Source organism: Nicotiana attenuata, chromosome 10 (assembly GCF_001879085.1).
Source record: "Nicotiana attenuata strain UT chromosome 10, NIATTr2, whole genome shotgun sequence".
Lineage (NCBI taxonomy): Eukaryota > Viridiplantae > Streptophyta > Magnoliopsida > Solanales > Solanaceae > Nicotiana > Nicotiana attenuata.
This window is the reverse complement of record NC_031998.1, coordinates 12,877,132-12,947,301: the sequence shown is the minus strand read 5'-3', so window position 1 is coordinate 12,947,301 and position 70,170 is coordinate 12,877,132. Positions and strand designations below refer to the sequence as shown.

The 70,170-nt window shown below is 38.9% G+C and overlaps 2 protein-coding genes across 2 annotated transcripts; both read left to right on the top strand.

The window, feature by feature from the left end:
• Window positions 48,025-54,886, top strand: LOC109233024 (uncharacterized RNA-binding protein C1827.05c-like). The gene is made up of 8 exons (XM_019398760.1): window positions 48,025-48,217; window positions 49,121-49,235; window positions 49,359-49,414; window positions 51,674-51,723; window positions 51,848-51,949; window positions 53,301-53,370; window positions 53,507-53,617; window positions 54,466-54,886. Exons 1-8 carry the CDS (start codon window positions 48,113-48,115, stop codon window positions 54,598-54,600), a joined length of 744 nt encoding a protein of 247 aa, XP_019254305.1. The 5' UTR covers window positions 48,025-48,112; the 3' UTR covers window positions 54,601-54,886.
• Window positions 62,525-63,199, top strand: LOC109233587. Its single transcript, XM_019399471.1, has one exon. It carries the CDS (start codon window positions 62,525-62,527, stop codon window positions 63,197-63,199), a length of 675 nt encoding a protein of 224 aa, XP_019255016.1.

The window sequence follows — 70,170 nt, the reverse complement described above, 5'->3', positions numbered from 1 at the left end:
TTTACCATTAAACTAGTAATCAACCTTTTATTAGTTGATCAACATATTCATTTCTGTTAGCTAAGATAGCTCTTTAATTTCTATCATGTAATTTGCACAAATTGCATTTTAATCTAATGATAAAAATATTTTCCTTATTAAATGCACTACTATTACTATTGGGGTTGATAACCAAGTGTTCTAGAAGAACCAAATCATCTTTTATTGGATGCTCTTCTCCGTTTCCTACCCGAAGCAAGAAGTAACTGAATGCTGGATTTGTTCTTACTTTAATATTTCTTGTCATTTGAATATTTTTCATTTGAGTTCATATGTATAATTTTGGCAAGCTAGCTTTTACAGTTTTTGCTTGGGTCAACTTGGAACTACTAATCGTACTTGACAAAAATTACCTCCCAAACTATTGCTACTTTTCCACCAAACGGTTCATCGATATCCAATATATCTCTAAAACTCTAGGCGATTGTTTCAATCATTTGACACTTAACCAAAAGCACTTCATCCCATATTATCACTTTTGCTTTCCTTATAAATTTAACACTATTGCTCTAGTTATATATTTGTGATGGTTATTTCAGTTATTTGAAGAGGTATATCAAATCTGAAGTGAGTTGTACGACCTCATAATAAAGTCGTTGTTGGTACACCACTTATTCTTATTGCTAACAATATCATGCCTCTTGATCTGACATTTGCAAGTAATGCATGACATAGGAATATTATTTCGATTCCACTGGAGGCATTTACAAAGGATAATCCCGCTATACCAGACTCAATTTTTTATAATATAGTCTTGAAAGCTTATTCTTGTTCAGGATTTAGCTTTGACTGTGCTTCCTCAAACACTTGTATGGCCTTCTTAATATTATACTAATCTCTTTTACTTTGTGATCTATTTTTTTTTAATCTCTAACACTTTTTTTGTGGAATAAATTTATGTACCTAAATTTTCTTTTAACATGAAAAATAATTTTACTTCATATGTTGATTTAAAAAATAATTTAATTTGATTCTCTTTCTAAATAATTAATTGAATGATTAATTATTTGGTTTTAACATAAAATATAATTTATTTTTTGTTGATTTAGATTCTTAATATTAGTTCATCTCATGTTTGAATATTTAACCGTGATTATAATTTTATCCACCATAAATGTTATTTTCAAAGAGTAAAAAGATCGATGACATTCCACTTTTAGATCTTTATGTTTGCAAAATCATTAGTGGTATTGGCTCTTACCAATCTTTTTCTTTCTTTTCTCACACATTTATATTCTTAAAAATTTTCTTAGTTGTTCTTTAATAATTGGGTATATTTTACATGAAAAATTAATAATAATAAAATATTATTTGAGTAGAAAAGTAGTTGAAATATAATATAATAATATATTATCTTGGAAATTCTCTTCTCAATTTCAATGCTTTATGCAGTCCGTTTAGCATTACTTTATTTTTTTTTGGTATTGATATTATAGAGTGGTAACGTATTATCAATATGGAGGATTCTTATGAAATTGATTTTATTAATCTTCCTACATATTTTTAATAAGAATTCAATAGATAATATTGTATTAATTTTTAAAATCTTAAATATTAAAAAAATTAACATAGAAATTATTGTAGTCCAAAAAAATAAGTTATTACAGCTATGTCTTTCCCTATGAGTTCTTCTGTTTAATAATTGACTTTTATAATAATATATGCTCTCATGTTTCTAAATGAATTTGGACAATATAATACGTTTTTAAATTAAATTAGCAATAGACATTTTTTAAGTATATCCTAAAAGTAGTAGGATTACAAGGCTAATATATATGCCTGGAAATAGTTATAATAATAAGATTCCTAAAGGTAATCATGTAGGATTCCTAATGTGTAGTATTATGTCCTAAAACTAATAGGATTATAAGGCTAATGTCTAGAATTCCGATTATATCCTTGTATTTTGAGTGATTATGCTTAATATTAAAAGGTTATTTTTATAATCCAACATTTTATTCATGCTTTTATAATAATATACGTGCTTTGCACGTTATCCTTAGACAATCATCACAAACATCGATATTATGTAATACTATTTTTAATTGCGTTAAATTTATTTTATGAGGTTCAAGAAACATTATTAGATCGTATCCACTTAATACCTCTTCAAAGATGATGTCTTGGTATATATTTCCTTTATTCTTCTTGCCTATTTGAAAAATGTGTCATGGAAAATAATCTAACATTAGGGATTTGATCGATCATATAATTTATTTATTGCTATTGTAAATTTAAAACGTATTGAAAATATTTACTAAATATAGTTTTAAAAATACCAGTCATTTTTTGGCTTGAGAAGTCAAGTTCCGATGAGAAAGGCATGTCTGATATTATAAAGGAAAAGAATTATTATACTCATCAAAGGTGAGGTCTCATAATTTCTTGGTCTCATTTTAAATGATTATATAACAACGATCTAGTTGCTCGTACTATTCCTCTCATCTTCTCTTGTTCGGATACTAAGAGCACAACTTTAATTTATTTATGTGTGTATCTCTATCATATTATAATGGTAGCATAGCATCTGAGGATTATCTTTTTAATTTAGTTTCTTATATATGAGTGATTCACATGATTAAAAATCAAGTATAATTATATTGAGATATTGATCAACTCTTTAACGCTTTAAAAAATATTTAAATTTGGATGAAATGATGATTAACTGATAATTAGGATTTAAAGTAAACTATGACATTGCGACTTTAATGTTCCAAGAATCTATTATCTTTTTATAATTAATAAATCTAAATTCCACACAAACTGAAAAAAAATAACTGAACAAAGTATTTGCGTCCAAAAAGAAGAAGATACAAAGTATCTGTTGTCCAAGAAGAAGTAGGCAAAAAACTTTGCATAGAGAGAAAGAGTATTTTGGGTTTTCTTTATTTCTTGGTGTTATCTTTTGGTTGTAAAATAAGGGTAGCAGCGGGTTGGTGCGGAAGAAGAATCCAAAATTAATTTGGATTGGAGTATTCCACTGTCACGACCCCAGTTCACCCTCCATGAACATGTCGTGATGGCACCTAGTTCCTACAACTAGGTAAGCCTAACAGTGCGAAATAACAAATTAACATTTGCGGAATAATTAATTAAAACTGAACATACAGAAATAACAACTGTATATAAGGTCACTCGGCCTATACAACTCAAAAATACGCAGAAATCTACAACTAAATCCCAAAACCCGGAAACTCACGGGAACCACAGACTAATAGAATGTAGTAATCTGCTCTACACCAGAATGTCTAGACAACATGAAAGGAAAGAAAGGAACTATCTGCTAAAGCCGGAATAGAGTAGAGACTCCTGGTCTGCGGACGTAGCAGATATACCTCAAGTCTTAGCTAGGACTCTCCACCACGAGGATGATACGCCTGGGAGGAAGTACCTGGATCTACACATGAAAAAAAAGCATGCGCAGAAGAGGCATGAGTACACCACAGCGGTACTCAGTAAGTGCCAACCCTAACCTCAGTTGGGTAGTGACGAGGAAGGTCAGGGCCCTACTGAGATAAAACATAATAAATAATGAGATAACGGAAGCAGTTTAAATAAAGTCTACAGCGAGAATCTAAACCAGGTAAATAAAGAAGAACAGTAATAGAAAGCAAAGGTAACAATACAAGGAAAACTGCCCTCAACAAGGAATAATAGCTGGGGGATCTCTTGGTATCCCGAGGATCTCCTGGTATCCTCAATAAGTAAGTCGGGGATCTCTTGGTATCCCGAGGATCTCTGGGTATCCTCAATAAGTAAGCCGGGGATCTCTTGGTATCCCAATATATATAGAAACACATGTGCCAGGGATCTCTTGGTATCTCGCACCCTCAGTCCAGAATATCTCAAGTACAGGGGATCTCCCGGGAAGTCGTCCCGTAGTCCCAAATTAAACACACAACAACAACAACCCATAATCTCAGAATAAATGCTAAAATCAGGACAAGTAATAGTAAATTCTAGCCTAACATACTTCACAGAGTACAAATAGTACAGCTAAACATATAAGCAAGTAAGCCAGCTAAACATGCGTCTCTAAGCTAGCACAGGTATAACTTACAGTCTAAAATGAACAAGTAAACAGGAAATCTCAATTTAAATACTTCAAGTAGAAACGGGTTTACAACAATTAGCTCAAGTACGCGCTCGTCACCTCACGTACGAGGCATTCAAATATTCAAAGATCATGTCCTAAGGGTAAAGGTCCCCCACACAAGGTTAGACAAGCCACTTACCTCGAACCGGCTCAATATCAACTAGAAACCACGCTCTTGCCACGAGTATCCGACTCCAAATGGCCCAAATCTATTCAATTCAATTACACATTGTAAATAACATCGCAAACACCTGGTTTTGCTATTAAATTCAAAGCTACGGCGTGAAATTAGGTGAAATGACCAAAATGTCCTTCAGTCCAACGCCTCGGAATCGAATAATTTTTATATTTTCAGAACCCTCGTACTCTCACGAGTCTAACCATATAAAAATCTCCCAAATCGGAGGTCAAATGCTCACTCAAAACCTAATAGTTTGGCCTAAGAAGTTTTAACCAAATTCTTCAAATTTTAATCCCAAATTCGAATTTTGATGATGGATTTAACTACAAAATGATGAAATATAACTAGAAGGGATAAGAAAACATTACCCAATGATCTTCACTTCAAAACCCACTCAAAATCGCCCTCTCCCGAGCTCTCAATTAATTTTTCCAACTTTTGAATTTCAACCCTCGAAATTCCCTTTTCTGAACAGGTATTTCCGCTTCTGCGGACAAGGGACCGCTTCTGCGGTCCCACTTCTGCGGAAACCAAGCGGCTTCTGCGGTTTTCACTTAATGGGCCAGGTTCCGCTTCTGCGGTACAAATCTCGCATGTGCGAACCGCATCTGTGGTCAAACCTTCCGCACCTGCGGAAAAGCTGAGGAGTCCAAATTTCGCTTCTGCGATGACCAAGGCCGCTTCTGCGGCTCCGCTTCTGCGGTTCCCAAGCCGCAGAAGCGAAAAGATACCAGAAGCAGCAGAACTGCTATCTCTCAACTTCCAAAATTCTTCCGTTAACCACCCGAAATCATCCCGAGGCCCCCCGGACCTCAACCAAAAGCACCAATACCACCTAATACCTTATTGAAACTTGTACCAATCTTAAAAACACCTAAAACAATGCTGGAAACCCGAATTAATCAAAGATTCAAGCCTAAGAACTTCAAATTCCAACAAAACACGCTTTCGATCAAAAACCTACCCGAACCTCGTCCGAATGACCTAAAACTTTGCACACATATCCCAAATGACATGACGGAACTACTGTAACTTTCGGAATTCCAATCCGACCCTCAAATCAAAAACTCACTATCGGACCGGAAACTTATAAAATTCAAACTTCGGCGTTTCAAGCCTAAATGAGCTACGGACTTCCAAAATACATTCCGAACACGCTCCCAACCCCGAAATCACCTCACGGAGCTAACGGAACCATCGGATTTCCATTCTGAGGTTGTCTTCACACTGTTCCGACTACGGACCACTTTTCAACACTTAAGCTCTCATTTAGGGACTAAGTGTCCCAAAGCTCTCCGAAACTCAACACCGAACGTCCCGGCAAACCAAAATAGCAGAAATGAACTTAGGGAAAGCCGTTAATGGGATCAGGGCATATATTCTTAAGACGACCGGCCGGATCGTCACAAGTAAACCCCAACATGGAGAATTCAGCCTCGTAGTAATGTCATTATAATACTTGAGATATATTCAAATAGGAGTCGGGGTAGTTAAAGGTACCGTATGAGTGTTACGGAGATAAAAGAAAGTGCCACTGGGAAGACAGTCAAAATATCAGTTCAGAAGCAACCCTACAAGCACAAGGGCATGGAGGTAAGCAACTACAGATGGTTATAGGCAAGGAAGGACATCAAAAGGGTCCGTTATAAGCTCACAGCTTTACAAGAGTCAAGGGTTCTCCCTAACTACTACGATGAAAGACTAGCTGAGGAAATAAGGACGAAGGCTTCAACCTGAGCACGATAACCTAAAGAGGAAATGGTCGTGTAACAATAGTCTCCCAATTAAAATTTCAAACTTCTACATTCGATGCCGAAATCCGTCATATCACGTCCGATTGACCTCAAATTTTGCACACAAGTCATATTCGACATTACGGACCTGCTCCCGATATCAAAAGGTCAAACTCTCGGTCAAACTTCTCAAAAACCTTCAAATTTTTATCTTTAGCCAAATGACTTCAAAATGACCTACGGACCTTCGAATTCACTTCCGATCGCGCTCCCAACTCCAGAATTACCATACGGAGCTATTCCCAAACTCAGAATCCCAAACGAGCATTGATAACCCTGAAATGCACTTCAACCCAAACTTATGAAATTCCTCCAAAATGCTAACTTCCACAATAGGCGCCAAAACGTTCCCGGGTCTTCCAAAACCCGATCCGGACATACGCCCAAGTCCGAAATCATCATATGAACCTACTGGAACCTTCGAATCCCGATTCCAAGGTCGTTTACTCAAAAATCCAATCTTAGTCAATTCTTTCAACTTAAAGCTTCCGAAATAAGAATTCTCTTTCCAAATCGACTCTAAACTTCCCGAAATTCAATTCCGACCATGCGTACAAGTCATAATACCTGAAGTGAAGCTGCTCATTGCCTCAAACTACTGAACAACGCGCTAGAGCTCAAAACGACCGGCCGGGTCGTTACAAATGTAGTAAACCCCAACACGGAGAGTTCAACCTCGCAGTAATGTCATTATAATACTTGAGATATATTCAAATTGGAGTCGGGGTAGTTAAAGGTACCGTATGAATGTTACGGAGATAAAAGAAAGTGTCAGTGGGAAGACAGTCAAAATATCAGTTCAGAAGCAATAGTACAAGCACAAGGGCATGGAGGTAAGCAGCTACGGATGGTTATAGGCAAGGAAGGACATCAAAAGGGTCCATAATAAGCTCACAGCTTTACAAGAGTCAACGGTTCTCCCTAAGTACTACAATGAAAGACTAGCTGAGGAAATAAGGAAGAAGGCTTCAACCTGAGCAGGATAACCTAAAGAGGAAATGGTCGTGTAACAATAGTCTCGCAATAACATTGTAAGCACTCCAAAGGAAAGTGGCACCTACCGTGGCCAATGAACGGGAAGTAAAATTAAAAGTAATATCCGAGATCATATGAGTTGCACGAAAACTCCAGCATGCATGGGAACTAAGGTCAGCTAAGTATGCACGCAACAACGGGGCAGAAAGACCAGGAAAAGTAATAGCTTACGTTAAAGAAAGCTAAAAAGGAATGAAAGGAATTATTCGATCAATGATCTCGAATTAGCTATGTTACGAACGTACTTAAGAGTTCTGATAAGTTATGCAGCATATATGTTGACAATCATACAGTCGTAGAAGAATCCGGTATAAGTTAAAAGAAAGAATTGAGTACAGGTCATAGATAAAGGATTGAATTGTTATAAGATTGTATCCTGAATATTTCATAGCGTCCATGAAAGGGCTAAAGTAATACCATGAGCCGCACACCGGAAGATGTCTTAAGCCTACATAAAGGCTGATCAGAAGGAAGAGGAAACTAAAGAGTTACATCAACGAAGTAAATCAGGTGTCTGATTATTGGACCCAGAAAATTATTGAAATCGTGATTGAGAATTTTGCAGAATTACTATAAATTCAAAGATACAAGAGAGATAGTACAACAACTATATTCTATAACAGCTCTACGGTAAACCCAGCTAGAAGAAGTACCAACCTCATAAGAAGTTAGTATGAAGCTCCCACAGAATCGTGTATGCCCCAAACGTACAAGTATCATAATAGAGCTTCAAGTTATGAAAGTGAATTATACCTATGTGGAAGGGATGTCATGAAAAAGATATAAGATACGATATAAGATTTTAAGGTAAGAAAGGTAAAGGTAAACAACGTACGAGATACTCAAATGCAGAAGGTTGTAAATAGTCCATACTGCGGATAAAAGGCTAGAAGCGCGGGGATTCAGTATCCAGGAATGATAGCAGCATCGTCAGTGGCATACCTTCCAGCCTATGGGTTCTAGGTACCGAGAGATCTAGCCAAGAGAGTAAAGAAGAGTTAGAGACGATGTGATGTCTCGTCTGATGTTCTAGAATACCATAAGAAAATCAAGGGTGCAAGCAAGTTGAAGGAAGGTTGTGAATAGTATAAATAGATACGTAGAGGTCGCAAGCTAAAGTATAGTAAAGCGACGAGATTTTATGATAGGAGTAAGGATGAGAAAGGTAGAGTAAGAAGGTGACGAGAATGGATAAGTTCTCGGGATTAAACCCATGAAAATAAGAGAGCCGATGGACTCTCTAAGTTATATAAGGCTCAGTATAGCCTGGATGAACTCAAAGGAGTCTAAGACTAGTAGCATTTAGAAGAAATGGAATGCTGACCTGATAATGAAATGAGGGTGTAATTGTGACAGGTAAAAGATGACGTTTGGGCTATTGAGTGAATAATGATTTGAAGAAACAAAGGAGGAGGAGAAGAGATTTCGTAGAGTGCACGAGATTAGAATACCCCCATAAGGTAAATCACATCGAGATACTATGAAATACGATTACCGAAATCACTTCAAATATTCCTCGATACAACGTAAGCCCTAGTGGCAAGGTTTTACGTAAGAAATCTAAAATTATCAGTGATATGTTGTAGATCAATATTGAGGCAAATCATAATGGATGGACAAAAGTCACAAAGTATGAGCTGACATTAGGTCATCATTCTTAAGATGAACAGTAACGAGGGAGCATTAAAAGACTTAGAATTATACATATGGGATAAGCAACAAGAGTAAGCTGGGATTTGGTAGCAGACCTCCCCAATAATAAGTCGATGTAAGAATTATAATATAGTATGGGTTAAAGCTAATGACGCCCAGAGGGACAGCTTGACATAATTTTGTATATGTTCACAAAGTGAAGCCTAGAGATTGGATAAAAGCTGGAGGAAAGAGAAGAGAAGAGTCGCATAGGTGCACATACAAGGTTAGAGTCGTACAGGCTGCATGATAGAAGGTAGCAACAGTTACGAGATTGGAAGGATTCCGACTACAAGTCGTGGTGTGAGAAAGAGGCCTAAAGGGGGGAATGCCTTGGCCTTTGAGATTCATTCACAGAACAGTTGCCTAGATGGCAAGAGGAGTACTAAAGTATTCGCAAGAGCTATGGATTATGAGAATGATAAGTGCATCGGCCAACATTCGAGGACGAATGTTCCAAAGGAGGGAATGATTTTACACCCCATATTTACGTGCTGAAAGTATGCCATAAATAAATTGATGAAATCTCGGAAATGAGATGTTGCATCCCGCATTTTTGTACGTTAAAGTTTCGTCGTAAGTTAATCGACGTAAGCTCGGGAATGAGATTATTTTGAGATTATAAGTATTATGCTATGTTAAACAATGGATAAATAAATTCTTCAAGGTGAAAGGTTAACCAAATTGAAGAAAATGAGTTTCGTCGAAAGTTATAATTTTGGAAAAAAAATACGATCCGAGCTATAATACCCGGTATTTATAGACTAGTACCATGCAAGGTACCACATGACTATGATAGTAAGGTGTATAAAGTGTGTTAAAAGTGTGTAGTATTTTAATTAATTTGAGATAATTGGTTAATTATTGGATTAGTGGGAAATTACCAAGTTAATTAAGAAATTGGTAATTAATAATGAATTGGATTAGTCTTAAGATTTATGTGGCAGCCATGCAAAGCCCATATGATGACAATTTATTTATATGCTAGGTGGCATGTTTAGTAGAATGGGTGGCTTACAAGGATTTCTATGTATTAACTAAGAGAAAATTGCATAAATTTGCAAAAAGAGCTTACGGGTAAAGCTTCACATTCCAAGACTTTATGAGACTCCTAACTAATCACAAAGAAACGTGAACTAATTAAGCAAAGTGACGGATTTTGGGCAAAATTTTCACACAAAGTTACACTGCGTAATAGCAACGGAATTTTGCGATTCTAAAGGAGTACGGTGCAACCTTTTCTAAGAATATCATACGGATTGTTCCCTACTCCAGGTATGTTAAGGCTAAGCCCTTCCTTAATTTTGGCATGATCTCATAATTATACGAGTTTGATAACGAGGCATAAAGAAAAAGTCATGTCCCGGAATTTACGTATATTTTTCTAGTTTCGCAAGTTACAATATTCTCTTTATCGGGACTTCATATTCAATTGAGTATTTCCTTNGACTGACTAGGGCCAGGTCTGCTGGACTGACCTCTGGAAGCACCCCGCGCAGGAGGCGCGCTAGAAAATGGAGGTGCATAATAAGGCTCCTGAGGTGGAGGCGGAGCTGGAGTACTGCCGGCTGCTGGAAGAGCTGAATGTACAGGGCGACCCGAATAACCTCTGCCATGACGACCTGCTGATGGGGTACGGGCACCAGAGTAGTGACCCGACTCTCGAGACCTCTTGGCCTCCCTCTCCCCTCGCTCCTTGGCGAGCATACCCTCAATCCTCCTAGCAATGCTCACTACCTGCTGATAAGGAATGTCCATCTCCAACTCTCGAGCCATGCTAGATCTGATGGGTGGAATAAGACCCTCAATGAACCTGCGAACTCTCTCCCGAACTGTAGCAACCAAAGCCGGTGCATGCCTGGCCAACCTGGTATAACGGATAGCATACTCTGAAACGGTCATAGTACCCTGGCGCAAATTCTCAAACTCTGCGCGCCATGCATCCCTGAGACTCTGGGGGACAAACTCTCTCATAAATATATCCGAGAACTGGGTCCAAGTCAGTGTAGCAGCCTCGACTGGACTGTCTATCTCATAAGTCCGCCACCAATCATAGGCGGCTCCCCGAAGCTGAAAAGAAGTGAAAGAAACCCCGCTCGACTCCACTATGCCCATAGTGCGAATAATACGATGACACTCCTCTAGAAATCCCAAGGCATCGTCTGATGCTAATCCACTGAACACTGGGGGATCATACTTCTTGAACCTCTCAAGTCTCCGCTTCTCGTCCTCTGAAGCAGTTGACCCATCCTCGGGCTGAACTGGCGCTGCAGGCGGTGCCAGAATAATCTCGGGAGCCTGCTCAACCTGCACTCGCTGCTCAGGAGTGCGGACGGCGGGAGTCTGTGCTCCTCCCCCGGCCTGGGATGTGGCTGCAGCAATGGGAAGCAACCCTGCCTGAGCCAATGTGGTGTACATGCTCATGAACTGAGCCAAAGTCTCCTGGAGCGCTGGAGTAGTAGTGGCAGTAGTAGGTGTGCCAAGTGCCTGGGCTCCGGCTGGATCTGGTGGTGGTACCTCGGCGGCAGCTCGCGCAGGTGCTCTGGCTGCACCACGTGCGCGTCCTCGACCTCTCCCCAGGCCCCGGCCTATGGCGGCTGCAGTAGGGGGCGCGGGTGCCTGATCATATCGAGTAGCACGTGTCCTCACCATCTGTGAGAGAATAGAAGTCAGAAGTTTAGAATTGATGTCCAAAAATATCGCACGACGAGGAATTCAAATGAAATGAAGATTTTTCCTAAACAGTTACATAGCCCCTCGTAGATAAGTACAGACGTCTCCGTACCGATCAGCGAGACTCTAATAAACCGGCCTGTGTTCCGTGACTCCTATGAACCTAGAGCTCTGATACCAACTTGTCACGACCCCAGTTCACCCTCCATGAACATGTCGTGATGACACCTAGTTCCTAACGCTAGGTAAGCCTAACAGTGCGGAATAACAAATTAACATTTGCGGAATAATTAATTAAAACTGAACATACGGAAATAACAACTGTATATAAGGCCACTCGACCTATACAACTCAAAAATACGCGGAAGTCTACAACTAAATCCCAAAACCCGAAAACTCACGGGAACCACAAGCTAATAGAATGTAGTAATCTGCTCTACACCAGAATGTCTAGACAACATGAAAGGAAAGAAAGGAACTATCTGCTAAAGCCGAAATAGAGTAGAGACTCCTGGTCTGCGGACGTAGCAGATATACCTCAAGTCTCAGCTAGGACTCTCCACCACGAGGATGATACGCGTGGGAGGAAGTACCTGGATCTGCACTTGAAAAAAAAACATGATCAGCAGAGGCATGAGTACACCACAACGGTACTCAGTAAGTACAAAGCCTAACCTCGGTTGGGTAGTGACGAGGAAGGTCAGGGCCCTACTGAGATAAAACATAATAAATAATGAGATAACGGAAGCAGTTTAAATAAAGTCTACAGCGAGAATCTAAACCGGGTAAAAAAGGAAGAACAGTAATAGAAAGCAAAGGTAACAATACAAGGAAAACTGCCCTCAACAAGGAATAATAGCCGGGGGATCTCTTGGTATCCCGAGGATCTCCTGGTATCCTCAATAAGTAAGTCGGGGATCTCTTGGTATCCCGAGGATCTCTGGGTATCCTCAATAAGTAAGTCGGGGATCTCTTGGTATCCCGAGGATCTCTGGGTATCCTCAATAAGTAAGCCGGGGATCTCTTGGTATCCCAATATATATAGAAACACATGTTCCAGGGATCTCTTGGTATCCCGCACCCTCAGTCCGGAATATCTCAAGTACAGGGGATCTCCCGGGAAGCCGTCCCGTAGTCCCAAATTAAACACACAACAACAACAACCCATAATCTCAGAATAAATGCTAAAATCAGGACAAGTAATAGTAAATTCTAGCCTAACATGCTTCATAGAGTACAAATAGTACAGCTAAACATATAAGCAAGTAAGCCAGCTAAACATGCGTCTCTAAGCTAGCACAGGTATAACTTACAGTCTAAAATGAACAAGTAAACAGGAAATCTCAATTTAAATACTTCAAGTAGAAACGGGTTTACAAATTATAGCTCAAGTACGCGCTCGTCACCTCACATACGAGGCATTCAAATATTCAAAGATCATGTCCTAAGGGGAAAGGTCCCCCACACAAGGTTAGACAAGCCACTTACCTTGAACCGGCTCAATATCAACTAGAAACCACGCTCTTGCCACGAGTATCCGACTCCAAATGGCCCAAATCTATTCAATTCAATTACACATTGTAAATAACATCGCAAACACCTGGTTTTCCTATTAAATTCAAAGCTACGGCGTGAAATTAGGTGAAATGACCAAAATGCCTTTCAGGCCAACGCCTCGGAATAGAATAATTTTCACATTTTCAGAACCCTCGTACTCTTACGAGTCTAACCATATAAAAATCTCCCAAATCGGAGGTCATATGCTCACTCAAAATCCAATAGTTTGGCCTAAGAAGTTTTAACCAAATTCTTCAAAGTTTAATCCTAAATTCGAATTTTAATGATGGATTTAACTACAAAATGATGAAATATAACTAGAAGGGATTAAGAAAACGTTACCCAATAATCTTCTCTTCAAAACCCACTCAAAATCGCCCTCTCCCGAGCTCTCAATTGATTTTTGTAACTTATGAACTCAAACCCTCGAAATTTCTATTTCTGCCCAGGGATTTCCGCTTTTGCGGACAAGGGACCGCTTCTGCGGTCCCGCTTCTGCGGAAACCAAGCTGCTTCTGCGGTTTTCACTAAAGGGAACAGGGCCGCATCTGCGATAGATGGGCCGCTTCTACGATGCCTAAGCCGCTTCTGCGGCTTTGCTTTTGCGAAAATGGCACCGCTTCTGCGGTTTCTGAGGAAAAGGAGACAAGCCGCTTCTGCGGCCACACAGCCGCTTCTGCGGCGCCGCATCTGTGGTTCCCAAGCCGCAGATGCAAAAACACCAGAAGAGGGACATTCAGCTGCTGCAATAACTTCAAAATTCATCCGTTAACCACCCGAAATCATCCCGAGGCCCCCGGGACCTCAACCAAAAGCACCAATACCACCTAATACCTTATTCAAACTTGTACCAATCTTAAAAACACCTAAAACAATGCTGGAAACCCGAATTAATCAAAGATTCAAGCCTAAGAACTTCAAATTCCAACAAAATACGCTTTCGATAAAAAACCTACCCGAACCTCGTCCGAATGACCTGAAATTTTGCACACACATCCTAAATGACATGACGGAACTACTGTCACTTCCGGAATTCCAATCCGACCCTCGGATCAAAAACTCACTATCGGACCGGAAACTTATAAAATTCAAACATCGGCATTTCAAGCCTAGATGAGCTACGGACTTCCAAAATACATTCCGAACATTCTCCCAACCCCGAAATCACCTAACGGAGCTAACGGAACCATCAGATTTCCATTCCGAGGTCGTCTTCACACTGTTCCGACTACAGACCACTTTTCAACACTTAAGCTCTCATTTAGGGACTAAGTGTCCCAAAGCTCTCCGAAACACAACACCGAACGTCCCGGCAAACCAAAATAGCAGAAATGAACTTAGGGGAAGTAGTTAATGGGGGATCGGGGCGTAAATTCTTAAGACGACTGGCCGGGTCGTCACATCCACCTTCACACTTTTTCCTTTTTGCTCGCTGTATGTGCAATTTAAATAGGAAAAGGTTTTTAGCCTTGGGTGATTTCCAATTATATCCTTAAATTATACAAATATTTTAGGTTATAAAAGTCGATCAATGTTTCAAGGATATTTTAGTCGTTCAACATTTAGCCTAAATTATTCGTGCTTTTATAATAATATAGATATAGATTATTACTACTATATGTTTAAATTGATTACTGCATGGGTCTCATTATCATTCTGAATTCAGCACTTTTCGAAATTAAATTATCGTTTAAAATCAGTAACCTTAACAAGTGTCTTCCGGTTAATTAAATAATACAACAACTAAGCCTCATCACGTTTTCTCATACAGTGGCGAAGGCAGGAATTTTTCATAGGGTGTTCAAATTTGAAAGAAGTAAAAAAAATCTTGACAAAAGGGTATTCAATATATATTATATACCTCTAAAACCTATTATTTTACCTATATATATAGTGTAATTTTCCGACAAAGGGTGGTCAATTGACCACCTTTACCATAGTGTAGCTTCGCTCATGCATGAATATGCATTCTTGCTCTTTTTCTCCATCTCACTTATTAAAAAAAAAAAAAGTTCTTTTCCGTAACTATCAATCTCTCTTTTTGTTTGTTTAATCATCTGGTATTTAAAAGAAGAATTAACCTAAATAGCCGCTCTTCCGACCGCTTAAACTAAAAATAACCGATAGATATATAATATATGTATAATCTATATACGCTATAATATATGTATAATCTGTATACAGTATAATATATGTGTAGCTAATAACCATGTAAAATTAGTATATAATTTATATGTATGCCGGTTAAAAAACATAAACATTAATTACGATTGGTTATTTGCTTAAAATCCCTATTTAGAACCCATAAACACAACTACTATAGACTCGCGCCGCCTAGGGGCCATTAAGGAAGAAGTGATGCTACCAGGAGTTTCTCCATTCTCGGGGCTTGAACCGGAAATGAATCCAAGCCATCTAATATTCCTTGATTAGATGACCTGAATCAAAAAGAGCATTAATCTTAAATTCTTAATTTACATGAAACAAGTTTAATTACTGGAGCATATTTCATCCTATTAAAAAGTTTAGAATTTTCTAGGAAAAAAAAAAAGGCAGAGTCTACAGACTTAGAGTACGTCGACCTACAGGTCATCTAAACCCACTCTTAGTCAATTCTTCTTCTTCTCAAAATCAAGAACATATGGAAGATATGTGAAAAGAAATTCGTGATTTGAAGCAACAATTGGACTCCCAATTCGGAACATTTGTTAAGATGCAAAAATTCATGAGAAAACATGGGCATGATCTATCTGATGATGAGGATGAACAAACTGAATCTAATGTGTAGTAGTTAAGTGTGATATTTTGGTCGACTGGTAAACTTGATTGTGAGAGACAACTTTATATTTTATTTTTAAACTTGAATGTGGACTACTATTTGGATGTATGCCCAAAATTGTTAGGTTTAATGGTTGGTATTGTTGGTTTAAGTTGTATTAATGATTGGTATTATTGGTTTAGATTGTGTTAATGGTTGATATTGTCGGTTTAGATTGTGTTAATGGTTGGTATTGTTGGCATTTGTATAGTAATAGTTTGACAAGTGGTGTAGCTCAAAATTGGGCAGAATTCTGCCCATTTTTACAGAAAATTCCGACTGAGTTCCGACAGAAACAGTTGGACAACTACCCAGATTTTTTTAAAAAAATAATTAATATTTAACCATTTTCGACGGATTCCGTCGGAAATTAGATAAAATTTATTTTTTAATTATTAATTTCCGACCAATTCAGTCTGAAATTATGTATTTTAATTATTTAATTTTAAATAAATAATTATTTTTAATTATATTATTACGACTGATTCGGTCGGTAAATTCCGACCACTTTGGTCGGAAATTTGAGAATATTTGGTCGTCTGGCCTTTTGAATGTTCCGACAACTTTGGTCGGAAATCACCGACGGATTCGGTCGGAAATTGATTTTCGACCAACTATTTTCTGACCAACCAATTTCGGTCGGAAAGTAGTCGGAAATTCGTGATTTCCGACAGATTTCCGACCGTTTTGACGGTCGGAATTCTGCATTTTCTACTACTGAATGGCAGAATTATTTGACTTTTTGAAGCAAATTTTTTTATTCAGCCGTATTAAAATTTGGTGTTTTCCTGGTATTAATGGTCTGTTACTGAAATCAACTAAAGTTTCGATTTAACAACTTTCTAAGAACTGTATTCCTTATGGTAATTCGTTGTCGGAAAATGGATAATTATGAACTATCATATAATTCTACGTTACAAATCAATACTTTTTAATTAGAATTACATACAATTATTTTTTAAATAACCTAATTGTATATTGTATAAATATTTAATAATATAGAACTTAAACTCATGGAAGAAAAGGTAAACTTATTATGTAAAAGGCCTAATATCAACTTCCACTCTCAGCGTCTACTCTTCTATATTGCTTCAAACTTTGTTTTTCTCCTTCTTTTCTTTTTATAAGGTATTTGTAAACCAAAGAAAATAATTATTTGTGTTCCATGCATAATAGTGAAAGTTGAATACTATGAGATGCAAAAGTTCAACGTTGCTCATAATATAAGTCATATTTTCAGACTTTTGATTGTCTCTAATTATTTGCCAATATATAGGGGAAATTAAGGTCAACTATTTGGAATGATCTAAACCACATGTTTCTGTCTTTAACTAAGAACTAAAATCCGTTTTATAGGTGAGTTTATTGGAAATTCTATATATTGTCAACTTTTTGGGGACAGACTATTGGCTCTACTATATATTCCTGTCGATGTCTCTCAATCTTGTCTTGCTTCCAAGTTCCAAGTACGAGGTTTTTGGACCATATTTGGTTATATTAAAAAAATCATTTAATGTTGAAAAAAATGTATATTTGGAACAACAACAACAACAACGATCCAGTGAAATCCCACTAGTGGAATCTGGGGAGGGTAGTGTGTACGCAGATCTTACCCCTACCCCGAAGGAGTAGAGAAGTTGTTTTTGAAAGACCCTCGGCTCAAGAAGACAAAAAGACAAAAGAAGACAATATTAGTAACACCACCAAAATAATATGAAACAAATATGAAAAATAGGAACAACATGAAATCAAGAAGAATGATACAAAGCAAAAGCAAAATAGTATCCCTACCAAACTAGTCTCACAAAGTTATGGTATAAGACAAGACTCAACTACCTCCTAACCTACAACCCTAATACTCGACCTCCACATGTTCCTATCAAGTGCCATGTCCTCGGAAATATGAAGTCTCGCCATATCCTGCCTAATCACCTCCCCTCAATACTTCTTAGGCCGCCCTCTACCTCTTCTCGTGCTCTCCACAACCAGTCGTTCGCACCTCCTTACCGGAGCATCTGGGCTTCTTCTCTGAACATGCCCGAACCATCTGAGCCTTGCTTCCCGCGTCTTGTCATCAATGGGAGCCACACGCCCCTTCTCCCGAATATCATCATTTCTAATCTTATCCATCCTAATATGCCCGCACATCCACCTCAACATCCTCATTTCTGCTACCTTCATCCTCTAGATATGTGATTTCTTAACCGGCCAACACTCAGCCGCATACATCATGGCTGGCCTAACCACCGCTTTATAAAACTTACCTTTGAGTATCAATGGCACTCTCTTGTCACACAATACTCCAGATGCCAATCTCCACTTCAGCCATCCTACCCCCTGGATAACCGCCCCAAGGTACTTGAAGCTGCCTCTACTCGGGATGACCTGTGATTCAAGCCTCACATCCACACCCACTTCCCTCTGCTCAGCGCTGAACTTACACTCCAGGTATTCCGTCTTTGTCATGCTAAGCTTGAAACCCTTAGATTCAAGATCTTGTCTCCAAACCTCCAGCCTCTCATTATGTGATGAACCAAAAGGTCATCACTTGTTTTTAAATTTAATTGTGCGTTTTGAGGCCTTAAAAAACCTCTTTTAGCATCACCTCGATTTGCGTGCGTAGTCCGGGCGCGTAGCCGGAAAGCCTTTATGTAAAAATCTATGAAAAATGATAAATTTTATCTATAAAATGAATTAATTTGACTTCAATCAACAGTTTGGGTAAACGGACCCGGACCCGTGATTTGACGGTCCCAGAGGGTCCGTAGGAAAATATGGAACTTGGGCGTATGCCCGAAATCGAATTCCGAGGTCCCAAGCCCGAGAAATGAATTTTAAAAGAAAATTGTTTTCTGAAATTCTTTATAAGGTTTAGAAATGAATTTTGATTAGAACATGTTCGCACGACAAGAATTCCAAGAATGTGAAGAATGGAACAAAGAGGAGTTTAGTACTCGGATCAACAAGTTCGCACGACAAGAATTCCAAGAATGTGAAGTTTTCCTAAAAGGTTCTGCAGCCTCTCGAGGATAAGTACAGACGTCTCCGTACCGATCCGCGAGACTCTACTAAACCAGCCCATGACTCGTGAGACCTAGTAACCTAGGCTCTGATACCAACTTGTCACGGTCCAAATCCCAAACCCGGCCGTGATGGCGCCTCTCGTGAAGACAAGGCCAGGCAGAACAAAGCCAACACCTCTTTTAAGTAGTTAATTACCATTAAACAATTCTAAAGCATGATTTAATAACAATAATCCGTGGAAGTATATAATATAACAGTAGAAACCATCCCGACACAGCCCAAATCGGGGTGTCACAAGTCATGAGCTACTACAGAATTTCTATAAGTCTACAAACCGAATATTTGATACAGAAGTCTGGAATAACTGAAATAACATGAATTAGGGGAGTCAAGGGGGCTGCGAACGCCAACAGCTACCTCGAAGCTCCGAGCTCGCTGTCTGATCTGGACAAGGATATAAGTGCTCAGGAACGGACTCTGCTATGCCTGAATCTGCACACATGGTGCAGTAATGTGAGTACTCCGACCCAGTGAGTAATAATAATAAATAATAGCTGAAGATAAGAAAACACATAACAGCACAAGGCAGTTCTATATCAGGCAATAAATCACTTAAAGCACTAAAATCCGTGAAATCATGCGAAATCTCCATTTTAAATGCAGGTAAATCAGGTAAAACAACTAATAAGTGGTATATAGTAAAACTGCCCCTCAGGCCCAGTATCAACCGCTTAGTACAGTAACTCAGATTACTCTCAGAATAGTATCATATAACAACCACTGCGGCGTGCAGCCCGATCCATATCTCGCTGCGGCGTGCAGCCCGATCCATCGCTGCGGCGTGCAGCCCGATCCATATGGGTACCCGCGCTCACTAAGGGGGTGCAGACTCCGGAGGGGCTCCTACAGTCCAAGCGCAATATTGCTGGGGCGCGCAGCCCGATCCACATAAACATTTGCTGCGGCATGCAGCCCGATCCATATGAGTATTTGCTGCGGCGTGCAACCTGTTCCATAATATGTAATATCCTCACTGTTGGGTTCTCAACCCCTCTCAGTCATTTTAGGACACAATAGTATAGGGTAGGGATCTCAGCCCACAAATCTTCCCTCATTTAGGATTAACACTTATAAAAACGGTTCACATTGTTTAATCAATTGGAAACATGACTGAGGATGTGATTTGTACTAAGTAAAGTGAAGAAAATCAGTCATAATACCCCTAAGGGTTCTACAAGTCGGCACGAGGCCCCAAACATGGAAACTAGCCCAAATCATGATGATAAACAAATCAGCTTAATCAAATACTTAGTAAAATATCAAATAGGACGGACCAAGTCACAATCCCCAGTAGTAAACAACCCCGCGCTCGCCATTAAGTGCGTGTTTCACCTCAATATAGCACTACATTGTGCAAATCCGGGGTTTCAAACCCTCAGGATATCATTTACTATCATTACTCACCTCAAGCCGGCCAAAATCCTAGATCGTTATGCCCTTGGCTCGCAAATCAACCTCCTCGCACGTCGAATCTGGTCAAAACCACAACGAATACGTTACAATAGGCTAAGGGAACATAACCCAATCGAAAAGACTCGAAAAATATCAAAATTTATGAAATTGGCAAAACCCGAGCCCCGGGCCCACTTCTCAAAAAATTAGAAAATTTACATCATCCGATTCCTTATCTTGCCACGAGTCTATACATATCAAAATTACCAAAATCGGAGTCCATTTGACCCCTCAAATTCCACTTTGAAATACCAAATTCCCAAGCTTAGCTTTACCCTCTTTTGATGAATTTCCACAAATTTCCACATTAATTCTACCATTAAATTACGTATTTAGGCCAAGGAACTCACCTCCAATCACACCTAGTCGAAATCCCCTTCAATTCCGTCCAAGAACTCTCAAGGTCGATCAAAAATGGTGAAAATGGACTTAAGCTCGCGGAACAAAATGAGCTTTAAAACCCTTCTGAGAACAGGGATTTTCGCATCTGCGGTTCCATTTCCGCACTTGTGGCTACCGCTTCTGCGGTTATAATTCCGCTTCTGCGGATCTTCATTAAACCAACGACCGCTTCTGCGGTCCCCTATCCGCATATGCGGACCCCGCTTCTGCGGATACTTGTCCGCTTCTGCGGAAGCACCAAGGCCCCACCTTTTCGCACCCGCGACTATTCTACCGCATCTGCGGCCTTGCAGATGTTGCTCCCCTACCGCATCTGCGAAATCTTCCATCCAGGCCAAATGACCGCACCTGCGAACCTTCTTCCGCACCTGCGCAACCGCATCTACGATTCCTTTTCCGCAGATGCGGAAATACTAGAAACCAGATACACAGCAATCTCATAAGTCCAAATTTCATACCGATGGCCATCCGAAATCACCCCGAGGCCCACGGGACCTCAACTAAAAGTGCCAACCCATCCTAATACATCATTCAAACTTGTTCCAATCATCGAAACACCACAATTAACACCAAAACTATCAAATTACATCGGATTCAAGCCTAAGTTCATCTAAAACTTCCGAATTACGCATTTGATCAAAAACCCGACCAAAACACCTCCGAATGATCTGAAATTTTGCGCACACATCCAAAATCACCTAACGAAGTTACTGCAACTCTCGAAATCCCATTCCGACCCTCGGATCAAAATCTCACCTATCAACCGGGATTCGCCAAAATACTAACTTCGCCAATTCAAGCCTAATTCTACACCGGACCTCCAAAATCAATTCCGATCACACTCCTACGTCACAAATCATCCCCCGAAGCTAACCAAATCACCGGAAATCACATCCGAGCCCTCTAACTCACAAGTCAACATCCGGTTGACTTTTCCAATACAAACCTTCCTTAAAGAGACTATATGTCTCATTTCCATCCGAAACCAATCCAAATCGACTCATTCACTCAAGACTCTTATAATAAAACATATGGAAGTAAAAAATGGGGGAAACGGGGCGGTAACTCACGTGACGACGGGCCGGGTCGTCACATCCTCCCCAACTAAAACAAACGCTCATCCTCGAGCGGGTCACGAAACATACCTGAAGCCTCAAACAGGTGAGGATATTTGCTCCGCATCTCCCGCTCGGTCTCCCAAGTAGCCTCCTACACGGGCCGACCTCTCCACTGCACTTTCACCGATGCTATATCCTTAGATCTCAACTTTCGAACCTGACGACCCAAAATAGCCACTGGCTCCACATCATAGGTCAAATCATCATCCAACTGAACAGTGCTGAAATCCAATACATGAGACGGGTCCCCAACATACTTCCGGAGCATAGAAACATGAAATACCGGATGCACGCCTGACAAGCTGGGTGGCAAAGCAAGCTCATAAGCCACCTCCCCAATCCTCCTAAGTACCTCAAAAGGTCCAATAAACCGCGAACTCAGCTTCCCTTTCTTCCCAAACCGCATAACACCCTTCATGGGCGAAACCTTCAGCAAGACCTTCTCATCAACCATGTAAGGCACATCTCGAACCTTCCGGTCCGCATAACTCTTCTGACGCGACTGTGCTGTACGGAGCCTCTCCTGGATCAACTTCACCCTCTCCAAGGCATCCTGAACCATCTCTGTCCCCAATAGCCTAGCCTCACCGGGCTCGAACCAACCAACAGGAGATCTACACCGCCTCCCATACAACGCCTCATACGGAGCCATCTGAATGCTCGATTGATAACTGTTGTTGTAGGCAAACTCTGCAAGAGGCAAAAACCCTTCCCAAGAACCTCCAAAATCAATAACACAGGCACGCAACATGTCCTCCAATATCTGAATAGTACGCTCGGACTGTCCGTCCGTCTGAGGATGAAATGTTGTGCTCAACTCCACCTGAGTACCCAACTCCTGCTGAAAAGTCTTCCAGAACTGAGAAGTGAACTGAGTACCCCTATCTGAGATAATAGACACTGGAACCCCATGCAATCGGACAATCTCTCGGATAAAGATCCCTGCCGGCCGCTCCGAAGAATAGGTCGTACATACTGGAATGAAGTGCGCGGACTTGGTCAGCCGATCCACAATCACCCAAATCGAATCAAACTTCTTAAAGTCCGAGGGAGACCACTCACAAAATCCATAGTAATCCTCTCCCACTTCCACTCTGGAATAATCATCCGGTGAAGCGCATCGCCCGGCCTCTGATGCTCGTACTTTACCTGCTGACAGTTGAGACACCGAGCCACAAACCCTACAATATCCTTCTTCATCCTCCTCCACCAATAGTGCTACCTCAAATCCTGATACATCTTCGCGGCACCCGGATGAACGGAATACCGCGAGCTGTGGGCCTCCTCCAATATCAATTCCTGAAGCCTATCCACATTGGGCACACAAATCTGGACCTGCATCCTCAACACGCCATCATCACCAATGGTCACATCCCTGGCATCATCATGCTGAACCCTGTCCTTAAGGACAAGCAAATGCGGATCATCATACTGGCGCTCTATGATGCGATCATACAAGGAGGACCGAGAAACCACACAAGCCAACACCCGACTAGGCTCTGAAATATCTAATCTCACCATCCGATTGGCCAAAGGCTGGACATCAACTGCAAAGGGCCTCTCCCCAACTGGAATATACGCCAAACTCCCCATACTAACCACCTTTCCGCTCAAAGCATCGGCCACTACATTGGCCTTCCCTGGGTGATACAGAATGGTAATATCATAATCGTTGAGTAACTCTAGCCACCTCCGCTGCCTCAAATTAAGATCCTTTTGCTTGAATAGATACTAAAGACTGCGATGATCAGTGAATACCTCGCAAGATACGTCATACAAGTAGTACCTCCAAATCTTCAAAGCATGAACTATAGCAACCAACTCCAAATCATGAACAGGGTAGTTCTTCTCGTGGGGCTTCAACTGACAAGAAGCATATGCAATAACTCTACCCTTCTGCATCAATACACATCCAATCCCGACTCTCGAAGCATCTCAATATACAGTATAAGAACCTGAAGCTGATGGTAAAACCAACACTGGAACCGTGGTCAAAGCTGTCTTGAGCTTCTGAAAGCTCTCCTCGCACTCGTCCGACCATACAAATGGAGCACCCTTCTGAGTCAACTTGGTCAAGGGCGATGTAATAGAGGAAAATCCCTGAACAAACTGGCGATAATAACCTGCCAACCTAAGGAAACTACGAATCTCCGTGGCTGAGGTCGGTCTAGGCCAACTCTGAACCGCCTCTATCTTCTTCGGGTCGACCTGAATACCCTCGCTGGACACCACGTGCCCCAAGAAAGCTACTGAGCTGAGCCAAAACTCACACTTGGAGAACTTTGCATAAAGCTTCTCCTCCCTCAATCTCTGCAATACAACTCGCAAATGCTGCGCGTGCTCCTCCTGGCTACGCGAGTACACCAGAATATCATCAATAAAAATAATAACGAACGAATCCAGATACGGCCGAAACACACTGTTCATCAAATGCATGAACGCTGCTGGGGCATTAGTCAGCCCAAAGGACATAACAAGAAACTCATAGTGCCCATATCTACTCCTGAAAGCAGTCTTCATAATATCCGAATCCCTGATCTTCAACTGGTGATAGCCCGAACGGAGGTCAATCTTGGAGAACACCCTCACTCCCTAAAGCTGGTCAAATAAATCATCAATACGAGGCAGGGGGTACTTTTTCTTCACCGTTACTTTGTTCAATTGCCTGTAGTCAATGCACATCCTCATGGTGCCATCCTTCTTCTTCACAAACAGAATCGGTGCACCCCACGGTGACACACTAGGCCGAATGAAACCCTTATCTAGGAGTTCCTGAAGCTGATCCTTCAATTCTTTCAACTCCACTGGTGCCATACGATATGGCGGAATGGAAATGGGCTGAGTGCCCGGCACCAGGTCAATACCAAAATCAATATCCCTATCCGGGGGCATGACCGGCAGGTCTACAGGGAAAACATCGGGAAACTCCCTCACAACTGGAACAGAATCAACGCTAGGAGTCTCGGCTCCAACATCCCTCACGAACTCCAAATATGAAAGGCAACCCTTCCCAACCATACGCTGGGCCTTTAAGAATGAAATCACCCTGCTAGGAACATAGTCAGTCATACCACGCCACTCGATCCTCGGTACACCCGGTATAGCCAAAGTGACTGTCTTAGCATGACAATCTAGGATAGCATGACACGGAGACAACCAGTCCATGCCCAGAATAACATCAAAATCTACCATGCTCAATAGCAACAGATCAACTCGGGTCTCCAGACCCTCAATAGTAACCAAACATGACCGGTATACATGGTCTACAATGACAGTATCGCCCACCGGGGTAGATACATGAACAGGTAAAGCAAGACACCTTCGGGTCGTACCCAGATTGTCACGACCCAAACCGAAGGGCCGCGACGGGCACCCGGTGCCTTACTCAACCGAGTACCAACGTAACATATCTTTCTTATCATACTATCATGGGTAAATGAGCTAGAAAACCCTTCATGAGATAACAAGAATAAAACATAAGGGAATACTTAACGTATGATGACCCAGCATGATATACAAACTTATACATGTGACATACGGGCCTATAAGGCCGACATGACCATTTGTAAACTCAAAACATAGGCCGACAAGGCCATACAAGTATCCACACACCTGACATCTATCTACAAGCCTCTAAGAGTACATAAAATTAGAAAGGTCGGGACAGGGCCCCGCTATACCAATCAATACATATCCAAAGCATACTGACCAAATAGGCAACTCCGGAGCAAGTGGAGTGCACCAACACCTTCGCTGAGCTGATAGCCTACTAGGAGGAATATCAACCTGTCTATCGGGACCTGCGGGCATGAAACGTAGCGTCCCCAGGCAAAAGGGACGTCAGTACGAATAAAGTACCGAGTATGTAAGGCAGGAAAGCATAAACAAGATCAGTAACGTAAAGAGAGATAGAGGAGATACAACCTGTAACATCTGAGTGCATGTGGGGGCTACTGACATGAAATGCATAATACATATATATACATAAGCTTTTAAAAACATACGCCTCTGTGGGCATCATCATCATCATATCATACCCGGCCTCAAAGAGGACTCGGTAAAAACGTACCCGGCCATCATAAGGCTCGGTAGAATCATACCCGGCCACGTGGAGCTCGGTAAACCCAACTGATCAGTGGTTGCACAATAGGTGCCATACCCGGCCGACTATAGCGCGGCTCGGTAGAGTAAAGTAGATACATATATAATGCATGCTGGACTCATGGAGTCACGTNGATAGAAGGTAGCAACAGTTACGAGATTGGAAGGATTCCGACTACAAGTCGTGGTGTGAGAAAGAGGCCTAAAGGGGGGAATGCCTTGGCCTTTGAGATTCATTCACAGAACAGTTGCCTAGATGGCAAGAGGAGTACTAAAGTATTCGCAAGAGCTATGGATTATGAGAATGATAAGTGCATCGGCCAACATTCGAGGACGAATGTTCCAAAGGAGGGAATGATTTTACACTCCATATTTACGTGCGTGAAAGTATGCCATAAATAAATTGATGAAATCTCGGAAATGAGATGTTGCATCCCGCATTTTTGTACGTTAAAGTTTCGTCGTAAGTTAATCGACGTAAGCTCGGGAATGAGATTATTTTGAGATTATAAGTATTATGCTATGTTAAACAATGGATAAATAAATTCTTCAAGGTGAAAGGTTAACCAAATTGAAGAAAATGAGTTTCGTCGAAAGTTATAATTTTGGAAAAAAAATACGATCCGAGCTATAATACCCGGTATTTATAGACTAGTACCATGCAAGGTACCACATGACTATGATAGTAAGGTGTATAAAGTGTGTTAAAAGTGTGTAGTATTTTAATTAATTTGAGATAATTGGTTAATTATTGGATTAGTGGGAAATTACCAAGTTAATTAAGAAATTGGTAATTAATAATGAATTGGATTAGTCTTAAGATTTATGTGGCAGCCATGCAAAGCCCATATGATGACAATTTATTTATATGCTAGGTGGCATGTTTAGTAGAATGGGTGGCTTACAAGGATTTCTATGTATTAACTAAGAGAAAATTGCATAAATTTGCAAAAAGAGCTTACGGGTAAAGCTTCACATTCCAAGACTTTATGAGACTCCTAACTAATCACAAAGAAACGTGAACTAATTAAGCAAAGTGACGGATTTTGGGCAAAATTTTCACACAAAGTTACACTGCGTAATAGCAACGGAATTTTGCGATTCTAAAGGAGTACGGTGCAACCTTTTCTAAGAATATCATACGGATTGTTCCCTACTCCAGGTATGTTAAGGCTAAGCCCTTCCTTAATTTTGGCATGATCTCATAATTATACGAGTTTGATAACGAGGCATAAAGAAAAAGTCATGTCCCGGAATTTACGTATATTTTTCTAGTTTCGCAAGTTACAATATTCTCTTTATCGGGACTTCATATTCAATTGAGTATTTCCTTCATATATATATATATATATATATATATATATATATATATATATAGTATTATTGTATTTTTATTACCATTGAGCTATAATCGATGGGCAGGCCCCTATTGGGCAACCTCTGATCAGATGGTAAGTTATATAACGAGCCTGCTGTGGCAGAGCACCTATGAGCGAGCCCAGTTGGCCGAGAAACAGAGCCTAGTATGGCTGAGCACCTATGAGCGAGCCTACTATGCCAGAGCAGTTATATATATTTACCGAGCTTTATAAGGCCGGACAACTATTTTACTTACTATATTGAGAGAATAGAGTCAGTATCAGCAAATGACTATATCTTCAGATTATCTTTGAGCCCAGTTACTTTCAGTTATTATATTATCAGTTCAATTTTAGCTTTCAGTATATTGCCTTACATACTCGGCACATTATTTCTTACTGACGACCTTTTTCTGGGGGCGCTGCATTTCATGCGTGCAGGTTTAGACAGACAGACGGGTAGACCTCCTCATTAAGTGTTGCTCGAGTTCAACTTGATCGGTAAGCTCCATGCCTTTCGAAGTTGCCGGGTCTAGAGATTTATGTACATCTTGTGTATATATGTATATATTATATAAGTAGGTCGGGGAGTTGTTCCGGTCACAGTATATCCATCAGTAGAGGCTTGTAGACATATCCTGTCAGTTAGTGCAGTATGTTGGGCTTGTAGGCCTTGTATGTATATTTGATTGGTTTGCCAGCTGCAATAAGTATGAAGGCCGTGTAGCCCAGCTTTATATTAATATTTAGTCAGCATTCGCAGTTGTCTTGCAATGTGGCCCATGGCCAAAGTATGACATTATATGTCCAGAGTCCCTTAGTCGCAAGTTAGTATGCAAGGATAGGTGAGGCACAGGGTGCCGGTCTCGCCCCAGGTTCGGGGTGTGACAGGTATGTTTGGTTGAGGTCCTGGGGATCTCGGGTGTGTTTCAGATGCTTATCGGATGAAATTTTGGACTTAGGCCATTGCTGAAATTTCAGGCATCTGGAGTTTTTGCACCTGCAGTGGGGAGACCACAGTTGCGGGCTCGCAAATGTGAAGAAGCAAGTGCGGAAGAGGATTTGGGCAGCTCGGGCTGGGATCGCAGGTACGAGGTTAGTTTTCTGCGATACCCGCAGATGTAAGAGAGGAATTGCAGATGCGATGAAGGACTGCAGAAGCTGGCAGGTATCCGCATGCGCACTCACGCAAGTGTGGCCCCATTGCCGCAGATGCGGACCCAACCTTCATAATTGACTTTCGCACTTACGATGCTTTTCCCGCAGGTACGGTTGTAGGCTCACAGAAGCGAGTTTTATGGGCAAAATAGAGAGAGTTTCGAGGGTTTGAATTCAATCTTCATTTTTGGACTTGAGAGCTCGGAAATTGGTGATTCTTCGAGGGATTTTTAGAGAGAGCTTTGGGGTAACAATTCCTAACTCGTTTTTGGTTGTATTTCATTAGTCCATAGTTGTTTTCTTCATTAAATGAGGAATTTGGGTGAGAAGTTGGGATGATGGGAGAAAAGTTCTTCAATCGAATTTTTGAGTTTTGATTGGGATTTGGACATCAGATTTGATAATTTTGGTACGTGTGAACTCTGAGTGAATGGATGTTCATATTTTGTGACTTTTACCAAATTCCGAGACGTGGGCCCGAGGAAGCTTTTGGGGCGATTTCCAATTTCCTGCCATAGCTTTGATTTTATTAGCTAGATTAGTTTCTTGTAGTTATATTATGTTATGTAACTGGTTTTGGCTAGATTTTGGCCATTCGGAGTTGGATATTCATGGAAAGAGCATTGTGACGGATTGATTTGAGCTTGGTTCGAGGTAAGTGGCTTGCCTAACCTTGTGGGGGAACTCCCCTTAGGATTTGGTACTGTTTGATATGTGAGCACCGTGTACGTGAGGTGACGAGTACGTACACGGGCTATTTATTGTAAAACTATGTTTTTTACTAAGGCATAACATGTTTCTTCTTATTTGAACTACATTAGTATATGTAACTATCATGTTTAGTTTAGAATAGCATGCCTACGTGTTTTACTATCTATCTGAACTCGGTGCAGCTTGTTTAGTGAAATTACCTTCTATCCTTGACTTGAACTTAGTCTAAACTATAGGTTTTCTTGCTGTAACTGTTATTTCTGTTGGTTGAGTTGCATATTTACTTTGGTACTACGGAACGGTATTTCGGGAGATCCCCCTATACTGCATATTTACTTTGGGACTACGGAACTGTATTCCGGGAGATCCCCCTGTTCTGCATATTTACTTTGGGACTACGGAATGGTATTCCGGGAGATCCCCCTGCACATTTACGTTTGGGACTACGAGACGGTATCTCGGGAGATCCCCCTGTTGTTATCTCTGTGTTCTGAGCTGTTGTCTTTCTATGATTCTATTCCTGTTAGATTTTCGTATCTATTTTTTATATGATATTTCATTCTGTTTTATTTCATTATATTTATACCAGTAGGGCCCTGACCTGATCTCGTCACTACTCGACCGAGGTTTGGCTTGGCACTTACTGGGTACCATTGAGGTGTACTCATGCCCTTCCCTGCACATATTTTTTTGTGCAGATCCAGGTACCACTTATCAGCCGCATTATCAATGAGGCGAGATAGCTTTAGAGACTTCAAGGTACATCTGCCGCGTCCGCAGACCTCGGAGTCCCTTTCTACTCTTCCCCATGTCAAACACTTTTTATATTTCCTTTTGTTAGACTCTGGAGTATAGAAGCACTATTTTCTTTCTGTAGCTTGTGACTTATGATATTCCAGGTTTTGGGAGAATTTATGTACACTTCGAGAGTTGTTATTGTATATGCCGAGCGGCATCTTAAGTTTTTATTAAAAATTTACTGTTAGTTGTTAGCTGTTATGTTTTCGTTTCTTTCTCCGCAAATGTTAGGCTTACCTAGTCGTAGAGACTAGGTGCCGTCACGATGGTTCACGGAGGGAGAACTTAGGTTGTGACAAGTTGGTATCAGTGCTCTAGGTTCATAGGAGTCGTGAGTCACAAGCCGGTTTATTAGATTCTCGCGGATCGGTACGGAGACGTCTGTACTTATCTTCGGGAGGCTATGGAACTGTTAGGAAAATTCCACTTCATTTCATTCCTTGTCGTGCGAGATTATGACTTAAAAATCCTAAACTTCTGTCTTCTATTCTCTCATAGATGGTGAGGACACGTGCAGCGGGAGATGACCAGGCACCTGCGCCCCCTGCTAGAGCCGCCCGAGGCCGGGGCCGGGGGTAGAGGTCGAGGACGCCCACGTGGTGCAGCCAGAGCACCCGAGCAAGCCGCTACAGAGGAGCCACCAATAGCTCCAGTCGGAGCGCAGACACCTGAGGTATTATTATTTATTAATTAACCTAAAATGCAAACAATAAGGGTAATTGAAAGTATTATTTATTTGTGATTTTTTATATCTTATGAAAATGCAATTAAGAATGCAGTTAAAATCCAAAATGTTAAAGAAAAAATATTTTTGAGTTTTCATGATTTAAAATGCTTCTAATTATGAAAATGCAACTAAATGCCATAAAAATGCAGACAACAAAAAATAGAGAAAATCCTTAGAAATTCTAAAAAAAACTAAAAGCTAATTAAAAGTGTATTTTTGGACTTTTCAGGAGCAATTTCGAGTGAGGCAAAAATTACGTGCTCACAGATAGTATAATTTTTTAATAATATATAATAAAGTATTCTCTTTAAATTTTATTAAATCAAACTTACTAAAATTGATCTATATTCAACGAAATTATTAAGATAGAAAAATTAACATACTTATTTTATTTCATGTTGAACATCTATTTCAACCCTTCTTGTTTTTTTTTCTATAAATAAGCTTTTGTTTTTCTTATTAGGTGACAATAGTTATCTTTGTGAAGCTACGATAGAAAGTTATTTTATTTTACAACAAAAAAAAATTTTAAATTGTGATGGTAAATAAGTTTCTCGGATAGTAAATATTTATTTTAGACAATAATTATTATTTTTTTGGTAATGTTAGATACTCAAGCAAGTTTCTTTTAAGCTAATATTTCAAAACATACTTTAAAAAAAATTTCCTCTTAAATCTTCAAGGATTGTGTATTCTAGTTGAAACTAAAAAGGAAGCATAATGGCCTATGAAATTAAAGTGATAACATTATGAAACCAAAATAAATTCTAAGTTGAACATATCAACGGATGATTAAGGACTTCTATATGATAATTTCCTTTATTGAGTTAGCTATATAAGATCAATACTCATCTTTTTCATGAAAATATACTTTTCTTTTATTACTTAAACACAAATTTTCATATAATATTTATGCAAAATATTTAAAAAGTTTTACTCATTAAATTATGGTGCACACGCAATGCGCGTACCTATAGACTAGTTATCAAATATGCACACATGCACCGGAACTATACATCACTTTTTATTTTGACACTTAAAGTTAGCCTATTTCCTATTAGCCACTGAAATTCATTTAAAATTGTGCCAATTAAACACAAAAATACTAACCAGCCAAAAGAATATATTACATGGATTACAGGCGCATGACGTGGCAAAACAGTCCAATTAGAAAAAACCGCGTATCTTTGACACACAAAAAAAATTAAAAAGTTTTTTTGAGAAAAGGAAAAGATAAAAATAAAAAGATACCCCCCTTTCGTCCCCAACATGCAACGTTCCCCCGCTCTCCGGCGTCGCCGACGTCACCCCTGGCTCCTCTTCTTTGTCCAATTCGATGTATGATCTAGTCTAGCAAGTGGCGTAGAACAAATCCAAATTCCAAAGCTTCAAGTTCATAAAATACATTTATCAAACTCCTAAACGAAGCTAAGAAATATCCAAAAGTACAGCTTAGATTCCGCAAAATCATCGAAATTACGTAACAATGGTCGAGTAATTTGTATTCTATTTATTAGGATGTTGGTCTCGTTTGTTCACTGGTTATTAGTTGTCCTTGTTTGAGATTGGTGGTTCTGCTTGTTGGTTTTGCTCTGCAGCTTAATTTACTTTTTGGTTTTATGGCAATGAGAAATTGTGGTGGTTGGAGGAGAAGTTACGGTGTAATTTTGGATAAGGGGGTTGGTGATGGTAAATAAAAAAGGAATTTTTACCTTCTTATATAATATTTGAAACTTATTTATTAAAATTGTCCTAGTTTTGTATATTACCTACCCTAAATAAGGATTACTTACAAATTATATACAATCCATTATTAGTGATTTGAATTAGGGGATTTAGTTACATTTTTTTTTCCTTTTTTCTCTCCTCTCTTCTCCTCTTTCCTCACAGCCGCATCTCTCATCAATTTTTCTTTCTTTCTTCATCTTTCTCTCTCACCGTCTTTGTCTCTCAATAACGTAAGCGTAAAAGTTATCTTCTGCCAATCAACCTATTGAAGTAACCTCCAGGTCGTAGGAATTGATGATTCGAACACTAACCTATCATAAAGCTTTGAATTCGAATTTGGATTTTCAATAATCATTATTTGTTTGGATTGAGTGTTGTTGCAAACAATTGAGAATATTGTTTGGAGTATATATCTCAATTTTGAGGGTGTTTTGGTGAAGATTAGACTTGATTTGGCTGAATTTCAGATTGAAACTCGTCGAAGAAGAAGAAGAAGAAGAAGAAGACATGACATACAATATACCTACGAAATCGTAGTAAAGTTGTAGTAAAATTGTAGGTAAATTATATTCTGTTGTAGTTATATATTTTTTTTTATTTGAATGTCGTATGAAAGTTAAAAAATAGTTGTATAATATAGGAATCGTTGTACAAATTTTATATTTAAGTATCAATACTATCTTTTTACATAAAGTTGTTAATATATATCAAAATAGTATTAAGAGAGAGTTTTGATTGGAATTTTAGAGAGAAGAAGCACACACCACACACATAATATATACAAATCAGATACAAAATATACAAAAGACATATTGTAAAAAATTATATTTAAGTTGTATGATATTATAGCTGTATTTAACTGGGTAGAAATAATGTATGAAAGTTTTAGATTAGCTATAAATAAGTGTATACTGTATAGTTAGTTATAATTCAATATTACAAACTCAAATGCAATGTGACTAATTCAATATTACATTCCAAGTCGCAAGGGACTATAATTTCATTGAGGGTAAAATTTGATTACGTAATTTGACCAAATAACTTGTGACTATAATTGTCAAAAATGTCGATAAGTTCAAAATGTCTCTGCGCCAATTCTCATACTTGTACTGAGTATTGCCATTTGTCTAAGTAATAAGGAGCCCTATTTTCAAGTTTGTTACGTGATAGACCTGCAGGCTTTCGGTGTTTATGATGTAGATTTGATTTACTCCGCGTTACGAAAAGTAATTCATGTTTAAGAAAATCAATTGTGTTAAGCTGATAGCATAATCAGATAAATATTATTCGTTGAAAGACATTTGCTAAAGAAGAATTTCGTGATGCTTAATTGTGTAAATATTAGAGTTAAATTCCAAGAGGTGTTGTTATGTCAAATATCACCAGTTTCTCAAATTATACGTGGGGATGCAACTAGATTTTATCATCATACAACTATTTTTTAACTTTCATACAACATTCAAATAAAAAATATATATATATAACTACAACAGAATACAATTTACCTACAATTTTACTACAACTTTACTACAATTTTGTAAGTATATTATATGTCATGTCGTCTTCTTCTTCTTCTTCTTATTCTTATTCTTCTTCTTTCAATCTGAAATTCAACAAAAATCAAGTCTAATCTTTACGAAAATACCCTCAAAATTGGGATATAAACTCCAAACAATTATTCCCAATTGTTCGCAACAACACCCAATCCAAACAAATAATGATTTTTGAAAACCCAAATTCAATTTCAAAGCTTCAAATCTTTTAATAGCTGTCAATGGTGGAGAGTCAAACACCTTCAAAATTTATTGATTGACAATTTTAATTTTAACACCAATTGTGCAACATGAAAGGAAATTGCTAAGTTAAAACGATTGAAATCCATTGATGAATTCCATTAAAACTATATACAACAAGAAAGCATAAAAAATAGAGAACATCAAATGAAGAAAAATTGGGGGGAGGGGAACAGAAAAAGAGAGTAGAGAGAGAGAGAAAGAGAGAGAGAGAGAGAGAGAGAGAGAGAGAGAGAGAGAGAGAGAGAGAGAGAGAGAGCAAGTATAAATTGATAAGGAAATAACTGATATTCCTTATTCAATTCCTAATATAAAGGGATACTCATTTAAAACTTATTTGTAGATAATTGGTAAATTGTATATGACCATGTAATTAAATTGAAGCTTGAGTAGGGAGGGTAATAAGATTTCAAATAGTGTATAAAAAGGTAAAAATCCCAATAAAAATGGTTGGTGCTTGTATGACCCAAAAAATGAATCTTGATTCTATACAATTAGATTTATTGTAAAGTATGGTCAATCTTATATACAATTAGATTTATTGAAAAGTAGGGTCAATCGTAGACAATATTAATGTCCAATGATATATTTGGTGTTCTATAATGAATAGCGTTAAAGAAGACAACTAGGAATAATAAATGAGCAATAATGATCTGAAAGAATATAGAAGAGCGATATAATAACAATAAAAAAACTTTCAAACAATAGATGAGACAAGCATGTTCTTTATATGTCTTTTTGATAATGATGGATGCTGATGTACAATCGTATATTCCGACCCTTATTGGATCGGGAGAGGGAAATAAAAGAAGGAAGATGTAAAGTGAAGCTTTGTTTCTATTCGGTAAAGTAAGAATTTTGTACAAAAAGTGTTGGTAAAATCTTTGACAAAAAGTCCAATGATCTTTCTGATCTACACATTTTCCTATTTATATGGGCACATGTGCCATAAAACCCTAGATAGTACAGCAAAAGGGAATATCCATAGAATATTCCCTAAGGAATCTAAATTCTAAGACCGTCTGCCACTTCTTGTCCAGAATGGGAGCTCGTCACCTGCCAGGCCAATTTGACCTCGGCACCGCTTTGTCCTTCAACCTTGACTTTTACCTTTTGAAGTCATCACGACAAGTCACAACCGTCATTGATTTTATCATAGTTGACTATGTCAAATACATCAAGTGAAGTTTTCAACCATACAGCGCTCTGTATGGGGGTAATTTATGAGAAGAAGATGACTTATTGGAGTATTATTATGGAGGAAGAAGGTTAAAACAGTGGAGGAGCTGATATGGTGGAAAAAATAGAGAAGTACGGATATTGGCGGAGAAGACGATAGAGCGCGCGCGGGGGAGGGGGGATAGATTTAGTGAAAATATTTTTTTTCCTTTGTCAAATCCTTTTTCTATATTAACTGATTGAATAATACCATATTTTTTTCTTTCACGTGCTCAAGGAGAGTGAGAAGCACTTTCTTTTCCATGTCATAGTTTTATGTTTAATTGGCGCATTTTAAAATGAGTTCCAGTATCTAATAAAAAATAGGCTAACTTTAAGTATCAAAATAAAAATGCTACCAAGTTTCGATGCATGTGTATGTATTTGGCCTATATTGTAAATCTGTAACGACCCGGTCAGTCGTTTCATGAGTTAACGCTCCGTTTCTCCTATTTCTGCTTCTTAATGTGTTGTTCGGTTGTATTATGTGGTATCGGGTTGGTTGGTTTGGGGTTCAGAGCGGTTTAGTTGAGAAATGAGACACTTAGTCTCTTTTGAGTGAGCTTAAGTTGGAAAAATCAATCGGAAGTTGACTTGTGAGTAAATGATCTCTGAATTTGATTTTTATGGCTTGGATAGCTTCGTTAGGTAATTTGGGACATAGGAGCATGATCGGAATGTATTTTGGAGGTCCGTGGTAGATTTAGGCTTGAATTGGCGAAATTGGAATTTTGGCATTTTTCGGTTGGTAGTGAAAATTTTAATATCGGGGTCGGAATAGAATTTTGGAAATTGGATTAGGTCTGTTGTGTCATTTGTAACGTGTGTGCAAAATTTCAGGTCATTCCGGTAAGGTCTGATAGACTTTTTAATCGTTTGCGGAATTCGGAAGATTTGGAATCCTTAGGCTTGAATCCGAGGGTGATTTGGTGTTTCGACGTTGTTTTGAGTGTTCCGAGGATTGGTACAAGTTTGAATAGTGATATATGACTTGTTTGTATTTTAGGATGAGGTCCCAGGGGCCTCAGGATGATTTCGGATGGTTATCAAAAGTTTGGAGGTTGGAGAATGCAACTGAAGCTGCTAGTTCTGTCATAACCGCACCTGCGGTTAGGGGACCGCAGAAGCGAGGAAAGGCTGCAGATGCGGTTGGGCAGCATAGAAGCGGGAGTTGAGGCGCACCTGCGAGTCCGCAGGTGCAGATGTGGACTTTTAAGTGAAAATCCGCAGAAGCGGAGATTTGTCCGCAGGTGCGGACCGCAAATGCAATAATTTGTCCGCAGGTGCGGAAATGACTGGGCAGAAACTATATAAACCTGTCTTCGCGAATTTCAACTTTGTTCCACCATTTATTAGACGGGTTGAGAGCTTTTTGAGGGGATTTGAAGAGGGATTCAAGGGATAACGATTGGGGGTAAGATTTTTACCCAATACTTGATTCTATGGCATTATCTCACTGATTAGGCATGAAATTATTGGAAATTAAGGGGTAAAATTGGAGAATTAGGGCTTGGTATTGGAGAGTTACCATTGGGGATTTGAGGGGCCATTTGGGGTCCGATTTTGATGTTCTTGATATGTATAGACTCGTGGGAGGATAAGGATTTTAGTAGTGTGATTTTTATCAAATTCCGAGACGTGGGCTCGGGGGTCGGGTTTGGCCAATTTCAGGATTTTCGAGTTAATTTGATTATTTTCGCTTGGGCCTTGTTCCATTAGCGCGTATTAATGGTATGATACTGATTTTGGATAGATTTGGAGCATTCGGAGGCCGAGCCAAGAGGCAAAGGCATCGCAGGCTAGAGTTTGGACCGATTTGAGGTAAGTAATGATTGTAAATGTTGTCCTGAGGGTATAAAACCCCGAATTTCACATCGTTTTGCTACTTTAAGGTGACGCGCACGCTAGATGACGAGCGTGGGGTCGTGCACCATTGGGGATTGTGACTTGGTCCATCCCGTATGACTATTAAGTCGCATATTTAATTGGAAACTGTTTGATATTATTGTATTTTGGAAAGTTTTATCATGTTTTGGGCTCAATGCCATATTTGGGCCCCATGCCAACCGTTTGGACCCTTAGGGGTTTTTTACTACTATTACTCACTGTTTTGACTTAATATCTGTACTCAGTCACGCTGTATTTTTACTGATTTCATAACTCAGCCGTATTTATTCCGTTTTGATACTTTAAATGATATTTGGGTTGAGTATCCGGTTTTTCTGTTGCCCGAGTGGCTTGAGAGGTTTCTGACTGAGTGAGGCCGAGGGCGTGTGTTGTGAGGATATTATGGGATTGGGCTGCGCGCCGCAGCATGTTGTACTGATTTGTGATATATGAGAGGCTGGGGGCCTGATTTGTTACGCCACGAGATGGCTTATGATAGCGCTTGGGCTGTAGGAGCCCCTCCAGAGCCTGAACACCCCCAGTGAGCGCGGGTACCAAGTGTGAGTGATGTGATATTGCCCTAGGGGTTGTTGTTGTTTCATGTTGTTGCCCGAGGGGCAGATTACGAGCAATTGTGAGGTAGCCCGAGGGGCTCGTTCTGTTGATATTTTTGCCCGATGGGCTGTTTACGTTTCTATCATTTTATTCATTGTTTTAATCACTTGTTTGAAACTATTGAAAGATGTTTTTAAAAGAGAAAGGGTTTTACTGAAACTGAGTTTGTTTTAATGAGGTAATTGATTTCTGGACTGTTTTGGAAACGTACGGTATTTGCTGTAGTGCTATGACGTGAGATTATCTGTTTTCTTACTGCTCAGCTTCTTTTACTTTTACTACTTACTGGGTTGGCGTACTCACATTACTTCCTGCACCTTGTGTGCAGATCCAGGAGTGGCGGGTCGCGACAGTGAGCATTGATTGTCCATTCAGCAGGATTTCGGAGTCGACAAGGTAGTTGTATGGCGTTCGCAACCTTGTTCTTCTCCCTCATATCTTCCCTAGGTTTATTTAGTATGGTATTCCAGTTTTGTTTAGACTTTATGGTATTGAGACAGAGTGGTAGTTGCTCGTGACTTGTGACACCCCAATGTCGGGCTTATGGTATTTTCTTCCGCATTGGTTTAAACTTATACTATGGGATTTTAGTTAATTAATGACTTAAATTGACTTTTTTTATCTTCTGGTTGGTTTTGGGTTTGTGGCGGCTGGCCTAGTTTTACGATAGGCGCCACCATGACCGAGTCAGTTTTAGGGTCGTGACAAGTTGGTATCAGAGCCTAGGTTACATTGGTCTCACAGGTCATGAGCAGGTTTAGTAGAGTCTCGTAGATCGGTACAGAGATGTCTGTACTTATCCTCGGGAGGCTGCAGAACCTTTTCAGAAAAACTTCATATTCTTGAATTCCTATCATGCGAATCTGTTGATTCTAGTACTGAACATCTGTTATTCTATTCTCTCACAGATGGTGAGGACACGTGCTACCGGACAGGATGGACGACCACCGGTACCACCAGTTGGGGCCACTAAAGGCCGAGGATGCGATCGAGGTCGTAGTAGGGGCAGGGGTGTAGCCCGCACAGCAGCTAGGGCAGCATCTGCAGATCCACTAGCCGCACCAATTCAGGATCAGGTCCCAGTTGCAGACGCTCTAGCAGTACCAGCTCAGGCACCGGTTGTGCCTATTATTATCCCAGGCCTTCAGGAGGCCCTGGCCCAGATTCTATCAGTGTGCACGGGCCTGACTCAGGCAGTCTCAGTTACTACAGCCGCAGCTACTTCTCAGGCTGGGGGAGGCACTCAGACTCCCGCCACTCACACACCTGAGCAGGTCGTGTAGGGACTTCAGATACCGGGGGCACATCTAGCCCAGCCGGTTACAGCTGCTCAGGACTATGTAGCTCCTGTTATGCTAGAGGACGAGCAGCGCAGATTGGAGAGGTTTGGTAGACTTCAGCCTCCGACTTTTAGTGGTGCAGAGGACGAGGATGCCCAGGGTTTCTTGGACAAGTGTCAGAGGATGCTTCGGACCACGGGTATTTTGGAGACCAGTGGGGTCTCGTTCACCACTTTCCAGTTCTCCGGGGCTGCACTTGGTTGGTGGGAGGCTTACGAGAGGCGTAGGCTGGTTGGCGCATCGCCCCTTTCTTGGCAACAGTTCTCCGTTTTCTTCCTGGAGAAATTTTTACCAGAGTCCCGCCGAGAGGAGCTGCGCAGGCAGTTCAAGCAACTTCGTCAGGGAGATAGATCTGTCTCACAGTATGAGATGCGGTTCTCCGAGTTGGCTCGTCATGTGATCTGGTTGGTTCCCACAGATCGAGAGAGGATCAGGAGGTTTATAGATGGCCTCGGTTTTCAGCTTCAGTTGCTTATGACCAGAGAGAGAGTATCTGGTGCTACCTTTGATGAGGTTGTTGACATAGCTCGATAGATTGAGATGGTTCGTGGTTAGGAGAGGTTTGAGTGGGAGGCTAAGAGGCCTCATAGGTAGGGTGGATTCAGTGGTACTCATCATGGAGGTCATTTTCAGCACGGTAAAGGCCGTCCATTCAGGCATGCTCAGTCAGCTCGCCTAGTTTATCGTGGGGCATCATCGGGCCATGGTTCTCACAGCTCTCATCAGGGTCATTCCTCACTTAGTGCTCTTCCAGCCTAGAGTTCATCCCGTGCTCCATCAGTTCAGGGCTCTTCTATGCCAGGTTCTTCTGCTACTCAACCCGGTGCTAGGGGTTCCCTTCAGTCCCCGTCCCCAGCACTAGGGGGTTATTATGAGTGTGGAGGGTTGGGGCATATGTGGAGACAATGTCCCCGTCATCTTGGGGGTTCATCTCAGCAGAGGAGTCAGCCCTCGACTTCAGCACCAGTTACTTCACCACCCACCCACCCAGCTAGAGGTGGAGGACAGTCGCCCCAGAGGGGGAGGTCGATCAGGTGGTGGTCAGGCCCGTTTCTATACACTCCCATCCAGACCCGATGTTATTGCTTTAGATGTTGTGATTACAGGTATCGTCTCAGTTTGTCACAGAGATGCCTCTGTGTTATTTGCTCCTGGCTCCACTTTTTCCTATATGTCATCATATTTTGCTCGTTATTTGGATATGCCTCGTGAGTCTCTTGTTTCATCTGTTCGTGTATCTACTCCGGTGGGTGATACTGTTATTGTAGACCGTGTATATCAGTCGTGTGTGGTGACCATTGGGGGTTTGGAGACCCAAGTGGACCTTCTGTTGCTTTATATGGTCGATTTTGATATGATATTGGGCATGGATTGGTTATCTCCGTGTTAACTATTTTGGACTGTCATGCTAAGACAGTGACGCTAGCTATGCTGGGTGTGCCACGGATTGAGTGGCGAGGTTCGACTGATTTTGTCCCTAGTGGGGTGATTTCGTTTTTGAAGGCCCAGCGGATGGTTGGGAAGGGTTGTCTTTCTTACTTAGCTTTCGTGAGGGATGTTAGTGCAGAGACTCCTACCATTGATTCAGTCCTGGTAGTGAGGGACTTTTCGGATATGTTTCCTTGCAGACCTATCGGGCATATCGCCGGACAGGGATATTAACTTTGGTATTGATTTGGTGCCGGGCACTCAGCCCATTTCTATTCCACCGTATCGTATGGAACCAGCGAAGTTGAAGGAGTTGAAGAAGCAGCTCCAGGAACTCCTTGATAAGGGGTTTATTTGGCCTAGTGTGTCGCCTTGGGGTGCGCCAGTTCTGTTTGTGAAGAAGAAGGATGACACGATGAGGATGTGCACTGATTACAGGCAGTTGAACAAAGTTACAATCAAGAACAAGTATCATTTGCCTCATAATTGATGATTTATTTGACCAGCTTCAGGGGGCGAGAGTGTTCTCCAAGATTGATCTCTGTTCAGGGTATCACCAGTTGAAGATCAGGGACTCTGACATTCTTAAGACAACTTTCAGGACCCGATATGGTCATTATGAGTTCCTTGTGATGTCTTTTGGGCTGACCAATGCCCCAGCAGCGTTCATGCATTTGATGAACAGCGTGTTTCGACCTTATGTCAACTCGTTTATCATTGTATTCATTGATGATATTCTGGTATACTCGCATAGTCAGGAGGAGCACGTGAAGCATTTGAGAGTGGTATTGCAGCGGTTGAGAGAGGAGAAGCTTTATGCAAAGTTCTCCAAGTGTGAGTTTTCGCTCAGTTTAGTGGCTTTCTTGGGGCACGTGGTGTCCAGTGAGGGTATTCAGGTTTATTCGAAGAAGATAGAGGCGGTTCAGAGTTGGCCCAAGCCGTCCTCAGCCATAGAGATTCGCAGCTTTCTTGGTTTGGCGGGTTATTATCGTCGATTTGTTTAGGGATTTTCATATATTGCATCACCCTTGACCAAATTGACTCAAAAGGGTGCGCAATTCAGGTGGTCGGACGAGTGTGAGGCGAGCTTTCAGAAGCTCAAGACTGCCTTGACCACAGCTCCAGTATTAGTTTTGCCATCAGCTTTAGGTTCATATACAGTGTATTGTGATGCTTCGAGAGTTGGTATCGGGTGTGTGTTGATGTAGAAGGGTAGAGTGATTGCTTATGCTTCTCGACAGTTAAAGCCCCATGAGAAGAACTACCCTGTTCATGATCTAGAGTTGGTTGCCATTGTACACGCGTTGAAGATTTGGAGGCATTATCTTTATGGTGTGTCTTGTGAGGTGTTTACTGATCATCGTAGCCTCCAGCACTTGTTCAAACAGAAGGATCTCAATTTGAGGCAGCGGAGATGGTTGGAGCTGCTAAAGGACTATGATATTACTATCCTGTATCATCCGGGGAAGGCCAATGTAGTGGCCTATGCTTTGAGTAGGAAGGCGGTGAGTATGGGTAGTTTGGCGTATATTCCTGTTGGGGAGAGACCTCTTGCAGTTGATGTTCAGGTCTTGGCCAATCGGTTGGTGAGGTTTGATATTTTGGAGCCCAGTCGGGTCTTAGCTTGTGTGGTTTCTCGGTCTTCCTTGTTTGATCGCATTAGAGAGCGCCAGTATGATGATCCTCATTTGCTTGTCCTTAAGGACAGAGTCCAGCACGACGATGCCAGAGATGTGACTATTGGTGATGATGGGGTATTGAGGATGTAGGGTCGGATATGTGTGCCCAATATAGATGGGCTTCGGGAGTTGATTCTAGAGGAGGCCCATAGCTCGTGGTATTCCATCCATCCGGGTGCCACGAAGATGTATCAGGATTCGAGACAACATTATTGGTGAAGAAGAATAAAGAAGGATATTATGGGATTTGTAGCTCGGTGTCTCAATTGTCAGCAGGTGAAATATGAGCATCAGAGACCAAGTGGCTTGCTTCAGCAGATAAATATTCCAGAGTGGAAGTGGGAGCGGATCACCATGGACTTTGTAGTTAGACTCCCACGGACTCTAAAGAAGTTCGATGCTATTTGGGTGATTGTGGATCGGCTGACCAAGTCCGCGCACTTCATTCCTGTGTGTACCTATTCTTCAGAGCGGTTAGCAGAGATTTATATCCGGGAGATTGTTCGCTTGCATGGTGTCCCAGTTTCCATCATTTCAGATAGAGGTACTCAGTTCACTTTGCAGTTTTGGAGGGCCGTGCAGCGAGAGTTGGGTACTCAGGTTGAGTTGAGCACAGCTTTTCACCCTCAGACGGACAGGCAGTCCGAGCACACTATTCAGATATTGGAGTACATGTTGCGCGCTTGTGTAATTAATTTTGGAGGGTCATGGGATCAGTTTCTACGGCTCGCGGAGTTTGCATATAGCAACAACTATCAGTCGAGTATTCAGATGGCTCAATATGAGGCTTTATACGGGAGACGGTGTAGATCTCCAGTTGGATTGTTTGAGTCGGGCGAGGCTAGGATTTTGGGTACAAACTTGGTTCGGGATTCTTTGGACAAGGTGAAGGTGATTCAGGAGCGGCTTCGTACAGCGCAATTGAGACAGAAGAGCTATGCTGATAGGAAGGTTCGTGATGTGTCTTACATGGTTGGGGAGAAGGTTCTAGTGAAGGTTTCACCCACTAAGGGTGTTATGAGATTTGGGAAGAAGGGTAAATTGAGTCCTCGGTTCATTGGGCCTTTTGAGGTGCTTCGGAGGATTGGGGAGGTGGCATATGAGCTGGCTTTGCCACCTAGCTTGTCGAGTGTGCATCCGGTATTTCATGTTTCTATGCTCCGGAAGTATACTGGCGATCCGTCTCATGTTTTGGATTTCAGCACGGTTCAGTTAGACAGTGATTTGACTTATGATGTGGAGCCAGTAGCTATTTTGGAGTGGCAGGTCCGAAAGTTGAGATCAAAGGATATAGCTTCAGTGAAAGTGCAGTGGAGAGGTCGGCCCGTGGAAGAGGCTACCTGGGAGACTGAGCGGGAGATGCGGAGTAGATATCGTCACCTATTCGAGGCTTCAGGTATGTTTCTTGACTCGTTCGAGGATGAACGTTCGTTTAAGAGAGGGAGGATGTAACGACCCGGCCGGTCGTTTCATGAGTTACCGCTCCGTTTCCCCCATTTTTGCTTCTTAATGTGTTGTTCAGTTGTATTATGTGGTATCGGGTTGGTTGGTTCGGGTTCGGAGTGGTTTAGTGGAAAAATGAGACACTTAGTCTCTTTTGAGTTTGCTTAAGTTGGAAAAGTCAACCGGAAGTTGACTTGTGAGTAAATGATCTCATAATTTGGTTTTTATGGCTCGGATAGCTTCGTTAGGTGATTTGGGACTTAGGAGCGTGATCGGAATGTATTTTGGAGGTCCGTGGTAGATTTAGGCTTGAATTAGCGAAATTGGAATTTTGGCATTTTCCGGTTGGTAGTGAAAATTTTGATATCGGGGTCGGAATGGAATTTCGGAAATTGGAGTAGGTTCGTTGTGTCATTTGTGACGTGTGTGCAAAATTTCAGGTCATTCGGGTAAGGTTTGATAGACTTTTTGATCGTTTGCGGAATTCGGAAGATTTGGAATCCTTAGGCTTGAATCTGAGGGTGATTTGGTGTTTCGGCGTTGTTTTGAGTGTTCCGAGGATTGGTACAAGTTTGAATAGTGATATATGACTTGTTCGTATTTTTGGATGAGGTCCCGAGAGCCTCTGGATAATTTCGGATGGTTATCGAAAAGTTTAGAGGTTGGAGAATGCAGCTGAAGCTGTTGGTTCTGTCATAACCGCACATGCGGTTAGGGGACCGCAGAAGCGAGGAAAGGTCGCAGATGCGGTTGGGCAGCGGAGAAGCGGGAGTTGAGGCGCACCTGTGAGCCCGCAGGTGCGGATGTGGACTTTTAAGTGAAAATCCGCAAAAGCGGAGATTTGTCCGCAGGTGCAGACCGCAGATGCGATAATTTGTCCGTAGGTGTGGAAATGCCTGGGCTGAAACTATATAAACCTGCCTTCGCAAATTTCAGCTTTGTTCCACCATTTTTTAAACGGGTTGAGAGCTTTTTGAGGGGATTTGAAGAGGGATTCAAGGGATAACGCTTGGGGGTAAGATTTTTACCCAATACTTGATTCTATGGCATTATCTCATTGATTAGGCATGAAATTATTGGAAATTAAGGGTTAAAATTGGAGAACTAGGGCTTGGTATTGGAGAGTTACCATTGGGAATTTGAGGGGCCATTTGGGGTCCGATTTTGATGTTCTTGATATGTATAGACTCGTGGGAGGATAAGGATTTTAGTAGTGTGATTTTTATCGAATTCCGAGACGTGGGCTTGGGGGTCGGGTTTGGCCAATTTCAGGATTTTTGAGTTAATTTGATTACTTTCGCTTGGGCCTTGTTCCTTTAGCGCGTATTAATGGTATGATACTGATTTTGGATAGATTTGGAGCATTTGGAGGTCGAGTCGAGAGGCAAAGGCATCGCAGGCTAGAGTTTGGACCGGTTTAAGGTAAGTAATGATTGTAAATGTTGTCCTGAGGGTATGAAACCCCGGATTTCACATTGTTGTGCTACTTTGAGGTGACGTGCATGCTAGATGACGAGCGTGGGGTCGTGCACCGTTGGGGATTGTGACTTGGTCCATCCCGTATGACTATTAAGTCGCGTATTTAATTGGAAATTGTTTGATATTATTGTATTTTGAAAAGTTTTATCATGTTTTGGGCTGAATGTCATATTTGGGCCTCGTGCCAACTGTTTGGACCTTAGGGACTTTTTACTACTATTACTCACTGTTTTGACTTACTATTTGTACTCGGTCATGTTGTATTTTTACTGATTTCATAACTCAATCGTATTTACTCCGTTTTGATACTTTAAATGATATTTGGGCTAAGTATCCGGTTTTTCTGTTGCCCGAGCGGCTTGGGAGGTTTCTGACTGAGTGAGGCCGAGGGCCTGTGTTGTGAGGATATTATGGGATCGGGATGCGCGCCGCAACATGTTGTACTGATTTGTGATATATGAGAGGCTGAGGGCCTGATTTGTTATGCCACGAGATGGCTTATGATAGTGCTTGGGATGTAGGAGTCCCTCCGAAGTCTGAACACCCCCAGTGAGCGGGTCAGTTTTAGGGTCGTGACAAAATCCTTACCCCTCTTTAGTAAACCTTGCAATTGGAATCATCGAACAATACTTTACCATTTGACTAATAAAGGGATGAAGTCCTTTACTAAACCAAGAAAATAAAATAAGTAGGCTTTTTATGTTTGTTCGTTAAGATTTCGAGCAATTTTTTCAGGGGAAAGTACCAATTATGTTCATTTATAAGTAGCTTATTACAAAAATTGGGTAATGCATTAATATTACTAATATTAGCCAAATGTTACCAGTTAGCTATTTGAAGCAAAAAAAAAAGTTAAATTTTTGGTTTCTTTTGAGTGGTGTTATTAAAATAGGTTGGGTACACTTAAGAAATTTGAATTTCAGATGATTTGGCGGAGTTTTGAGGTGGTTTGGATTGAAAATTCGAAGTAGAAGATGGAATATAAAAAAAATGAGATGCACACTGTGAATTATTTGTGTATCATATGTGTCATAAATGTATCAAATGTATATCCATGTATACCTCTGTGTGTGATACATGTGTCGCAGAAGAATTTTTTGAACTCGATTTTAACTACGAATTTTGATACCAAATCAGTCCAAATCACTTCCAATCTTCCTCAAAGTTTGCATATTGACCTATCTATATGTTTTCAATGAACTTCAACCATACCCATTGAAAAAGGTTCTTTTTTGCTTAGATTTTCGATATCTTGTATTTTTGTATTTCATCATCTTATTTGCTACCTCTTTCATGAAATTTTCTTTCCGTCTCTAATATTGCTAATCACGGTTAAAGATATGGAAGGAGATCTTTGTGTATGATTCTTGGAGAGAAAGAACTTTATTTATTTGAGTTTTCAATTTTATATCTACTTAGCTAGTTTTGATAAATATATGATTAATGGCTAGAGATTGGTAAGTTGAAACTTATTTGGACATGTATGTAAAATTCCATTTTTTCAATTGTTGCCTAATTTCTTAATATGCCCAAGAATTGTTCAGGTATTGAACAATCAGAGAGAATAAAAACAACTTTAACTCGAAGCCCAATAGTGGAATAGCAACATAAAAATTTAAGCCCAACAACGGTACAACATCCAGAAATAGTTTGTCTGGAAAAATAGTAAAAATAGCACGAGCTAGCCAGTTTTCGGACTGGTCATTCCAAAATAGCCAGTGTTTGCAAAGTCATTGAAAAATAGCCACTATTTTGCTGCAACAGAGATCGATCCAGCATAATATACTGGAGATCGGTGCACCTGTATATGAACTTCCAACATATTTGGAACTCCAACACGCGGAAAGTTCCAGCATAATATACTGGATATTGGAGCACCTGTGTATGAACTTCCAGCATATTATGTTGGATCGGTATATTATACTAGAACTCCAGTATATTATGCTGGAGTTCCAGTATACTTATGCTGGAACTCCATTATAATATGTTGGAGTTCCAGTATACTTATGTTGGAACGCCATTGTAATATACTGGAGTTCCTGTATACTTATGTTGGAACTCCAGTATATTATGCTGGAGTATTTTACTGATTTTGAACAGCGTTTTCGTTCAGATTTAACTTACATGAAAAGTAGCTAAATTTCGATTACTTTTGAAACTGTGGCTATTTTTGAATGACCACTTATAAATCTGGCTATTGTTAAATTTTTTCCAGAAAAATACTCAAGTGTTCTTCTTTGGGAAAAAAGAAATATGTTTTTATTTGCAATGGTAAACAATATTTTATTTAAAACCAAATTAAATAAATTTTTTATAAATCATTAATCACTACGATACTTGAATAGTTGAATTTAGATGTTTAAGTATAACCTGGTCCACATCAAGGGAGTAAACAATGATTTTCTTAAATAAGCAACAACGCTAGGTTAAATTTTATTTGTCTATGACCATTTCTTTTCTCAGCTCAAATGCTCAAAGGGCAACCTTAGGAGTCTAAATACCAATTGTCTAAACTATTAGGCGTTAAAAGCACAACTGTCAAACCTTCAAAATTCTGAGCGGGTGGTTCGACCCGAAAATAGAAAACGAGAAGATCCGGACACAGGGTTTAGGGTTTAAGATACCACCCAACAACAAACTAATTTTTCCTCTCTCGCGCTTGCCAACTCCGGCGAATTCAGCGGCTTATCTGTCACCGTCCTCCGCGAGATGGGTGCTAAAGCAAAGAAGAAAGCAATTACCAAGAAATTGAAGAAGAGGGCAAGCGATTTTTCTGCTTCTTCAGCTTCTAAACATGAAGCTCATGACTTTCTGGTACGTTATTTTGTCACGTCCATCTACTGTCTACCCCTATGGATGTATATTGAAATTGTGAGAAAATTATTATACAAAATCTGGCATTAAATTTCTAGTTATTCAAAGTTTATTATATCTATTGCACTAATGTTCATTTAAATTTTTTTTTTGAAAAGCTTATTGACTTGAATCCAATGTAACTCATAAGCTGGTCAAATTGTCCTTGATCAAGCGAATAAGTCTAGCAATTGGAGAAGGACATAGTATAATTTAGAGATAGTGCTTTCCTTGCTATGTGGAGCTCAAGCTTGATAACATTTCATGGTCAATGTGGAAGGAGAGGAATGCAAGATGCTTTGAAGGAAGATAGGTGTCGTGATCCAGCACTATCTTAGTGCTCGGAAATTAAATCTAATAAAAGTTCTGTTACCTTACGCACAAAAAAAGAAGGAAGATATGTGTTATGTCATAGATGTCTGAAGAATATAGAATCTGGTAAAACAAAGAAATGTAAATGGTCTAGATGATATAATAGAGCTTTTACTTTTCAAGTGGAAAAAAGGAGCTTTGAGCATCTGACATTTCTAAAAGATGCGACGGCTACTTTGTAATTATGGGATAAGGCACTTGCGGGAAACTCCTTGCCGAGGGCCTGTGCACCCCCGGGATTAGTCGGGGCTCTTAGAGACTCGGACACCCGGTGCAAATCAAAAAAAAAAAAGTTATGGGATAAGGCTTCAAAAAATTGTGCTTGCGAGGGGATGGTTTGTCTGATAAAGATTTTAGCTAACTTACACTCTTATGTTCGCTCTGTTAAAATTTTAGTGGGCAATGATTCTGTTTACTAAAAAAGAAGAAGAGAAAGAAAAATTGGCAATTAGTGTGCTGTATATGACTTGTTTTTTCTCCTTTAAGAAATAGCCATTAGAAGGTGGGCCAGCACAGAAGCTTCCAAAGACTGAAGTGAGGGAAAATAAAGCCACAGTGTTATATATTGGGAGAATCCCGCATGGATTTTATGAGAATGAAATGGAAGGTTTGCATTTGTCACTATAAATTTATTTGTAAATGAGCCTATTAAGATAATTTATATTTTCCTCTTATGTGTAAGAGTGTGAATTTTAATAATTGTGCGATATACCGTATATGTTGTTTTCAGGTTTCTTTAAGCAATTTGGTACAATCAAGAGGCTCAGAATTGCAAGGAATAAGAAGGTAAATGTTCCTGCCAATTGTTTGTTGTTAATTATCATTGTTTAGAGTTTCTGTTACGTTTGGTCTCTAACTGTCTTCTCTAATGCTTTATGGTTATTAATGTTATTACATATTTAACATATCTGCAGACTAAAAAGTCCAAATTTACTAATAAAAGATGGTTCACTCAAATACTAAGGACTATTGATGTTTTCTAGTTATTTATGATAGTCTGCTCTACAGCTGAAGGAAAGTAACTTAAGAAACAAGAGAAAATCATGGTTGTGGAAGTAATATATAACAAATTATAGAAAGGTCTTTTGGGCAGAAATATTTCCACATTCAACTTACTTCATCTTAGTATCCAAGTTATCCCTTTTTTTCTAAATGTCAATAATTTTCATAGACACGGTTCGAGGGGATGCAACCAAAGCATGCATCGGCTCACATACAAATTCACGAACCAACTAGGTCATCCTCGTGTGCCGGTAGCTTACATTAGGGTGATAAAGGACCTGTATGATGGAGCTAAGACTCGGGTTAGGACTGTGGGTGGTGACTCGAAGCATTTTCCGGTTGTTATGGGGTTGCATTAAGGACCTGCGCTCAACCCGTTCTTATTTTCCCTGGCGATGGATGCACTCACACACCATATTCAAGGGGAGGTGTCATGATGTATGTTGTTCGCTGATGATATAGTTCTGATTGATGAGACGCGAGGCGGCGTTAACGAGAGGCTGGAGGTTTGGGGACATGCCCTTGAGTCTAAAGGTTTCAAGTTAAGTAGGACTAAGAAAGAATATCTGGAGTGCAAGTGAGGCGACATGACGGGGGAAGCAAACTTGTACGCGAGGCTTGACTCACAAGTCATCCCCAAGTCATCCCAAGAGAGGAAGTTTCAAGTACCTTGGGTCAATTATCCCGGAGGTGGGGAGATAGACGAGGATGTCACGCATCGTATAGGGGTTGGTGGATGAAATGAAAGTTAGCGTCTATAGACCTGTGTGACAAGAATGTGTCACCGAAATTTAAGGGCAAGTTCTATAGAGCGGTGGTCAAACCGGCCATGTTATATGGGGCCGAGTGTTGGCCAGTCAAGAATTTCCATATCCAGAAGATGAAAGTAGCAGAGATGAGGATGTTGAGATGGATGTGCGGGCACACTAGGCTGGACAAGATTAGGAATGAAGACATTCGGAAGAAGGTGGGCGTGGCTCCCATAGACAACAAGATGCGGGAAGCGAGGCTTAGATGGTTCGGCCATGTGCAGAGGAGAAGCCAAGATGCCCCGGTTAGGAGGTGAGCTGTTGGCTTTGGCGGGTATGAGAAGAGGTAAAGAGCGGCCTAAGAAGTATTCGGGTGAGGTGATCAGGCAGGACATGGCGCGACTTCAGATATCCGAGGATATGGCTCTTGATAGGAAGGTGTGGAGGTCGAGCATTAGGGTTGAAGGTTAGGAGGAAGTCGAGCGTTTTTCTTCTTTGCACCAGGGGTGAGGCTAGTCTGTTAGGGTTTTGTTTTGGACTGCTAGTGGTGTATGTTGTGTCCATACTATTTTTCCGTTTTTTTTTTCATAGTACCGTGGTGTTATTACTGGTTGTTGTTATTGATTTTCCATTTATTTTTTGTTTCTTACGATGTTACTATTAGTTTTCTGATTTTTGTTGTTGTCACGGATTCTATTGTCTATTTTCATCTTCTTGAGCTGAGGTCTTTCGGAAACAGCCTCTACCCCTTCGGGGTAGGGGTAAGGTCTGCGTACATTCTACCCTCCCCAAACCCCACTTGTGGGATTTTATTGGGTTGTTGTTATTGTTGTTGTTTGTTGTAACCAGGTCATCCTTCTAAGTTAAGCAACACCCAATTTTTCTCCTATCACACTACTGTTCGATCTCTTTAATTGATTCGCCAAGCCTCTGCACTTCTTCTTCAATGTCCTACTACAATTTTAATTATTCTTTTGATAAAGGGAACACCTTGATTATGTATCCTGCTTATAAAGATTATGAAGTATTTTTCATCTACAAGAGAGTTGAAACTATAGGCCATAAATGTGTAGTAGAGTAGGGTCAAGGGTGATTCATTAGCATTCACTTCAAGTTCATCCTTCAAACTACTTAGTCCATTGACACCTTTATTGTTGTTTTCTTATGGGAATGCACTGCAAATGTATCCTTTACGCTACATATCTTATATGTTAATCTGCTGATATGTTTATCACTCCGTTGGGTAACTTTTCTATTTATTCATTGCCTTATCCTGGTTTCGTTTCCTTTACAGACAGGAAAATCAATGCATTTTGGCTTCACAGAATTTGAGTCCCCTGAGGTGTTGTACTCATGCTAGCTGCTTTGTAGTGTTATAGATATGTATTTGTCAAATCCTCTGATCATTTCAATCGCAAAAAAATCCTCTGATCATTTCTTTCTATTGTGGTTGTCTTTTTTGGGTAAGTGCAGGTCGCAAAAGTTGTTGGGATACTATGCATAATTATCTATTGTTTGAGCACTTATTGCAAGTTCATCTTATTCCTCCTGAACATGTACATCCAAGATTGTAAGGGTCTCTCTCTCTCTCGTCCAATTTATGATGGTAAATTTTTTTTGTCCAACTGTGAAGAGATTGTTAAATTTCTGTGGTTTCTTTCCATTTTTTCTCTTTCTTCCCTTTAGGTTATTTTGGGCTGCGAATAGGGAGATTGTTTGTAGGTGGAGCACTTATTGCAAGTTCATCTTATTCCTCCTGAACATGTACATCCAAGATTGTAAGGGTCTCTCTCTCTCTCTCGTCCAATTTATGATGGTAAATTTTTTTTGTCCAACTGTGAAGAGATTGTTAAATTTCTGTGGTTTCTTTCCATTTCTTCTCTTTCTTCCCTTTAGGTTATTTTGGGCTGCGAATAGGGAGATTGTTTGTAGGTGGTGGGAGGTTGATTGGGACTTTATAGTCTTTGGCATTCTACAATAAATTGGTTTACCAACCATTCAAAGAACATGCATATCATTTTTCATTCAGAACACTTTTTTGGCTGGATTAAAGAATATATTGAGGAATCATGGTAGCCTTAAGCCTGTTGGTTGGCTACCTGGTAATCCACCTTGTCGTTGGGGGTTTGATTCCCCACTTTGTAATCTCCTTCCCCTCCGCTTATGTATGATAAAACAAATTTTTTTTAAAAAAGAATACATCAACTTGCAAAATTGAAGTACTAGTGGAATTGATTGAATATTTTCTGCTTCAAAATTATACATGCTTAGTCTTAAAGATTCCAAATGGAGTAAGCAACAACTTCTACCGAGGGAGGGAAAAAGGTGCAGCTTAGGCTTGGGCGGAAGGTAAAAAATAAATTATTGGAAGCTCTGAAATTCTGTGTGTGAAAGACTGGCCAACATATTGCACCTTCAGAAATATTGTAATTATGTTGTTGCATGTTGTGCTCTGGTTGGGTACATAATGGGATCTCTACATGTCAGACAGCGGTTTTGAAGTGCTGATAATTAACCAAAAAGGGGTTTTGAGGTGCTTATTACATATATTGGGAGCTCTCCTATGTAAATTTCTTGTTACTAAAGACACAGAAGTCTGATATTATTCTTAATCTTTTCCCTACATTATGAGTTATGAGTTCAGGATTGAAATTTGAGATGCACAGTTATTTTATTTCATGATGATATGTTTCCTCTCTGTACATAGACTTAAAGAGATTTAATTTGGTTATGTCCTGACTGCATAATCTCATTATAAGGGAGCAAAAGATATATATAGAAGCATGGTATTATCGTGAATATTTTAGAACTTCAGAAGGACTATGAAGTGGTTGAAAATTTAGTGGGTAGGTTATGATACTTCATTAGCATGGAGATGCATATTTCAAAATTTGGATTTAACAACTCTGATTTGTACATAGGTGGAAAGGTGTGAACCGCTGGTACAAACCCTTGGATTGGGTTAAAATTGAAAAGAAGCGTCAAGATAAGGTAAGATTCAGTAGGACATTAACATTTTTGCTTTTGGCTTGTGCTAACTGCTAAGACTTAAGAGCATGGTAAGAGTCTAGTATTATGACCTCCCACTTCAAATATAAACTTGTTGAGTGCTAAAAATCATATCCAGGAAAGAACGCTGGATGAGCACAAGAAGTTGGTTGAAGGAATATTAAAGTGCGACAAGAAGAGGCGAAAGAGGATTGAAGCAGCAGGAATTGACTATGAGTGCCCGGAAATTGTAAGAACATATAAGCTTCCTTTATTCTCAGTCTTACTTCCTGATGCTGCAAATACAGCCAACTTGTTACTACTTGGAGTATGGAAACCCTTTTTATGTTTTGGTTAATCTAGCAGTTAACTAGATTTTGCGCATATGATATTTTCTTTATAGCAACTTTTGCATGCTCGGCTAGTATCATACTGTTGAGCAGGCATTTGTTTTGTTGGGGCAAGAATGCCAATCACTTGGCTAAACACTCGAAAGAACTGGAATTAGGAAAGTGACCAATGCTTTGCACGAGGATAATGCAAGAGTTTTATAGGTTAGCTGAAACCATTGCACAGTCCATTAGGAAGTTACATGCAAGGGGATTATGGTATTTGGCAAAGGAGCCACCAAATTTTACGATTTTAGAGAATCAGCAATCATCACATATATATGAGGTTTTCTGTATATTTTTTTGTGCATGACTATTTGTTCTTTCTGCTACATATTAAAAAGTACTCACTTCAATTGATTTTTTGGTTGTTTTCACACATTAAAGAGTCCACGTTTAACATTAATTAACAATAAAATTTACCATATTAACATTTACTATCTCTTTAATTTGTTCGTTGAAAATATAACAGATACTCTGAGACATTTTACTCCAAGGACAACTTTGAAAAAAAGAAGTTAATTCCTTCTTGATATCTAAATAAATCGAATATTGTGGACCACAAAAAAAAGGCCCAAAAAATCAACTAAAGTGGACCGGAGGGAGTATAATCTGTTAAGTTATGATGCACCCTCCAAAGAATTAGACTTGATTAGATTAATCTTAGAAAATCATATGTTAGAATTAATCTTGGCAATATTATTTGCAGGTGGGTTCAATTCAGGCTGCACCGAAGAAGATCAGATTTGATGCAGAATTGATCTATCCAGCAGAACCAAGGCAGCAAGTAGATAAGTATATGCGAGGCAGTTTGCATCACGATTCACGGTCATGTAAGCTGTAAGGTCACGTGCCGTTGAACCATACTGGCTGATGGAAAGCCATCAATCCAAGTGTCTATTGGTTATAGCTTCTTTGTAATCGCAGCTCAAACTATGAAGAATTCTGGAACTCCCAAGGGTGATAAAATGAAATTTTCTAGCTATCTAGTATCTTAATGCAAAGTATTTAGGCTATGATGTGCCAGATTTGAGTTCTTTTGGTTATTTTGTTCTTTTCCCTGCTGAATGTACAGTTAATGATTTCCATAATTATCCAAAGACTCTGAATCTACAGGCTTTATTAGTTCCCGTTGAACATCTTGGGGAAAAATATAGTTTTTGGGGCCTGAATTTTTCGTTGAGAAATTTTGTTTGCTTGCAAACTCATTACTTACTGGTTGGTCTCTGGATGAGCGAACCAGCCCTGTTTGAAATGAATGAAAATCTACCCGTTAACCAATTTGGGCTTATTGCAAAATGGAGCTGATAGTTTTTAATTTTTTTTCTCCTAGTATTAATGTAAACCTAACAATGGGATTCTTCATGAAAATATAATACTCCTATGTTATTTTGCCAATATTTAAGCTGGGTAGTTTAGCCTTCTGTTAAATTATAGGAGTATCGAATATTTTACTTAAAACTCTCACCAAAAAGGTGGCCCAAAACAAAAGGATAATTAGTAACAATACCGTAATTTATTGCTCGTTCTTTGGATACTTTGCAGACATTTATTACTCCCTTATGTGTGGTGTTTCTTTTTTACATACTCTTAAGAAATATTAATTACGAAAGGGATTAGACTACTCTATCCTTATTTATATCTTAAGATATAATATCTCTTCATTGAATATTTATTCTATTTATGTATTATCTCTTTTTTCAAGAACAATTATTAAGGGTAAAAAAAGGAAAAAAACAATCAATTTTGTCTTGAACTTCTAAAATAACAAATAATTTGAGACAACTATTTTTAGTAACCATAATTATTAGTAATATGAAACGGAGGGAGTAGTTTTTTTAATGAATAAGTTTCAGTTAAAGCAAAAAACAACAGATTGGGAAAACGACCCAAACTGGAAAAAAAAAACAAAGAAACATACAGTCATTAACGTTCTCTTTTCTCTTTTTCCAATTAAGGTTATCTGTATGGGTGCAATTAAAGTAGCAGCCAGCAGCAGGGACCATATTTAGGACCAAATTAATGAAATGTTTTAAAGAACCTTGTCTCTATTTCTAGGATAAAGAGTAATAATAATAGAAAATCACAAAGATGATTTGATTCCCTAAAGTGCCATCACTAACATGACCTTAGGCTTTGTGTTACTTAGCTGTTTTGGTAAATAAATCAACCTCTTCGTAGCCCATAAACGTTTGAATAATATTTGGTTGAAAAAAAAAACATTTAAGTTTAAATTGAGAAACACTATTTAGAAGTTGAATTGTTTTGACATGAGTTTCCCTTAAAGAAAATTGGATCCTGCAAGTGAAAGTTATTGTTTCACTTAGAAATGTTTCTCAAACGAGTTTTTCAATATTTTGCTAGTATTTCAAACACTGAAAATTTAATATTTGCAAATAATAATTCCTTTGCGCTTTTAACAAAGGAAGAGACATTGACAACATCATACCATACCTCATTGGCAAGCAACAAGATATGGCTTTGTTTTATTTATACCTTAGCATCTTAATTGAGACAACAAACTCTATAACGATTCTTTCTTTCATCAAGCTTTTGAAAATGAAGACAATAATAGATTCTTTTTCCTTATATTCTTTGCTTAGGGAGAACTTGTTAGTTAATTGTAAAAAGAAGTTATACGATTGATCACCGAATAGTTAATTAATAGGATATTACAGACATTTTGATAAAAATATATTAATATGCCATCACTAGTTAAACTACATAAAAGTAATTAGTAATTAAGCAATGGGGACCAAATTCAAGGCCCTAACCATAGTGAGCATATTACTAATCACTTGCTTTATTTTCCTTAATTTATGAAATAGTTAATTTTTAATTATGACTTTAGCCAATAATTATTACAACGTCAGAACTCAGAAGCAACAAAGAAGAGCAAAAAATGTGTAAGTCATTGACTCCATAAAGTCTTGACTTACTTTTGCTGATGATATTTCTTCAACCAGAAGAAGAAAAGAACAAGCTGCTGTCTAGGTTTATATTGATGTTTCCTCTCACTTGGCTTTATAAAAAGAACTTTAATCTGTTTCTGTTCATTTGTCCATTCAATTAAAGGAAAAAATCAATAAAACTTTACTCGTATCCAATGCTTACACCAAATTATATCAACTTTTTATGGTTAAGTCAATGAGATGAAAATATAATTAATTAATTATAATTAAGTGAAAAAAGTTTATATATATTTATAAATGCAAGTTATTTTATGTTTTTATTAATTTTTAATACATAATTCCTTTTGCGAAGCTTAAAGGAACTTCCCTCTAGATGAAAAAGTGTGCATCAGAACAAAAGAGAGAAAAAGAAAAAGTGGACATTAAGTCAAAGTCAACAAATAGAAAAATTTTATCACAAAACAATGAAATGTCCATTCCAAAGTTTAAAGTGCGACAGCGACCTAGAACTGTTTGCCTCAATCAGCATGTACGTATCAAAGAAAGTGATTATCAATACTTAGAAGTTTCCTTATTCAAAAAGAATTAAATATGTACTATGTTTCTACTTTTTCTCATTTGTATTATAGCCCGTTAGGCCAAGCTGAAAAAATCAATTTATTTTGAAAAGTTTAGCTAATCAATCTGAAACACTTTTGAGCACTAATTTAATTTAGTCAAATTTTTTTAAAAGTGCTTTTAAGTATCAATTGTTGAATAAGAACATGAAGAGATTTATTTAATAGTTAATATAAGTTCATAAATAATCTTAAAATATTATATTTTTTAAAGATAATAATTAATCTTTTCATTTTATTTAAGTAAAATATGAAAATAAAATTGAAATGTACTTTAATTCTTTTAAAATGAAATAAATATATTAAAAAATTATTCAATATATAAAAGCATTCACATCTAAAGTCACTATATATTAGAAACAATCCTAAAAATAAGAAAAAATAAATGTTTAGCAAGGGTTAGCTAACATACGCCTCAGCCATGGCAAGACAACGGAAGAAGCTCCCATCCCCATCGGGAGGGAAGGATAATGAAGTAAGCATAGTAACACCAGCTCAGGTACAAACAGGACGGTGGTTAACTGGTATGAGCAGTGCACCCACACTGTTTCATAACCCAACTCAAGGTGAGAAGATTGATGGAACGATAGTAACGCCAGACACTGGGATTCAACAGGAATTGATGCCTATGACGTTTGGTAGCTTCCTACCGCAGAAATTTCAACCAATAGTGGAGGAAATTGAAAGTGAAGGAGGAAAATCTGGCGAGAAACCTACTGTGAAGGAAAGCACTGAAGCAGTTCATCGCAGACTAAATTTCTCAGCAACGGGGAATATTGCACAACCTACTAGAGAAATTGAAAACAAAGAGGAAATTGGGAGTAAGGAAGCGGTACCTACTAGGTATCATAATAGGAGTTCTCAAAAGGGTAAGACATTGAATTACATACCCCCTATTATTCGTGATGGTGTTGTTGTAGTGCAAATTGATGATGAAGAAACAAAGGAGCAGGAAAATTACTGGAGTACAGCCCTAATTGGCTATGTCTTGGGGGATAGTCCATATGAAAAAACGATGGAAAATTACATTGCAAATGTCTGGGATTTTGCTGACCAACCTCAAATCCTTTATAATGATGAAGGATACTTTGTCTTCAGATTTCAAAATACGGTGGATAGGGATCAAGTTCTTCATAATGGACCTTATACATACCACAATAAACCCCTGATTTTGCAGCGTTGGAGTGTAGACTTCAAGTTTGACCCAAGTTGTGTGAGTAAAATTCCACTATGGATCAAATTTCCAGGTCTACCATTCAGTTTCTGGGCCACAGATGTATTAAATAAAATAGGCAGTGCAGTGGGTAAACGTCTGTACACAGATAAATTTACTGCTGAGTTAGAGAAGATATCGTTTGCACGAATGCTTGTTGAAGTTGATATATCTCGTCCTTTACCAGACAGTGTGAATATTCAAACTTCTAGAGGGATAATCAACCAACAAATTGAGTACGAGTGGAAGCCAAAATTTTGCTGTGACTGTGTAAGGTTTGGACATAATTCTAAAGACTGTTGGTTGAAGCAAAAGCAGGAAGGGAGTGAAGAAATTAGGAAGCAACCACAGAAGAGGAAGAACAATAAAAAGCAGAACCTCAAATGGATACCAAAGGTGAATAGAGAAGAGGATGATGAGAGCGCAGGGGAGCAAACAGAGAAGATGATTCACTCCATTCCTTTGTCAAATGGAATGGAAACAGGAGTACTCAAGCAAAATTCAGCTACAGAGGGTACTCAAGGAGTGATTGTGGAGGTTGAAGGGACAAAATACATGGAACACAGAACCAGTAACAAAGGCAAAGCTGTAGAGAATGCTATAGGCTTTATTTCTGCCAATAGGTTTGATGTCCTGCAGATGAATGAAACACAAACACTTCAAGGGGACGCTGGCCCATCCAGCTTCACCTAGACATGAACCTATGTACTTGGAATATAAAGGGGCTAAATAAGCCCCACAAACAGAAGGAGCTTAGGCTCTTTCTGAAGAAGTATAAGGTGAATGTAATGGGATGTTTGTAGACAAGAGTTAAGGAGAGGAAATCTACTAGAATTATCAGTCAAGTAGCAAGGGATTGGAATGTATGCTGCAATTATAATGCACATCCAAATGGTAGGATTTGGTTATTATGGAAAGGGAATGCGAATGTTCAGATTATACAAATTGAGGATCAGTTTATTCACTATGAAATACAGGAACCAAGTTCTAACTTTAGCACTACAGTAACCATGATATATGCAAGTAATGACAGTAACCAGAGAAGTCAACTATGGAGGACTCTTGCTCAGTTAGGGAGTACAGTTCAAGGGTGCTGGCTATTATGTGGAGATTTTAATAATGTGTTGTTCACGGATGACAGAATTGGAACTCCAGTTACACAAGGTGAAACACAAGGGTTGCAAGATCTGCTAAATACTCTACAACTTACCAAATTAAAAAGCTTGGGGTGGTACTATACATGGTGTAACAAGCAAAAACCTGATAAAAGAGTTTACAGTAAGATTGATTGGGCTTTTGAAAATTTTGATTGGCTGCAACAATATGGTCATATTGAAGCAGAATACTTAAATCCGGAGGCATCTGACCATTCCCCTATATTAATTCAGTGCAGTCAAGGGCATCAGCAGAGGAGTCTACATCTAAAGCCATTCAAATTGTATAGTTCAGTTATGGAGAATGCTGAGTTTAAAGGGATTGTCAACAGAGTTTGGAAACAAAATATACAGGCAGACCCAATGCAAAAAGTCTGGCTAAGGTTGAAGATGCTAAAGAGAGACTTTAAGGACTTGAATGCTTATATGGCTTCCTACAAGCAACACCTAAACCATGCAAGGCACAAGCTTGAAGTTATACAGACCCAACTCATGATACAACACTTGGATCAAGATTTGATTGAGCAAGAAAGAAGGGCCTTGGCAGAGGTTGAAAAATGGAGCAATATTGAGGAGCGGGTACTTAAGCAGAAGTCCAGAGCTAATTGGATCACATATGGTGATTCAAACTCTAAGTACTTTCATGCTCAATGGAAGGTGAGGACAAGTAGGAATGCAATTACATCAATCTACAAAGATGATGGAACAAAAGTAACTGATCCTATACAACTAGAGAATGAATTCATTTCCTTTTTCACTAAACTCATGGGGGAAAGAGGCAGTCTTCATAGATGTCCTAACACAGAAGTTATTCAACAAGGTCCATGCCTCACCTTAAGTCAGAAGGAGGAGCTCATTCAAGAGATTACAGTAGGGGAGATCCAGAATACAATAAATGATATGCCTCATGAAAAGGCCCCTGGGGTTGATGGATTTCCAGTTGAATTCTTCACTAAACACTGGCAGGAAGTGGGAGATGATGTTTGTGATGCTGTCAAACAGTTTTTTGCAACTGGGAAGATGCACAAAGGAATCAGTAGTACTGCTGTGACACTAATTCCTAAAGTGCAGAATCCTAGTCATGTAAAGGACTATAGACCAATAGCTTGTTGCACAACCTTATACAAGATCATTACAAAGGTTATCACAACAAGAATAAAGAGAGTAATTAGAGGACTGGTAGGGGAGCCACAATCAGCTTTCATTGAGGGCAGATGTATCACAGATAATATTTTCTTTACACATGAGTTGTTCAAAGGGTACAATAGGAAAGGTATCTCTCCAAGGTGTGTACTGAAGGTTGATTTGAGGAAAGCTTATGACACTTTAGAATGGACATTCCTGGAAAGAGTGCTGCTGGACTTGGGATTCCCTTATAAGTTCACAGGTTGGATTATGGAATGTATCTCCTCAGTAACCTATTCTCTGAACATAAATGGGGGACTGACTAAGCCTTCAAAGGAGAANAGTCTCTGGAAGCTTCTCAAAATATCTCTCTCCTTTTTCTGTTAACTGTTTTCCGCCATTGGAGCTCATTCGAGCTCAACATCTGTTCTTCTCTTTGCATTTTAACACTCTTGATGCCTACCCTATTTACTTCATGTTGGCTAGGGTATAACCTAGATTCTTGATGCCTTTTATTGATGCTTCTTAAGCGTGCAAAATAAAGAGGGTTCTATTTTGCCGAACCACATAGAGTGATCAAAATTTTGCTGCTACATACTTGTTGCTTAGATTGAAGTATATTAATTAACTAAGTTTGGTCGGTCTGATCATGTAAATTGACCAAAACATATTATTCCAAACTACTTCATGTTAAATCATGACGTTTTAGTCAGTATAATATCTACAATTCGTCACAAGAAGAACGGGAAACACGGTGTTAATTTATAAGCAAATTATTTAGGTCTATTAACCAAATAAATCTTTAACCGTGTTAGGCTCATTCACTTTTAGTTTCAACTAGTTTTAGTGTACGTGCATTGCGCGTGTATACTACTCAATCAATAGAAGATATATACGAAAGAATAATTTTTTGAAAAATTACAAGTTGACATTAAAATAATGCAATTTTTTATTTAAATGACGAAAAAAATGTTATTACATTGATACGATTGCTAAATTTAATATCTTTTGAACATGATGACCAATTTAGTCAAATTAATTGTATAGATTAACATGGTAAAAATTTTTCTAGTTATCCTGTAAGGAATCGATAAACAACTTTTAGCTTAATCCTAATTATGAAGAAATAACTTGTATTGTAAGAAATAAAAAAATAATATATGGTCCTAATTTGTCAAAATTTTAAAATAAATGGTGTAGGTAGAAAAAGGAAGTTGAACATACTTCACATTTCCAAGTATTACGAAAGTGATTGGTAAAATTAGAAACGTGCTCTTCGTTTTTTTTTTTTTTTTGGATTCTTATCTTAGCTATATCTTTGTTATTTATAGATCGTTCAACATGGTGATTGAATTTGTAATTTGTAACTTAAGTGCATAAAAATCTTATTTGTCATCCATAATTTATCAAAATTATAGATAAATTAAGTGGACCTTTTTTCGTGTAGAAAGTTTGCCCGGATTTTTTTTAATTAAAGTCTAAACCTCTTTTTTACCACCTTTATCAATCCTAGATGGAATCTACTAATAGGTGGCCTTGAAATTTTAAGAGTTCCTATAATTTTTTTCAATATTACAGGAGAACAAAATGACAGAAGTTATCGTTATCTGAAAGTTTCAATTATATTTATCAAAAATTAAAGATATTAATTGTAGTCACAAGTTTACATGAGATGCTCGTTGCTAAAGATTGCTTATGGATCAAATGGATTCATACCTTCTACATAAAGCACCACATGCTAGAACATATGCCAATACCCAAGAATGCAGCTTGGGTAATCAGGAAAATTCTGGATTCAAGGAATCTCATAGGGGATGTTCAGGGTATTCAAGGCAACCTTTTGAGCAGGCTGGATCAATTACAAAATGGCAATTCCTTCAGCATTAGGAAGCTATATCGGCTACAATTCCCCCAACTACCTAAGGTTCCATGGAAAGGTATTGTGCTGCAGCCAAGAATGCACCCCAGATTTAAATTCATTCTATGGTTAGCACTACAAAGAAGATTAGTTACAGTTGATAGACTACTGAAGTTTGGTGTTCGAATAGCTCAACAATGTGCACTCTGTAAGCTAGCTGATGAAACTTTTGACCATTTATTCTTTGAATGCTCTGTGACAAATGAAGTGTGGTCGAGACTGTTGATATGGTTAGGACATTGCAGACCTGTTCAAAATTGGCAAAGTGAGGTGGAATGGATAAGTCACTATGCTACAAAAAAGAGTGGACACTGGAAAATTGTTACTTGTGTATTTGGCATGATGGTTTATACCATATGGAGAGAAAGGAACAAAGTTCGATTCCAGGGAGGTGCAGTAAATGTGAACAGTGTATGCAGAGAAGTAACAATTCATATACACATTAGAGGGCAGGAAATACAACACTGGCATGGAGCTCTTAGAACACTCAATGGGTACCCATAAAGGATAGCTTAGTTCTTGATGTATAATTAGCCTTGATGTATTTCGATCAGCTGTTAGTTAATTAGTTACTTAGATTTAGTGATGAAGTCACTGAGTCTACAGATAGAAGATATGTACTGAGGAGTAGATGGTCTGCATCTACCTGTTCTGTAAATTTAGTTTTTGGAATGAAAAAAAGATGAGCTATTTACCAAAAAAAAAAAAAAAAAACGTGAGAACTACTAGTGCTAGTATTACCTCGCGTACATCATATTAACACTATTATATATTTACGTCATTAGAAAACTACCAGTATTATTAGTATTACATCACGATAACGATGTATATAATCATTACTAGAATTTGTCTTTTTCTTTTGATATCTGCTGGGTCCACACTCTCCTCGAAGCTCAAGCTCTAGTAAATCCATCTATTTTTATGATTCAGTGATCTTATAGCAAATTAATGATAACGCACACTAATTTATTATTTAAAAAAAAAAAAGATAGAAGAATGGTCTTTACTCAGGAGAAATATTCCATTATTTTCAAAAAATGTGACAGGGTTAAAAGATCTTAAGATGGCAAGAATGCGTGATTCTTATCCTTTTTTTTTAACATCGATATGTGCCTTTTCCTATGGTGCAACCCTTCAATCTTATCCTAATGTACGTGGAGTTGCATTTAAATATCTTTTGATTAGGTCATTCTTTAGATACAATAAAAAAAATATTAATTCACTACCATTCATCTTGCTGTCAAATTGCGCGCACACACACAAAAAAAAACAAAAAAGCCTAACCAATATGATCGTCTAAATTACCTAGGTCTGCTTGTGGTCATCCAAATAGGATACCTCTAAAAAGAAAAAGTATATTGACTTCGATAAAATATCAATAAAATAAAGAGTTTATATAATTTCTAGTATTTGTTAATAGTGTATCAAATCACTATAAATAATTAACCATCTATAGAAAAGTAAAATTAATAAATAGAAATAAAGCATGTTATCTCCTCTTCTTCTGTTTTGGTTAAAAGGATGCATTTGTAAAACGTAACTAGTTAAGCTGTTTGAACAGGTACATCAAAGGGATATTAGGATCCCCTATCAAATCCAAATACTGAGCCAAAGTAGGAAGACTATTAATATTACATTTTAAAACACGTTTAGGGAAAGTAGTTCTTAGAATGTTTGTCCAAAAAGCTTCATTTGAAAATATCGGAGGACTTACTAACATGGTAAATCTTTCAAAAACTTCCTTCTTGGCTCCTTCTTTTGCCAAAAGATCAGCTACTCTACTTTGCTCCCTGTAGCTGTGTTTGATCGTTGTTCTGTACATTTTTTGAATCAGCAACTTCCGTTAGAGTGAGATTCCCGTCATCAGCAATTTGCAAACCCTGCAGTAGAGCTATTAGTTGAGAATGAGTATTAAAAGTGTGCGGGAGACTATCCATGAATCCTATTATCCAGTCGCCATTGGAGTTCCTGAAGACAAATGGGCTATTTCTTTGCAAAATTTGTGCTCAATTTCGTGGAGTACTAACTTTTCTACTATATTGTAGTACCGGGTAAATATTAGCTAACCCCTTTATTAACTATAATTCGGGAACAGAACAATCTTGTATGTAAAAACATTTTATCCATTTAATTTCATTTTCATTGGTTGGTTTCATCTTAACTTTCTTCAAACAGATGGAAGAATTTTTCAAAAATACTAAAGTTTAGGGTTTTGGAACTTCCACCCTGTATCCAATATTTATATTGGGGCCCGACTAAATTTGAATTGGTACTAGAAAATCCCATATTGGGAAGTAAAATGCTTCCTAATAAAGGTAATTTTATACCCAGACAGGGCTCGAACCCCAGACCTCTAATTAAAGATGAACAAGTACTCACCTCTCCACCATATATATATATATATATATATATATATATATATATATATATATATATATATATATATATATATATATATATATATATATATATATATAAAACTCTTGTTAATAAAGAGCTCATAACTGTTGAAAGGAGTTCATGAAGTATGGTCTCATTTTATTTTATTTATTTATTTGTTTGTTTGTTTTTTGAAGGAGTGCAAAAGACAAGGTGAGGACTGCGCCGAACTTTTGTTAACTACCAATAGCCATTTTCTCCAAATTTTTAATCATCAATTGGCTCAATTATTTCATATTATCTTCGCTAAATCTGAATAAATTTAGTCTGTTAAAGTTGTAACATCTTGCATAGCTGCTTGCACTGAACCTATTGTCCAGCAGTAATTAAGTTCTCATAGACCAAAATTATGTAAAGTGGTTGGCTTACGTGCATTGCTATACATAGTTGAATCTTAATTAAAGACGATTATCTATTGAAAAGTTCCCTCCTTAAACTCCACTTGTATAATTACATTAGGTATGTTATTATTGTTATTGTTATTATTGTATTTGTTGAAAAGTTAGATCACAGAGTTTAATTTACAATTGTCACGCCTCCCTTTTCCGGAAAAAAAACTCGTAATGTTCCAAAAGAACAGGATTTTCATTCAAAAGTGACGAAAATATGTATATTTCAAAAGGATTTTATATGGAATAGCACACGCCTAACATTGGACTGGTGTATTTGGTCATCTTTATTCGAAAACATGTTTTTTTTTAAATAATGTTTTTTTTTTTTAAAATTTTGAAAGCCAAAGTAACTCCCATAATAGTTCTTCATTATTAAATTCCTGGATTTGGAGTCTGGAGATTCAGTTGACAGGAGGAAAATGTTGGGCAACTTCCAAGTTCCATGTCAAGACACAATCACTTATCTAAACGTCAAACGACATTTCAAAGAGCCACTTGATTAAGACCAAACTGTCAGGACCCGGATTTCCCATCCTCGAGAGTCGTGATGGCGCCTACTCGTGAAAGCTAGGCAAGCCAACTATTAAGGTTCTACACATTAACAATCAACCCAAACAATTACAAACAGTAACTATAGCTAAACAAATGAAAAGCGCGGAAGAGTTAAAATAAATCCAAATACTTCAATACATGTCTACCCACGAATTTGGTGTCACAAATTCACGAACGACTAAGATTTTTTTACTACAAATATAAGTCTGGAAAGAAAAGTACAATTGTTCTCGTAATGAAAAGAGATAGTAGAAAAGCTAAACATAGAAGGGGGACTTTAGGCTCTGCGGACGCCAGCAGATCTACCTTGGTCTCCCTGGACTGAAGGCAGCTACCTTAGCTACTCACTGGGTCCGGTACCAAAATTTGCACAAAAGAGTGCAGAGTGTAGCATCAGTACAACCGACCCCATGTACTGAGTAAGTGTCGAGCCTAACCTCGGCGAAGTAGTGACGAGGCTAGGACACGACAATCATATATGCCTGTGCAGATAACTCATATACAAGCAGAAACATAATAACAGAAATCAACAGAATAAGGTGGGAAGGGGACATGTTGCGGGGAATATCAGATTCTAACGATAAACCAATAAGGAAGCATAATGAACATCATATCTAAATCATCAAGAATAATGAAACGGTAACACGTGCACGGCATCACCCTTCGTGCTTTTACTCTCGTCCTCACCATATGAATCAACAGAAACGGCATGGCATCACCCTTCGTGCATTACCTCTCATAATCATGGCACGACATCACCCTTCGTGCATTGTTCCTCACAATATCGGCACGGCATCACCCTTCGTGCATTAACTCTCATATCATGGCACGGCATCACCCTTCGTGCATTAACACTCATAATATCGGCACGGCATCACCCTTCGTGCATTACACTCACTCACAATATCATGCACGGCATCACCCTTCGTGCTTTACACTCTTCCTCACCCAAACAATAGAAACAAAAAGTCCCGGCAAGGGAATTAACAGTATCAACAATAACATCCCGACAAGGGAATCAACAATGTCAACAATAACATCCCGGCAAGGGATTCAGCTATAACCGATCTCGTTTTCAACAATTACTTTACAAAATGAAACTCAACTTGAGCCAATACTCAACTATAGTCAATTACCAAGAAACTTTCATAAGCTTTGTTCCACATTAATGATCATCAATTTGAGCAGGATCGATACATAATAAAACCACAAACATCATGATATAAGACTCACGGGCATGATTGACACCAACGTATAGATACTCGTCACCACACCTATACGTCATACTCATACTAACACATAGAAATTAAGACCACAACTCCTATTCCCTCAAGCTTCGGTTAAGCCAAACACTTACCTCGATTCCACGGACAAGATTAAGCCTCTCTACCACTTTACCTCTCGGTTCCACTTCCAATTCGCGTGTATCTAGTCATAATTTACTTAATAACATCAATAAATGCTAAATAAACCAAATCTAATGCATGAAAATAGATTTCCCAGTGATTTCCCCCAAAAGTCAAAACCCGACCCCGGGCCCGCTTGGTCAAAACCCGAAGTTCGAACCAAAACCCGATCACCCATCCACTCACGAACTCAACTATGCAATTAGTTTTGAAACCGGACCTCAAATTGAGGTCCAAATCCCCAAAATTTGAAAATCCTAACTTCTACCCAAAAACACCCAATTTCCCATGAAAAACCCTAGATTTTGAAGTGAAGTCATGTAAAAAGATGTTATAGATTGAAGAAAATAAGTAAAAGTTATTTACCTATGATTTGGGGAAGAACCTTTCTTTGAAAAATCGCCCAAGAGAGCATAGGGTTTGAGGGAGTTTGAAAAATGAAGAAAATTCCGTCTAAGTTGGAATTACACAGGCGTAGTTATCGCATTTACGATGACAGGTTCGCAAATGCGAACTCGCAAATGCGGCCCAGGCTTCGCAAATGCGAAGGTAGGCCTGCCTTGCTCTCTTCGCAATTGCGATGACTGACCTCCTCTGATGACTTCGCATTTGCGAAGGGGGGATCGCAAATGCGATCAAATGCTGGCCAGACTTCCTCGCAATTGCGATAAAGTCCTCGCAATTCCCAGGCCTAATAGGCTCGCAATTGCGAGATCAGAGCCTGCAACACTTACCAGATGAAAAATTTGAAACTTCCTAAGTCCAATTCACCCCGTAGCCTATCCAAAACTCATCCGAGCCCTCGGGGCTCCAAACCAAACATGCACGCAAGTCTAAAAATATCATACGGACTTGCTCGTGCGATCAAATCGTCAAAATAACATCAACAACTACGAATTTAACCTCAAATTCATGAAATTACCCAAGAACATTGAAATTTTCATTTTCTCAACTATAGGTCCGATTTATACCAAACCAATTACGATTCTTACCAAATTTCACAAGTTCAACTTAATTATTATTTTAAACTTGTACCGGGCTCTGGAACCAAGATACGGGCCCGATACCATCAAGAAAATACATTATTTCACTTCTAGAAACTTTTATATTTTCCAGCAAACAATTTTCTTTAAAAATTCTTTTCTCGGGCTTGGGACCTCAGAATTCGATTCTGGGCATACGCCCAAGTCCCATATTTTACTACGGACCTTATGGGACCATCCGATCACTGGTCCGGGTCCGTTTACCAAGAATATTGAGCAAAGTCAACTGTAATCAATTTTAAAGGCCAATTTCATTATTTTTCTAAAATTTCACATAAAAGCTTTCCGAAAACGCGTCCGGGATGTGCACGCAAATTGAGGTGAGACAAAAAAAGATTTTCAAGGCCTCGGAACACAGTTTTGACTTCTAAAATAAGAGATGACCTTTAGGGTCATCACACAAACACAAGCAAAAGCACACACACATAAAAAAATTAAGAACGTCCAAATCATTACAATCTCTGAAATTAAAAGAAAATACAAGAAATATAACTTATACCGTTAGATTAGTTGGTGTTTGATGAGAATATTTGAGAAGAGGTTGTTTTGTCTCTCATTGGAAAAAAGAAAGAAACGAAGAGGTGTTTAAAAGCACTTCTTTGTCTTATATAGTTTGAATATTTTAAGGGTGTTTTAGAGGAAAATTAGAATTTAACCATATTATCAATAATCAAGATTGGGCACTTGCGCACTTGGACTACTTGAGGTATTATAAATACCCATTCCATCTCTTTCTCTTCTGCTTATTTTCTACAACTCACAAATCTTCTGTTCTTGTAGGAAATTCGAGTTCGGAGGCTTTGTAAAATCCTGGAGAAATTCTGCTATTACTCCTGCAACAATTTGTGGAAAGCTTAAATTCCTTAAGGATAATAATTACACGATCTAAGCCAGATTATTTCTTCCTATTATATTTCTAACATATACTACACTATTATACCCTATTCTATAATTTTCTCCATATCCTGAGGTCTTGTCCGCCAACAACCTCCGCAATCACATATATTATAGTAATTTCTTGTGGTGCATTTCCAGAAAATAATAGTACATGAGATTCCAAAAGGGGTTTTGACACAATTACCAACAAAAATAAAATTATTTACCCTTGTCTATCCATTTATTTTTCTACCCATAAATTAATTACATTTCCTACCCATAGTAGTTTTTGTGGGGAATTTTTTCTTTATTCTCCAATTCTTTTTATTTCTATGCTTCTTTTCTTTCTTTTTTTTCTTTTTTTCTTTTCTCCTTTTCTTTTTTCTCGTTTTATTCTTATTTTTTTCTATTTTCCTTTTCTAATTTCATTTAACTTCTTTTCTTTATATTCTTTTTCTCTTCATAATCTAATTTTATTTACTGTCTTTACTATTTTTTATTATTCTTTTTTTTATATTATTATTAAAGAAAAATCAAATTGTGTACCTGTGACGACCCAAAGGATCATCACCTATTTTCTCATCCATTCCGTGCTTTCGAGGCCTTAAAACCTCATTTTTTTTACTTGCCTCGATTTGCGTGCGCAGTCCGGGCGCGTAGCCGGAAAGCTTTTATGTTGAAATATGTGAATTCCGTGAAAAATTTGAAGAATTTTGATATTAATATGATTATAGTTGACTTTGGTCAACATTTTTGGTAAACGGACC

Excerpts from the sequence above, each read along its gene's own strand:
- LOC109233587 (XM_019399471.1), top strand. The coding sequence starts at position 62,525 with ATGCCAATACCCAAGAATGCAGCTTGGGTAATCAGGAAAATTCTGGAT.
- LOC109233024 (XM_019398760.1), top strand. The coding sequence starts at position 48,113 with ATGGGTGCTAAAGCAAAGAAGAAAGCAATTACCAAGAAATTGAAGAAG. Across the intron at positions 49,415-51,673 it reads GAATTGCAAGGAATAAGAAG|ACAGGAAAATCAATGCATTT; the intron begins GTAAATGTTCCT and ends TTTCCTTTACAG. Across the intron at positions 51,724-51,847 it reads GAATTTGAGTCCCCTGAGGT|TGCAGGTCGCAAAAGTTGTT; the intron begins GTTGTACTCATG and ends TTTTTGGGTAAG.